The sequence below is a fragment of the Bombina bombina genome, chromosome 4 (genome assembly GCF_027579735.1).
Source record: "Bombina bombina isolate aBomBom1 chromosome 4, aBomBom1.pri, whole genome shotgun sequence".
NCBI classification, from domain to species: Eukaryota; Metazoa; Chordata; class Amphibia; order Anura; family Bombinatoridae; genus Bombina; species Bombina bombina.
Window position 1 is genome coordinate 524,961,238 of NC_069502.1, and position 72,089 is coordinate 525,033,326.

Below are 72,089 nucleotides of genomic sequence, written 5' to 3' on the forward strand. Positions count from 1 at the left end.
ATGCGTATTTGGCGGTTCCTATACATCCTTCCCATTGCAATTTTCTCCGTTTTTTTCTGGAGAAATCAGATTTGGCAGTTTGCTTGTCTCCCTTTTAGTCTATCATCAGTCCCTTGGGTTTTCACAAATTTTTTAAAACCTGTAGTAGCTTGGTTGAGATTAAGAGGTATTTGTCTAATCATTTATTTGAACAATATATCTCTTATGAATCAGGATCCTTCTCTTCTTCTTTCACATTTGAACCTAACTCTGGATATTTTGAAAAACCTAGGTTTTCCTATCAATTACAAAAAATTGGTTCTCCTTCCTGCTCAGAAGCTGACTTTTCTAGGTTTTCTAATAGATACAGCTCTATCTACCTTGAGTCTTCCTTTGGAGAAAGTAAACAAAATCAAGTTAGAAATCTCTCATTTACTAAAGAAAGAGTTTTTTCCAATCAGAACTCTTGCGAGAATTGTGGGTCTTCTTTCCGCATCAATTCAAGCAATTTTCCAGCTCCATTACATTACAGAGCATTACAGAGATTACATTTTTTTTTATTTACCGAAGGGTTTTTCCTATTCTCACAGGATTTCTTTGTCAGAAGAAGCCCAGGCCGAATTGATCTTGTGGCTTTCCAATATAGAAAACTGGAATGGCAAAGCTATATTCGGAAAAACTCCAGATGTTATAATAGACTCAGATGCAAGCAATTCAGACTGGGGTGCCATATGTGGTTCTCAAATAACTGGAGGTGAATGGTCAATTTTGGAATGCAAATTGCATATAAATTGTCTGGAACAGATTGCAGGTTCATTTGCAATAAAGAGTTTTATCAAACAGAATTCTCCCATTTCTATTCTTTTATGAATGGACAATATTTCTGCAGTTCGTTATCTGAATCGTTTGGATGGAACTCAATCCAAACAATTATCAGATACAATGAAGAATTTTGTTCATCAATGCCTTCAGAGCAACTTTTCTATTCGAGAAGAGTATATTCCGGGTCTTTCCAATACAGTTGCAGATTGGGGTTATCTGTATATATCCGACTCAAGCGATTGGAGATTACATCCAGATATCTTTCAAAGTTTACAACTTATCACAGGTCATTTCTTGATAGATTTATTTGCATCTCATCTGAACTATCAGATTCTTCCTTTTTTCAGTTGACGTCCGGATCCAGAAGCCTTAGCAGTAGATGCATTTCTTCAGACATGGAACCTTCAGGGAGCGTATGCTATTCCTCCATTTTCGATAATTCCTTGAGTGTTGAATGTTGTCAGGAGGAACAAGATTTCACTGGTACTGATATCCCTGTTTTGGTCAACTCAATCCTAGTACCCGTCTCTTCTGGAAATGTCCATTCACTTCCCAGTTCTTCTAACTCTCTTTCCCCATCTTCTATTAGATCCAAATAGAGATTTTCATGACCTTGTACTTCAAGATTCTCTCCAACTTATTGCATGGACAATTTCAGAGGATCTTGGGCTTCCGAAGGACTTTCTTCATCAGCTAGATCATTATTACAAGATGCTTGGGCCCCAGATACCAAAAAAACAAAATTTATGCTTACCTGATAAATTGATTTCTTCTATGGTAAGACAAGTCCACAGATTCATCCTTTACTTGTGGGATATTATCTTTCCCTACAGGAAGTGGCAAAGAGCACCACAGCAGGGCTGTCTATATAGCTCCTCCCTTAGCTCCACCCCCCAGTCATTCAACCGAAGGTACAGGAAGAAAAAGGAGAAACTACAAGGTGCAGAGGTGACTGAGTTTAAATAAAAAAAATATAATCTGTCTTAAAATGACAGGGCGGGCCGTGGACTCGTCTTACCATAGAAGAAATCAATTCATCAGGTAAGCATAAATTTAGTTTTCTTCTATAAAGGTAAGACGAGTCCACTGATTCATCCTTTACTTGTGGGATACAATACCAAAGCTACAGGACACGGATGAACGGGAGGGACAAGACAGATGGTTAAACAGAAGGCACCACTGCTTGAAGAACCTTTCTCCCAAAAATAGTTTCCGAAGAAGCAAAGGTATCAAATTTGTAAAATTTGGAAAAGGTATGAAGCGAAGACCAAGTCGCAGCCTTACAAATGTGTTCAACAGAAGCATCATTTTTAAAAGCCCATGTGGAAGCCACCGCTCTAGTAGAGTGAGCTGAAATTCTTTCAGGAGGCTGCTGTCCAGCATTTTTGTATGCCAAACGGATGATGCTTTTCAGCCGAAAGGCAAGAGAGGTAGCCATAGCTTTTTGACCTCTACGTTTTCTAGAATATACAACAAACAAAGAAGATGTTTGACGAAAATCTTTGGTCGCTTGCAAGTAAAACTTTAAAGCATGAACCACGTCCAAGTTGTGCAATAGACGCTCCTTCTTAGAGGAAGGATTAGGACACAGAGAAGGAACAACAATTTCCTGATTAATATTCTTATTAGTAACAACCTTAGGAAGGAATCCAGGTTTGGTACGCAAAACCACCTTATCAGCATGGAAAACAAGATATGGCAAGTCACATTGCAATGCAGATAGTTCAGAAACTCTTCGAGCCTGAAGAGATAGCAACTAAAAACAGAACTTTCCAAGATAGAAGCTTAATATCTATGGAATGCATAGATTCAAACGGAACCCCTTGAAGAATCTTAAGAACTAAATTCAAACTCCATGGCGGAGCAACAGGTTTAAACACAGGCTTGATTCTAACTAAAGCCTGACAGAACAACTGAACGTCTGGAACATCTGCCAGACGTTTGTGCAGTAGAATTGATAAAGCAGATATCTGTCCCTTTAAGGAACTAGCTGATTGCCCCTTCTCCAATCCTTCTTGGAGAAAGGACAAAATCCTAGGAATCCTGATCTTACTCCATGAGTAGCCTTTGGAATCGCACCAATAAAGATATTTACGCCATATCTTATGATAAATTTTCCTGGTGACAGGCTTTCGAGCCTGAATCAAGGTATCTATGACTGACTCAGAGAACCCCCACTTGGATAAGATCAAGCGTTCAATCTCCAAGCAGTCAGCCGCAGAGAAACTAGATTTGGATAGATGGACCTTGAAACAGAAGGTCCTGTCTCAATGGCAGAGTCCATGGTGGAAGAGATGACATGCCCACCAGGTCTCCATACCAAGTCCTGCGTGGCCACGCAGGTGCTATCAAAATCACCAAAGCTCTCTCCTGTTTGATTCTGGCAATCAAACGAGGAAGGAGAGGAAATGGTAGAAACACATAAGCCAGGTTGAACGACCAGGGTACTGCTAGAGCATCTATCAGTACTGCCTGAGGATCTCTTGACCTGGACCCGTAACGAGGAAGTTTGGCATTCTGACGAGACGCCATCATATCCAATTCTGGTGTGCCCCATTGCCGAATCACTTGTGCAAACACCTACGGATGGAGTTTCCACTCCCCCGGATGAAAAGTCTGACGACTTAGAAAATCCGCTTCCCAGTTCTCCCCCCCTGGGATATAGATTGCTGATAGATGGCAAGAGTGAGTCTCTGCCCATCTAATTATTTTGGTAACTTCTATCATCGCTAGAGAACTCTTTGTTCCCCCTGATGATTGATATATGCTACAGTCGTGATATTGTCCAACTGGAATCTTATGAATCTGGCCGATGCCAGCTGAGGCCACGCCTGAAGCGCGTTAAATATCACTCTCAGTTCTAGAATATTTATCGGAAGGAGAGCCTCCTCCTGAGTCCACAATCCCTGTGCTTTCAGGGAATTCCAGACTGCACCCCAGCCCAATAGGCTGGCGTCCATCGTCACTATGACCCACGCTGGCCTGCGGAAACACATTCCTTTGGACAGATGATCCTGTGACAACCACCAAAGAAGAGAGTCTCTGGTCTCTTGGTCCAGATTTATCTGAGGAGATAATTCTGCATAATCCCCATTCCACTGTTTGAGCATGCAAAGTTGCAGTGGTCTGAGATGCAAACGAGCCAACGGAAATATGTCCATTGCCGCTACCATTTAGCCGATTACCTCCATACACTGAGCCACTGACGGGCGAGGAATGGAATGAAGAACTCGGCAGATGGATAAAATCTTTGATTTCCTGACTTCTGTCAGAAATTTCATGTCTACCGAATCTATCAGAGTTCCCAGGAAAGGAACTCTTGTGAGAGGGATAAGTGAACTCTTTTGTACGTTTACCTTCCACCCGTGAGATCTTAGAAAAGCCAACACGATGTCCGTGTGAGATTTGGCTAGTTGGTAAGTTGATGCCTGAATTAAGATATTGTCCAGATAAGGCGCCACTGCTATGCCCCACGGCTTTAGAACCGCCAGAAGGGACCCTAGCACCTTTGTGAAAATTCTGGGAGCTGTGGCCAACCCGAAGGGAAGAGCCACAAACTGGTAATGCTTGTCCAGAAAGGGGAACCTGAGGAACTGGTGATGATCTTTGTGGATAGGGATGTGTAGATACGCATCCTTTAGGTCCACGGTGGTCATATATTGGATCATTGGTAAAATGGTCCGAATGGTCTCCATCTTGAGGGATGGGACTCTGAGGAATTTGTTTAGGATCTTGAGATCTAAAATTGGTCTGAAGGTTCCCTCTTTTTTGGGAGCCACAAACAGATTGGAGTAGAACCCTTGCCCCTGTTCTGTTTTCAGAACTGGGCAGATCACTCCCATGGTATATAGGTCTTCTACACAGCGTAAGACAATTGAGAAAGATGAAATCTCCCCCTTGGGGAAGAATCTTTGAAATCTAGAAGATACCCCTGGGTTACTATTTCTAAAGCCCATGAGTCCTGAACGTCTCTTGCCCAAGCCTGAGTGAAGAGAGAAAGTCTGCCCCCTACTAGATCCGGTCCCGGATTGGGGGCTACCCCTTCATGCTGTCTTGGTGGCAGCAGCGGGCTTCTTGGCCTGTTTACCCTTGTTCCAAGTCTGGTTAGGTCTCCAGACTGACTTGGATTGAGCAAAAGTCCCCTCTTGCTTTGCGGCAGGGGAAGAGGTAGAGGGACCACCTTTGAAGTTCCGAAAGGAATGAAAATTATTTTGTTTGGTCCTCATCTTATTCGTCTTATCCTGAGGAAGGGCATGGCCTTTCCCTCCAGTGATGTCTGAAATGATCTCTTTCAGTTTAGGCCCTAATAGGGTCTTACCCTTGAAAGGGATGGCTAAAAGCTTAGATTTTGATGACACATCAGCAGACCAGGACTTAAGCCATAACGCTCTATGCACTAAAATGGCAAAACCTGAATTCTTTGCCGCTTATTTAGCCAATTGAAAAGTGGCATCTGTAATGAAAGAATTAGCTAGCTTGAGAGCCCTAATTCTATCCAGAATATCATCTAATGGGGTCTCAACCTGAAGAGCCTCTTCCAGAGCCTTGAACCAAAAGGACGCTGCAGTAGTTACAGGAACAATGCACGCTATAGGTTGGAGAAGAAAACCTTGGTGAACAAATATTTTCTTCAGAAGACCCTCTAATTTTATATCCATAGGATCTTTGAAAGCACAACTGTCCTCGATAGGTATAGTTGTACGTTTAGCCAGGGTAGAAATAGCTCCCTCCACCTTAGGGACCATCTGCCATGAGTCCCTCATGGTGTCAGAAATGGGAAACATTTTCTTAAAAGTAGGAGGGGGAGCAAAAGGAATACCTGGTCTATCCCACTCCTTAGTAACAATTTCCGAAATCCTCTTAGGGACCGGAAAAACATCAGTGTAGGCAGGAACCTCTAGGAATCTGTCCATTTTACACAATTTCTCTGGAACTACAATAGGGTCACAATCATCCAGAGTCGCTAAAACCTCCCTGACCAATAAGCGGAGGTGTTCTAGTTTAAATTTAAAAGCCGTCATATCTGAATCTGTCTGAGGGAACATATTTCCTGAATCAGAAATCTCTCCATCAGTCAGCAAATCCCTCACTTCAGAACATTGTGAGGGTACATCGGATATGGCTAATAAAGCGTCAGAGCGCTCAGCATTTGTTCTCACACCAGACCTACTGCGCTTCCCCTGCAACCCAGGAAGATTAGATAAAACCTCTGTGAGGGTAGTATTCATAACTGCGGCCTTATCTTGCAGGGTGAAAGAATTAGACGCACTAGAAGTACTTGGCGTCGCTTGTGCGGGCGTTAACGGTTGTGACACTTGGGGAGAATTAGATGGCAAAACCTGATTCTCTTCTGACTGAGAATCATCCTGCGACATACTTTTATTAGCTAAAATATGTTCTTTACAATTTATTGACCTCTCAGTGCATGAGGAACACATTCTAAGTGGAGGTTCCACAATGGCTTCTAAACATATTGAACATTGACTTTCCTCAATGTCAGACATGTTGAACAGGCTAGTAATGACTACAAACAAGCATGAAAACACTTTATTTAGTGAAAAAAAATAACAATCTTAAAAAAACGGTACTGTGCCTTTAAGAGAAAAAAAGTATACACGTTCTGCAAAACAGCCTAAACATGCACCAATTTTTTCAAAATTTTGTATGTAGACCCACTATATGTAGTTAAGATTGCACCACACATTTTTTTAACAATTAACCCCTTAATGTCCAAACCGGATCGAAAATAGGTCCAGATCCAGAAACAGACCCCGCAGCACCTTGCTGTGGCCCTACCTGTGTGGGGTAAAAGCTTCGATTTGGCCCAAAACACACACCAGGGCCCTCAGGAGTTAGAGCTTGCTGCTTGCTGACAAACTAACTGCACATCTGAGGCGAGAAAATAGGCCCCGTCCATCTCACTCAATGTTCCCTGAGCCTTAAAGAACTGCACCAGAGCGGTTATAACTAGCCATGTGGGTTCCAAGACCCTAAAAATAAGCCATGTGTGTCCCAATAAAGATGCCCAAAATGTTTATTGCCCACAAAAAACGTTAAAGCACTCCCATCCAAAAGACGTTTGCACACAAACATTTTACATTCAGTGTCAACCATATATGAAATTGGCCCCATAAGCAAACTAAGTAATGCCCTTCTTTTTAGCTCTAGGATTACTGCTTACCCTTACCCTCCTGGGTATAATGTGAAATACACAGTCTCTCCAGAAAAATATGACTGAATATACCTCATTGCTGCATAGCATGAAACCGTTCCTCACACTGAAGTTTCCTGTACTCCTCAGCCTCTGTGGGAACAGCAATGGACCGTAGTTACAAATGCTAAGATCATCATCCTCCAGGCAGCAGTCTTCATCCATCTGCTGCCTGAGAGTAAATAGTACAAACCGGTACCATTTAAAAATAACAAACTCTTGATTGAAGAATTAAAAACTAAAATTTTATCACCTCTTTCACTTTACCCTTCCTAGTACTTAGAGTAGGCAAAGAGAATGACTGGGGGGTGGAGCTAAGGGAGGAGCTATATAGACAGCTCTGCTGTGGTGCTCTTTGCCACTTCCTGTAGGGAAGGATAATATCCCACAAGTAAAGGATGAATCTGTGGACTCGTCTTAACTTTATAGAAGAAAATTATTTATCCTCTTGGTCCAAATGGTCTAGCTGGTGCAATCAAAGACATTTGGATCCCTTTTCAGCCCCTTTAAATGAAATTCTGAATTTTTTAACTTCTTTATTTGATACAGGTTTAGCATATAGATCTATTAATGTTCATAGATCAGCTATATCAGTAGGTCATGAATTAATTAACAACATACCTATAGGACAACATATAAAAATTTCTAGATTAATTAAATCTATTAAACTTAAAAGATCTCCTTCAGCTAAATATTCTTCCTTTTGGGATATTAATTTATTTTTTTCCCTATTTCAATCTTGGCCTTGTAAGGAATCTCTTTCTCTTAAAAAACGTTCTTGCAAACTTGCAACTCTTCTCTGTCTTTTATCTTGCAGAAGAGTTTTTGATGTTAAAGCTATTGATTTTTCTTCTAAAATGTTTTCTCCTTAAGGCGTCATTTTTAACATTTCTAGAAGAACTAAATCCATGTCTTCTATTTGTTATCCTTATTTTTCGGATTGCCCTTCTTTGTGTGTTGTCCTTTGTCTCAAAGAATACAAGAAATATACTATATCTTTTAGAAATTCTTTTTCTTCTAATCAGCTTTGAATCTCTTTTTCTCCTCCTTACTTTCCTGTTTCTTCTACCTCCAGTAGATGGATTGAATGGGTAATGAGTGAAGCAGGTATTGATAAATCTTTTTCTAAAGCCTTCTGTAAATCAGCTTCCCTTCAAGAAATTCTAAATGCTGCTGACTGGTCTTCTGATTCAGTTTTTAGACAGTTTTATTTTAAACCCATTAATTTGTTGCCTCAGTGCTTATTAAATTAAGTTTTATTTACGTTTAGCTTTAAACTTGCAAATTAGGAGTCTCTGTCCTTGTAATAAGATTCCGATTGTCCTAGCTTTGTGAAGGAATAATCTAGATTTTATTAAAGAGACAGAGATGAGTATTTTCCCTTACCCTATTGGTATTTACATTTTTCATTATTGATTACTAATTTATATGTATTTATTTCAGCTCCTGGTCCCTCTCCTGCAGGATTCTAAACTTCTATATAAAGCAAAAGATGATCTTCGAGTTCAAGATACAAGCACATCATTTTCTTCAAGCTCTATAGGATTTCAACCTGATCTTCAAGTTCTTCCGGATGGATTGCATTTTAAATGTTTTCTTTCTTTTTTTTGTTGAAAACGCCTTTATTAGCTTATGTCAAACAATATAACATTGCAAAAATGCAGATGTAGATAATAATACAATTATTTCAATATCTCATACAATAGTGTTTATTATATTCAAACCATCCATCCAGAAACAATAAAGAATATAACAGGCATTCCTGAACCTATTTTTTCTTTATTTTTTCTGGTTTTTCTTTATGTTTTTTGTCTTAGTTTATGGACTTATTTGTGAAGATTCCTACAATTTCTTTTTCTCAAGCATCAAAGTTCAAAGAGGCAGTTGGGATACCATTTAGACAGTTTATAACAGAATGAACGTTTCTGAACGGTCTTTTTTAGATCACGCCATTCAGGGTTGTTTCTCATTGGCTACCATATTAATTTCTATGCTTTCTATGTTAAATATTTAAAGTGTGTATTGTTACTTTGAATGGCTGTTGAGCAATAAAGGAAAAGGCTTATGCAAAATACTCGTCTCTGTCTAATAAAATCTAAATAATTCCTTCACAAAACTAGGATTATCGGAATTTTAAATCTTCCTCTAACTCCCTCACTATGATAATTATTACCACCATCCCGTAAAGGGACAGTACACACCAATTTTCATATAAATGCATGTAATAGACACTACTATAAAGAATAATATGCACAGATACTGATATAAAAATCAAGTATAAAACCATTTAAAAACGTACTTAGAAGGTTTCAGTTTAGCTCTGTTTAAAAGGTTACTGGAACACCCCCTGCATGTGGGAAAAAGCAGACCCCTTCCCCCCCTCCGTTTGCATATGAAAATACCCTTTACACAAACAGAAGCAAGCTCGAGTAGGTATACGTTGGTATTCTCCTAAAATCTTGGGGCTTGGTTAGGAGTCTGAAAATCAGAGCAATGTTATTTAAAAATTAGCAAAACTATCTATTTTTTTAAAAAAAAACTAAACAACTGTATGGGCTATATAAATGGATCATCTACAAAACATTTATGCAAAGAAAAATCTAGTGTATAATGTCCCTTTAATGGCTTTTGAATATTTGAAAAATGAAAATCAAAGAAATCAATAGTAGAGTATTACCTATACACTGGTGATGCCATTAACATTGATAAATTCAATGTATTTTAACCTATAATCAACATTTACCCTATTGTTCATTAGGGCTTCTAAGCATTAACATTTCTTCTCCATAAATTTGTTGTATTACAATTTATGCTGCCACATACAGCACAATATAATGCTCATAAAACAAAGGTTTCTGCAATGTCTCTTCATGCCAGTGATTTTAACAGCTTTTGATACAGAATATGCACAGGTTTTTAAATATATTTTCAAACCTCAAAAATAGATTTTGGATAAGCCCTTTTTTAATCCTTAAATACATTAACACGACTAAAGAAGAATTCTCCATTTAATAAATGGGTGATTTTTTATTTATTCTGACACAGAAACAGTTTCAGATAGACACTCTCAGGGTCAATTTACTATGCTGATCATGAAAATACTCGTTCTAAACACTTTGCACAAGCGTTCAGGCTAAAAAATAAAATATTCATGTGGTTTTTAGATTCAAGTTAATTCCAGTTAATTAGAAATGCATTATAAAATTGGTAATCATATCAGTTTTGAGTAGCTGTATACTGCGTACTTTGGATTGAGAAAAGATTATTTCAGAAAACACTTTCAATTAGTCTTTACATGATTTTTTGACTTTTCTATTTCATAAGCCTTGACTCCTTGGATCCAATTGTGACCTATTTCAAGCATATCTTGGCAGTTCACATATTTTTTTTAACTGCCAAAGGTATTGTGCATGCTCTGCTCACATTAATAAACATGATTGTTTCCTGCATTAATAAAGTCAAAAACAAAACTCAGTTCACACTTTTGAGCTCTGAAACTTGTACACAACTGAATGCAATAATCACTGTATACATTTATTATTGCAGCTACGAATTAAGCTGTTTTGAGTCATTCAGTGCTACAGAATGTGAGGAATGCTTTAGAAATAAATAAATATCAAGACACATCATATAATAATCAGTGTAAACCCATCAAAAAAAATGTAAACAAACAGAATGCCAAACCAAATTCTTTCTAGAGTTTAGGTGATTATAACTAGTGTATTTAACCTTGTGAAACAAGAGTAATGCGCAACATTGTGAATGAAACACATTTTATTAGTATAAACAGACTATCTAAGTGCCACCTGCTACAAGCCAGATAGAGGAAAGGGGGAGCTGACAGCCGCAGGGACCCAGACACACTAACAAGTGCACAGACATCTTTTGAGTGCAGCTATCCTATCATGTACCGGTCCTCCGGCATCTGCCCTGCCCGGTGCCTGCCCTGGCTGTGTCTGTTGTCACAACACTGTCTGTCCTCTTTTCACGAGTACCGTGCATTCTAATTTCTGCCCAGCGCCCGCCCAGACCCCTGCCCGGCTCCCCTCAGACCCTCGCCATTCCTACCTCACCCCTGTCTTCAGTACTGGTGTGCTTTCGAGAACTCCAATTCATCAAAAACTCCAATCTGATGTCACTTCCAGTGATTCCATACATCTGATTGGTTGGAGTCTCAGTGAGTGACAGGATTCACAACCAGTCAGTTGGGCACTGTGATCTTCTATCTTCACTATCTACTTTGCCTCCGCAAAGGTTTACTTGGGGTGTATGCCAGAGGATCGGCGGTGCGCCCCCTGGGTCAGGCAAAAACAGATAGTGAAAATTGAAGAGTCACAGAAAGTGACGTCACATTGGAGTTTTCAAGGAATTGGAGTTCTCGACAGAACACCTGTTGTCTGGGCATCATCAGTAGTCGCACGTGGCTCATTTTCATACAGTGGTGCAGTGAGTCATGTGGCGCCAGCCGGCAGGCATCCTGCACAATTTCCCTTCCCTCTCATAGTAGGCTTAAGTTAGGCAGTGCAGCTGCACAAGTGAGCTCCAGTTCACTGTCACACCACACGCCCACATAGCAATAGCCGGGACGGCCCATCCAAGCCATCATGTAGGAAGTTGCAGCGATAGATAAGATAATGCTGTTTGAGTCTCTCCACTCCTCCTGTGTGTGTGCATGCCACTCTACAGGCAGTTGGGTCACATGGCAACATATAAATACATTCATAATAAATACATACATAAACATTTTAAGTCTCACGCTTTAGGCACCTAGGCAGATCCACCTCGGCACCTCCTGCTCTCAGCGCCCCCCCCCTATATTGCCTTACACAAGCGCTGGCCCTGATAACATGTAAATATTGTCTAAATGACTTAAGGGGCATATTTATCAGCGGTCTAAAGACCACTGCTCCATAACCTGTCCACCTGCTCTAAGGCGGCGGACAGAAATCAACTCGATCAAATACGATCGGGTTGATTGACACCCCTGGCCACGAATTTGCAGGGAGTGGCATTGCACCAGCAGTTCACAACTGTAATAAATCAATAAATAGTATGAAAAAGGCTATATTAAAAGTATGCAGTGAAATGAATCATACTATTTAAAAGTGTGGACAAATTTGACTTTCCTGTTGTTTTCTACTTCACAAGATGCATCCATGCCACAGCAAAATGCAGGTAAATGCTCTTTTAAATGACAGAACTTGAAGCTGTGCATTATTTCCAATGACCTCATCAGGCATCTGTAACAGAGTTTGTGAGTCATCACAGATGGTTATAATCCAAGTAAAATATCCTCGAGTTTTCCTTGTCTGCTAGCCGACTAAGCAATATAAATGAGAGCAAACTATTCAGTATCAAGCTGATATAGACAGAGAAAAGGAAAATAAAAAATCTCATTTAATGACTTGATCAATTTTATGTTCACAATCTGTGATGCTTATATAAGTGCTGAATTAGAAGAAATAATATATTGTACAGTAAAACCTAGGTTTTGATTTTGTAACAGTTTTGATTTTGGAATAAGTGTATATATGTATCTGTAAAAAGGGACAACTTTGAGAGGGGATGGTACCAAGTGTAGACAGCATCTTATGTCATTCAGGTAGTACATGCATGTCATAATACAGCTTATACATGCAACCTAGAGGTAGTTTTATATAATGTTTAATACTTTGTTATAGATAATACCCTCAGAAATATGGTACAGTAATATAATCAGATAAGTACATAGTTTTTTAAAAAAATAAATATAGACTAGCATTTGAATTTTAAAGCACATAAACCAAACCAAAGACTCAGGCAGAGATTGGGGGAAAACAAACAAACAAACTGCACTAAACATTTCCCTGATTAGGACACGTAGGCATTGCCCTAAAATGATAAAGCTTTTTTGCAGAATATAAACATCCCTATGCTTAAAAAAATCATAATCATAAAAAAAAAATATCCTAAAAAAAGATGCACTTAAAAGGGCATTGTCCTGAAGTGATTACAGCTCTTTTGCAGAATAAAAAAAAATATTTTTTTTTAAAAAACCCTAACCTAAAAAATAACCCTATTTTAAATTAAAATAAGGGCAATGCCCTAAAGTGATTACAGCCCTTAGATTTACAAAATGTCTTAGCTACAACAAACATAAAATAACAACGGGGAGTAAGTCCATATCATGTTTGTTATAGGGCATTGGCTTCATATTTGCAAAGTATAATGCAAGCTAACTTTTCTTGCTCAACTCTATGACATATGCTCCAAGTAATTTCCCATTAAAAATTTCATATTAGCAGCTTTTTTTAGTTTCTTATTGATTGTTTATAAAATATATTTCTAGGTGAAAAAGAAAATAACTGTGAGTCATTTACATAAATAAAGGATTGCCCAAATGTGCTATTATTACATAAAGATAAATAGATCAAATATGTTTTTGTTACAGCTGAATGAAGAAACCCACGTTATCCATTTGTTAATAAAAGTCTGCAATGTTTGTAAAGGAATGGGTACAGTGTGATCTCTTGTAGTTTTAAAACTATAAAAACAAAGACCGCTGTGGTTATGGGAAACCTTTTTTATTTCATTGTTGTATAAAAAGAGATATAAATATAGCATTATGTAATGCATAATAAATTCACTTCGGAAACAATGAATAGTACAAATTGAAAATCGGATATGTTTGCGTGTCCAGCAAAGCATGTACTTAATTTGCAATCTGAAAGACTTCTGTAATATTTTGGGTCATTACATGTACTTTAGCAATAACCTGTTGGGCAGCATCCCATAATATATTTTTCCTTAAGAGTTTCCTAAGGGCAGATGTAATTACAATGTAAGCTCTAGTTCTGTTTTTTTTTTTTTAAAAAAAAATCTTGTGGAAATGATTACACACATGGAAAAAGTAACATAATTGCTGTGACCGCACTTCTTATTAAAATGGTGAGAATAAGTATAGTAGGAAAAAACAAAGAGGTGGAATGTTAAAAATGTCTTAATATAAAATATTTTATATTATAATGTACATGAAATACTTGAAATGAGGAAAAATGCATATATAATTGGTAAAAAAAAAATTACACTTGCAGTTTAAACAAAATATATGGCATGCACCACTGTCAATTAGGGTTCACGGCGTGAGTCCCACAGGTCAGAGTAAAATTGAGCCAGGGGTCTTTTTATAGTGCAATACCATTATAAGGCAAGAATGTGTTGAGTGCTATCATTAGTGCAAAGAGCGTAAAGGGAATAGTGAGATTGTGGTGTTCTTTACGCTCCTATACATATTACAAGTGGCATGATGTTTCAATTACCGCAAATTTGTTTGCGCAAACTTGTGGTAATTTACTGTCCCCATAATATCGCGATGGAGGTTATGGTGGTTTAAGGGTTAATAGTGTAGTGGGGAAGTTTGCAATATGGGGGTTTAGTGGTTAATAGTGTAGCCTATACTTTGCAGTGAGCTATGTGGCGGGTTAGGGGTTAATAGAGTAGGGGGCTTATGGTGATTCAGGTTAGTCTACAACTATGGGTGTAAGGTTTATTCCACTTTTCTCTCTCCATTGAAGACTCTGGGGGAGTACGTTAATGCAGTCACAATATTCTAACTTCTGCTCTTTGCACGGGTTAGGTTAGTGCGCAAACAAAAAATATTTAGTTTTAACTTGTAATACTTGAGCTACCTGACACATGCAAAGAGCAGAAGTTGAGCGGTGTTAGCGTGCGAGCGGGAGCGGTAATTAACACTCCACTCGTTATCTAGCCCATAATGATTGGACACACTTAGGTGGGTGTTTGCAGTGGAAACAACAGAAGTTAAGAGGACAAAAAAGGTCGACAATATTCTGCATAAAATGTTCAATTGTGCACAGTGAAAAATCTCATTATTTATTTTGTCTGATTTTCGTGTAATGTTAATCTCAAAATTAAAATTTTTCCATTTTACATTAGCGCGATATTTGCGCTCCACTCAGTAATATCAGCTCATGCAAATGTGCGCTGGTATCACGTTCACATTGCATGGAAGCTTCACGCTCATGAGAGTGTGCTTCAATAGGCTCAAATTAGAGCCTCGTTTTCATGCCATGAGACACAGCATGAGAACTAGTGCAGTAAAGGGGGTAAGTCGCGCAGCAATGGCAGCAAATTGAAATATATATGCATATGAATATATAAATCTATATTTATGTGCTTAGTTGTTTATATACACATGTTAACACATATATATATATATATATATATATATATATATATATATATATATATATATATATATATATATATATATATATATTAGCATATACTTATATATTTACAGGGAACACACAGTCCCCATAGACCGCCCATAGACTGCAGATGTAAAGGCACTTTTTAGTGTTGTTTTTTCCTAATATCTCACACCCGTTCACTTTCACCCCTCATAACTGCTTCTCTTGCAGTTATTTAAAAATAAAAATAAAGATTCTACATTTTTTTTAAAATAACTACACTACACTGTATTTTGGGGCACATTTTGAAAATTAACTGATTAACTAATTTTCTGAGCGCTAATTGCTACCGGTAGCCATAACTAGTCATAACCTATTGCTGGTTATTTCTTGCTCGACGGTAAATGGGCGAATATGCCTGTTAATGGGCAGGCAATATATTAGAGCTCCACTTGTAATCTAGCCCTTTAAATGCAGTAATTTCGAAAAAATATATTCTTTTCACAAACTTTCTCACTTGGGTTTCTCACTGAAATTATTTACACAAAACATGTGCATTGAAAAATATAATTTTGGGCAGAGGGCTAACCTATTGTTTGCTATGGCATAATTGCCTATATTCAATTATGATTTTCATGCCACCAGCTGTCTTTATTTATGGCAAGTGTGATAATTTATTTTTAAAAAAATACACAGGTTTTGGGATTGGCAAATTATTTATATCCAGCATTTTTATGCATAATAATGCTTTAGGGGGATAAAACTGGGGAAAGTTAATCTCGCTATGTTTTCATACATGTTTTCACACTGAAGGTTTTGGGGCATTTCATTATAATCACCGTTATTTGTTGTTTTAGAAAAACAGATCATTTTTTGCCAGATGCAGAGGTTTTGTACAAAACGTAAGAATTAAAAAGTGCCATCTGAACAATATTGACAGCAAGCTTTATCTTGCGGCAAGATAACACTTCATTTTCTGACCAGAGAGGTCGACTCCAGTCATCATTTTGTTGTACTCTAGAGTGCAGTTGTCTCCTTTTACCTCTGGAAGTAATAGCGTTGGTTCCCTCATATAATTGTTGACATATACACAGTTATTCTATCACTATATTTAACTGCTTGGTAGTTCTTCACTCTGCAACTCTGCTGTTTCTCCTGTGATTTGCTTCTCAAAGACTTATTGCTGTCGGAAATTGCTACATGGGCTACGGTGTCAAAGCAATATAACATTTTGAAAAAGAGAATACTAATATAATATTTATCAACATAAAGATGGTACCATGTCCTAACAAGGAATGAATGAGGTCCCAGACAATTTTCTCACTTTTTGTAAGGTAAGTTGGGCAGCCAGGTGGATCGAATTGTCAGTCTTTCCCTTCATTTAATACCATAACATGCTCTTTTGGAGGGGATATAGGGTTTAAATTGTAATCTACCTTTCAAAAGCATTAGGGTTTTGTCAATAAATTTTGTTTTCAAATGGGTATACACTTCAGTAAATAATTTGTTCAAGTAATCAATTAGTGGTCTTATTTGATATATTATTTTATAATTTGGGTCAGTCAAAGGTGTGTTATCTGTAAATTGGAGGAAACAGTGTAAGTTTTCATAATTTGCTCTTGGCATTATTGCTGGGAACAGAGGTGTTGAAAACAAAGGGTGGGTAGACCAATACAATTTGACGCTTGACTTACTTATGCTTCCCATAGTAAGAGTGAGCCCCCAAAATATTTTTAATTATTTATTGTTTGTTGGGATCCAATTATAGTTTTGTAAATTTCTAGCTTGGCCAAGCACTTCTCTGCATAAAGATTAGTTTATCAAGCCATTTCTTCTAATATAGCATCTGACAAAAATCGTTTGAAAAAGTTAGCTGGTTTGAAATAAGTCTACGTTGATACCAGCAGACAGTAAAATCAGGAATTTCATGGCTATAAAAATTAGGGGGATTTAAAATTAAATTGTAACCTCGAGACTCTTCAAATTGCTTTTGAGGAGTTTGGGCCTTTTTTGGGGGCAAATATGGGGCCCTGCATAAGTGTCACTTGTTTTGTCGCAGGATGGTATTCTGATTCAGAGGGGTCAATATCAGAGTCTGTATCATTAACAATTATGTATGCCTCCTCAACATTTTAAAATCTTTTTGGCATTATTAGTTTGCCAAATCTATAATGTATATCTTACAGCAAGAAAAGACAAAATTTGGTAGTATAATATAGTACAGATTACTTCTGTGCTCTCTCTCCCTAAAATAATTTTATTTATTTATTTATTTTTGCTTCTCTTAGTGGGGTATTGAATTACTGGAGGATAACAGGAACCGTCTGACCAGCAGACTTCCAAATGATCAGAAAAAAATAAATAAATAAATGAAAGACAGAGGAAAGTAAATCTATAGGTGGCAAATAAAGTAATAAATCTATAAACCTAAAGGTGACAAATAGCTTTTCGGGATAGAATTTATAGTATTCTCAGTATAAAGTGCAGAGCAATAATAATATATCTATCTATCTATCTATCTATCTATCTATCTATCTATCTATATATATATATATATATATATATATATATATATATATATATATATATATATATATGGGATGTGCAGGGGATGAAATATTCGTAATGAATATAAGTGGATGATTATTTGTTGCCTGCACTACGAAAATCAAATGTGTATTTGTTAAACATTTATATTCACTTTACATTAAAACAAATGTAAATGATTTGAAGATACAGGTGGAAAGTTCACCTGTAGCCAAATACCTCTGAAGAGCATGCTAACCAGATCCTCTTCTTGCCAGAGCCATAGCCTCACTAACAGGAGGCTTAGCAGTTCAACTCCCAGGCCCTGCACTAACTTTAGTGCAGGTCCTGGGTGCCAAGCCCGCTAAGCCAACTGTTAGCACGGCCAGTGACCTGGCAAAAAGGATCAGGTTAGTGCACTCTCCAGAGCATGTTAAGGTAAGAATAAAGCTTTAAAAATATAATTTAAAGAAAATGAATAAATACTGATGAATTCCGTCAGTATTTTTTAATTTTCTTTAAATTTCGTTGGTGCATTTGTTCGTATATTTGTTTTAATCCAAAAAGGAATGCACATGTCTAAAATAGCTTTGAATAAAGTTTATTGATGCTAATTTGAGGGCAAACTAATAGCTTTTAAGGGTAATCTATAAGTGATGGAATATATGGCAATGTTGAGTATAATAGATTAAAAGCCAAACTGGAGGAGTTAGTTACCACATCTGCCGAATTGGTCAAGCCCAGGTACCACATCAAGAACCTAATGCAGCCATAAAAATGCAAGCTCTCATTCAAGTTCTGGACTTTCTCTGTGTGTTGTGTTAATTTATTTGTATAATTTTTCCTAGGGGCCTTGCACCCAGAATTGTCTGGGGTTGACTGCCTGGGACTCTGGGGACAGCACTGCTTCCTGAGAGTGCTATTGAGGACCCAAGGTGTAGCATGTTTAAGAGTCATGGGATGTGTACCAAGTCCAGTCTGAGAATACAGTCCCCTTGCATGCTTTGTATATGTCTAGTTTGATTAGATAAGCCTGTGCACCTTTTACTTGTTCCCAGTTTATTTGATTGAGAGCTGGCATTTGTATGGCTGTATTAGGGACCCAGGTTTTTGAAGATACCTCAACATTGTACCTGGGCTTGTCCCATTTGGCTAGATGCGGTAACTAACTCTTCCAGTATGGCTTTTAATCTTAGCTGAGAGCTTGCAAGTGAGTGTTGGACTTTCTCTGTGTGTTGCATGTATATATATATATATATATATATATATATATATATATATATATATATATTGTGACAACCAAGGTTAACCAACCCTGCGCCAGTCACTTGTTTGGCACAGAAAGAGTTATCAGATGCCTTCTACTGTCACCACTCTGTCACAGTTTAGCTACTCCAAGCAAGCCTGTGACTTAGTTCAGTGGGTGCAAGGGTTAACAACACTCTCTATTCTGAGCTAGACATAAAAGAAATGCCAGAAACTCCCCTTTATTGCCACCCACACTAAACTAACACTATATCTAGCTGTCACCACTTAAGATTATATGATATGGGAAATCTTTAAGAAAACCCCAAAAAATTACAAATTGATTAGAATTTAGCAAAAAATAACATAAAATAACAGTACTAATACTACCAGTCCTAATACTACCAGTCTCTTTCAGTAACGTGGTTCAAATATTAGACAAAGGCCAAAGCTTAATAAATGAAGGTTTATTATGCGAAAAATTAGCACAATGCATTAATAATAAAAATATATAAAAAATAGAATTACAAAAGCAAACAGTTTTAAAAATAAAAAAGAGAAAAAGCAGAACCCTTATACTTCACTAGTCTTGGTATCTGTGCCAGAGAGATTGGCAGGAAAATACTGTCTCTCACTCTGTTGGTAAAAAGAACAACTTTACATGTTAAAACACAAAACTTTATACAATTTTTAGGAGATCAGGTTGCTTGCCCAACTCTCTTTGCAGGGGCTGGGAAGCCCCCTATCTTTTATGACAGTCCATAAACTCTAAGTCTTTGCCTGAAATTATAGAACACATTATAATTTCTGCTAGGTAAATCTATTGCATATATAGAAAAAAGGCAATCTCTTAGGGATATTGTGAGGAGTATTTTGATACCCAACAATATATATATATATATATATATATATATATATATATATATATATTGCATTCTTTATGTTTCTGAGCATTATTTCTTATAAAAGTACTTATTACTTAGAGCTGGCTGTCTTATCGATGACCGTAGTGTAGTTCCTGGATTGAGGCTCTGTGTTCTATCATGCCCTCTGCTGACAGTTAGAGCCATAAAGGTCTCTTCTGTGTATACTACAAAGTATTTATGAGGGTCCTGGCACCTCAAAGGGAACACAAACATAAACACAGAACACATTTCGTCTTGAAAACTAAATATTTTTAGCACAAAACCACAAACAAAATTAACCCCTTAGCCTCTCAATCATGGTGTATTCGTGATATATACAGGGAGTGCAGAATTATTAGGCAAGTTGTATTTTTGAGGATTAATTTTATTATTGAACAACAACCATGTTCTCAATGAACCCAAAAAACTCATTAATATCAAAGCTGAATAGTTTTGGAAGTAGTTTTTAGTTTGTTTTTAGTTATAGCTATTTTAGGGGGATATCTGTGTGTGCAGGTGACTATTACTGTGCATAATTATTAGGCAACTTAACAAAAAACAAATATATACCCATTTCAATTATTTATTTTTACCAGTGAAACCAATATAACATCTCAACATTCACAAATATACATTTCTGACATTCAAAAACAAAACAAAAACAAATCAGTGACCAATATAGCCACCTTTCTTTGCGAGGACACTCAAAAGCCTGGCATCCATGGATTCTGTCAGTGTTTTGATCTGTTCACCATCAACATTGCGTGCAGCAGCAACCACAGCCTCCCAGACACTGTTCAGAGAGGTGTACTGTTTTCCCTCCTTGTAAATCTCACATTCGATGATGGACCACAGGTTCTCAATGGGGTTCAGATCAGGTGAACAAGGAGGCCATGTCATTAGATTTTCTTCTTTTATACCCTTTCTTGCCAGCCACGCTGTGGAGTACTTGGACGCGTGTGATGGAGCATAGTCCTGCATGAAAATCATGTTTTTCTTGAAGGATGCAAATTTCTTCCTGTACCACTGCTTGAAGAAGGTGTCTTCCAGAAACTGGCAGTAGGACTGGGAGTTGAGCTTGACTCCATCCTCAACCCGAAAAGGCCCCACAAGCTCATCTTTGATGATACCAGCCCAAACCAGTACTCCACCTCCACCTTGCTGGCGTCTGAGTCGGACTGGAGCTCTCTGCCCTTTACCAATCCAGCCACGGGCCCATCCATCTGGCCCATCAAGACTCACTCTCATTTCATCAGTCCATAAAACCGTAGAAAAATCAGTCTTGAGATATTTCTTGGCCCAGTCTTGACATTTCAGCTTGTGTGTCTTGTTCAGTGGTGGTCGTCTTTCAGCCTTTCTTACCTTGGCCATGTCTCTCAGTATTGCATACCTTGTGCTTTTGGGCACTCCAGTGATGTTGCAGCTCTGAAATATGGCCAAACTGGTGGCAAGTGGCATCTTGACAGCTGCACGCTTGACTTTTCTCAGTTCATGGGCAGTTATTTTGCGCCTTGGTTTTTCCACACGCTTCTTGCGACCCTGTTGACTATTTTGAATGAAACGCTTGATTGTTCGATGATCACGCTTCAGAAGCTTTGCAATTTTAAGAGTGCTGCATCCCTCTGCAAGATATCTCACTTTTACTTTTCTGAGCCTGTCAAGTCCTTCTTTTGACCCATTTTGCCAAAGGAAAGGAAGTTGCCTAATAATTATGCACACCTGATATAGGGTGTTGATGTCATTAGACCACACCCCTTCTCATTACAGAGATGCACATCACCTAATATGCTTAATTGGTAGTAGGCTTTCGAGCCTATACAGCTTGGAGTAAGACAACATGCATAAAGAGGATGATGTGGTCAAAATACTCATTTGCCTAATAATTCTGCACTCCCTGTATATATAATTCAAAATAACAAGGTTATTCAATGCTGAGTTTAACAGATGTAGGAGCGAAAGAATTTCCCCAATTTTCAATATTCAATCTTTAATTGTATTATGTCTGAGCTCGGTAGTCCCAAGGGTGCAAAAGACATATGCAGAAATGAAACACAATTTGTGCTTGCACTTACAGTGTATGCGGACCGATTCTGGAAGGGGGGTAAACCATATACTCTCACCACGTACTTGACCTGATAGGCACCGCCACTGCCGCAGCTCAGGAAGACAAGGGAGCTGGATCCTCCACACCTTCACCGGCTTTGCGTAACCTCAACTGCATCCGATACATCCATACAGAAAAGCAGCAAGCCCAGCACGTCCAACAAGTCTATGATATGGATACTACCGCTCAGCCAATCATTGAGGGGAGTTCCGATGTGTGTACAGGTAAGGGGAAATTCAGAGGCTTGTTCAAAGCAAAAAGCCTATTACTTCACTGTTCAAAGGCTAGTGGCTTTCTCGAAAGGGAAATTTTAGTAACAAAAGGAAGAAAAAAGGAGAGAATACTGGAATGCCTTAAATTAAAAGTCCAACTTTAATGGTCCAATTTAAAAAAGCTTGACAGAATTTAGTAAAAGTTGTCTGACATGTTTCGGCCAATGGACTTAATCTTAGACATAAACTCCTTTAATAAAAAAAACGCAGTACTAAAATTCTATTGGATGCTCTTAATTACAATCATTGCTTAACAGCTGAAATTGTGAATACTTGTTGACGATTGAGATAAGTTGTTTTTTAATGGCCTTATACATTAGGTTTCAAACTCATATGTTACACATTAATAAAAACAACAACTATGGAACAATGTAAATTAATCTAAACCTAAAGATAATATTTATACACAAAAGCAATAAGCTTCATAAGTTTGTTAGCAAGAAACAAATAACAACAGCAAAAGAGGCTTGCAAGTAATATAATATATTATAACAATGGTAATGTTGACATCCTGCTGCACATCTGTTGAGTGTATGCAAAACAAATGCAATACAAATAAATGTGTAATTATCACGATAAAGGTGCAATGCAGTTGTGAAAAATATTATCAATGCTACAAAAACATATATGTACATTGGCTGATTTGAATTTGGATTTAAAAATCAGTCAATAGGAATGCATGGGTACTCCTATATATATAAGTTTTCTTCTGTGAAAAGCACACTGGTCTAAAAGAGGCTGCTTCCGGGTGGTAAATCGCCATAGAACAAGCCACTGAGCTGTTGTTCGTTCCTGGTAGAGTGCTTCTCTCTTTGTATACTCCTATATACCTCACATTCAAAATTCAGTGTTCAGCAGATGACCGCATGAAAAGGACAATAGACGAAAGATCAGAAGATAAGAACAAATTGATGAAGATAGAAGACCACCATCACCTGAATCAAGATAGAAACCACCTGGTGCCCTGGATGAAGGTAAAAAACCAAAGCCACCAAGATAGAAGAGGAGCACAACAGTTGGCTATCACGAAGAAGCCAGATTTAAGCTTGGGGTTTAATGGTAGGCTTTTTTGGGTTGTTTTTTTTTAGAAAACGGGGGTTTTTTTGGGCAGCAAAAGGGCACTGTCCTATCAAATGCCCTACTTAGGGCAAGGCCCTACAAATGCCCTTTTTTGCAGGATAATTATTAGAGTATTTTTTTTAGCTAGGTCTTTTTGTGGGGGTGGGGGGTTACATGTAGAATGGGGCAGTATTTTTGTGGTGAAAAAGAGCTAAATCGACAATGCTCTACAAAGGGCTATTTCTATAGTTTATTTTAGTGTTAGTATAGTTTTTTTTAACTTTGTGTTTTATTTTATTTTTTTTAAATTGTGCTTTAGTTTTAGAATAGGCATAACTGTGTTTTTTTATTTTTTGGTAATTTTTTCATTTTTTTATTTTCTGTAATGTTAGCTTTTAATGTAATGTTAGGTTGTTGTTTTTTGTAACTTAGGGGTTGTTAGGTTAGGGGGGTTAGCTGGTTATGATGGTTACAGGTTAGTGGATACTTTTGAATGTGGGGCTTTGGTGGTTTAGGGGTTAATAGTGTAGTAGGTACTTTGCAATGTGGGGGTGTGGTGATTTAGGGGTTCATAGTGTAGTGGGTACTATGCGGTGGGCTTTGTGGTTTAGGAGTTACTGTAATAGTGTAGTTTTGTGCAAGTTTTATCTCTGGCCAAACTCTTTAGGCAAACTTTCAAGTTGCGTAAAAAGTTTGAGCTTTAAATGTGAATGCGTTCAAATGATCACATTTACTTTCAACTTGTAACATGAGTGCACTTTGTTGCTCAACAACGCCGATAGAAAATATGGGGAGCGTAATATCACTGCAAGTTTGTGCAAACAAATATGGGGCAATTTAAACAGCAAGCCACTCATGATAGCACACCACTCTTAATCTGGCCCTTAATGAGTGTATGAGAGGTAGAATGAGTGAAAGGGGAGAACGAAAAGATAGAAAGTTTTACCATAGAGGTGGAATGAATTGCAAACATAGGTAGATTCCTTAGAGGAGATAGGTAAGGTTGCTCTTTGTACAAAGTGTAAAGGCAAGTAGAACATCATGGAGGAAAACAGGCCATAACACATGAAGGCTATAAACAGAGCAAGCAACTGGTTGGGGGAGAAGAGTGAGAATAGTTGTAATCTAAACTTAGTAGCTTCCATCCACTTACTGGAAATTGACTTTCCAGATGATGTGTTTTGCCCCTCCCAATAAGGGGTTGCCCAGGATCAGCATGGTGACTGTGCTATGCACATAATGGTATAAACAACTAATATCCTCTACAACTTCACATTAGTAAAGCGATACAGCTCAAAGGCTTGCATGCATATCATTTACACTGTGGAAGGTACGATATCACAGAACGTAGCATTTGGATAAAAAACACTGCCTATATTTACAGTACCTGCAGGATTGCTATGTATCCGGGACTTGCCATATGGAGGTATTTTTTTATTAAGTCCTTTTGGCCCATAACGATTTTACATCTGACCATACATTATCTCAGCACTTTTTAAACTCTGTGGTATATTTGGAATGTGAAGGCGCACTAAAAGCTCCATACTTTTGGAACATAGTTACTGGCACAAGCAGTTCTGAGCTTGTTTGGAGGCGTACTACATGCACTAAGAGCCTCCTTATTTATGAGACTGTATATACCGGATCACTGCCCTAATAGAGACTGGTGGATATTCTGCTTAAGGTGTTTTTTATGGATGCGTTTTACATGTAGGTGATGGGATTTATATAAAGCTAAATAAATAATAAACACAAAAAATATTTTGCAGCTCTATTACGGCTTTTGTCATTCTTTAGCAATTGACTATATATAAATTGCTATTTCTGTTTTACTTTATATATGCCATATGTTATGATGACTGCCTGCAGATTGCACATATATTTTGTGTTAAGATAACTTGGAGTGCAACAAAAATTGTTTGTATATGCAAAAAATAAATCAAAATTGGTGATTTTATTGCATTAGTCTGAATCAGAATGTACATTTCTAATAAATATGTCACCAGGTAAATTAGATGTTTAGGTCATCAGTAACAAATACTGAAGGGCCTTAGGAGAAAAATAGTTATTTCATGCTGTTATGTAAATAATCATTTTAAAAATAATAAATATATCAGAATAAGCTTTTTGCACTTTTAATTAAATGCCCAGAGATCTGGCAGTTGTCTTTTAGCCATACAACACTTGATTCACTGGTCTCTCAATAGTTAGCTAGTGTCTCCTGATCATTTGACAGCAAACCTATGTATGCAAGTAAAAAGCTTTGAGCACAGCACCAGATTTCGAACTCTCACAAATGAATAATCCAGAGTGCACATTGTTAAAGGGTTTCTGCTTCCCCTAAACAATAGCATATGTTATATGAACACAACAACGCTTCTGTTCTAGTGAATGTAATGCCTCTTTATTATAGTGACAGTACCATAAACAACAGCAACATGTTGGGCTAGAGTGAGCCCTTAATCATGCTACAGATACAATGGTTACAAACATTTTATTTAAACACTCAGTAATTGATTAATTACTTACATATGCAAGGGCATGCTATCTAATACAGAGTCATCTTTCTACCGCAATCTAGTGGTGTTAAAAAACAAACTTATATTTCCAGTCGCTCAGCACCAAACAGATGACTTCTGACTTCTCAGAAACAAGTCTCTTGGTCATTATACTACATTCCTTCTATTTTCTTGATATGAAATTTGAATTATTTCATATATGTGTCAACAGTTTATATTTGCTATTACGTTTTTAACTTATCTGCTTACTATCAGCTTTCAATTCCTAACAAATCATAAAAGAATATTTGTTTTCAATTTAATCTCAGATAAGAAGAAATAATATTGATGTGCCTATATGTATTACATTAATAGAAATATTCAAAAAGCTAGAAAAAAAATCAGTATTAATGTAGTAGATTAAAAACCCTTTGTAAGTTGTACAGTATACACTATATTAAAAGAGAAAAGGGAGGACACTATTAGAATTATCCGCCCAAATGTCATCCAAACCAAGTGAGTAGTTAGGGAAATTTAGCTTCCAAATTTTCTTATTTGCTATTGTTTGTTTATACACAAATGTCTCAAAATGGGAAATGAGACAGTAACAATGACATTTGCTAATCATTGCTATTTTTTTTTTTTATTATTATTTTTTTTCCTGCTCAGCAGTTAAATGATATTTAACAGGTGGTTGCTAGTGATGTCGTGAATAGTTCGCCGGCGAATAGTTCCCTGCGAACATAGCATGTTCGCGTTCGCCTCGGCGGGCGAACATATGCGATGTTCGATCCACCCCCTATTCATCATCATTGAGTAAACCCTCCCACCTCCTGGACAGCATCCATTTTAGATTCATTCGGAAGCTGCATTTTTAGTGAGAGGAGGGACAGTGTAGCTGCTGCTGATTTAATAGGGAAATCGATAGCTAGGCTAGTGTATTCAGTGTCCACTACAGTCCTGAAGGACTCATCTGATCTCTGCTGTAAGGACAGCACCCCAAAAAGCCCTTTATAGGGCTAGAACATCAGTCTGCTTTTTTTTTTCTTGTGTAATCTAATTGCAGTTGCCTGCCTGCCAGCGTGTGTGTCAGGCTCACAGCGTATACTGTGCCCACTTGCCCAGTGCCACCACTCATATCTGGTGTAACAGTAGTGTACATTTAAAAAAAACAAAACTTTTTTGACTGTGAAATAATAGCAGACAGCTGCCAGTACCCAAGATGGCCGCCAATAAGGCAGAAGGGGAGGGTTAGAGAGCTGTTTTGGGGGGATCAGGGAGGTTGGGGGCTAAGGGGGGATGCCACACCACAGCATATGTAAATATGCTAAAAAAAACATTTAAAATTTTTTAAAAACCTTTTATTTTAGTACTGGCAGACTTTCTGCCAGTACTTAAGATGGTGGGACAATTGTGGGGTGGGGGAGGGAAGGGAGCTGTTTGGGAGGGATCAAGGGGTCTGATGTGTCAGGTGGGAGGCTGATCTCTACACTAAAGCTAAAATTAACCCTGCAAGCTGCCTACAAACTACTTAATTAACCCCTTCACTGCTAGCCATAATACACATGTGATGCGCAGCAGCATTTAGCGGCCTTCTAATTACCAGAAAGCAACGCCAAAGTCATATATGTCTTTGAGAAACCTAAAGTTTGTGAAAAAGTGAATTTTTTTTTTTTTATTTGATCGCATTTGGTGGTGAAATGGTGGCATGAAATATACCAAAATGGGCCTAGATGAATACTTTGGGTTGTCTACTACACTACACTTAAGCTAAAATTAACTCTACAAGCTGCCTACATGCTCCCTAATTAACCCCTTCACTGCTGGGCATAAAACATGTGTGGTGCGCAGTGGCATTTAGCAGCCTTCTAATTACCAAAAAGCAACGCCAAAGCCATATAAGTCTGCTATTTCTGAACAAAGGGGATCCCAGAGAAGCATTTACAATCATTTATGCCATAATTGCATAAGTTGTTTGTAAATAATTTCTGTGAGAAACCTAAAGTTTGTGAAAAAGTAAACAATTTTTTTTATTTGATCGCATTTGGCGGTGAAATGGTGGCATGAAATATACCAAAATGGGCCTAGATGAATACTTTGGGTTGTCTACTACACTACACTTAAGCTAAAATTAACTCTACAAGCTGCCTACATGCTCCCTAATTAACCCCTTCACTGCTGGGCATAAAACACGTGTGGTGCGCAGTGGCATTTAGCAGCCTTCTAATTACCAAAAAGCTACGCCAAAGCCATATAAGTCTGCTGGCATGTCTGGCACACAGTGTTGGGGCAAGGGTCCATCTGACCACTGATACCTGGTCTGCAAAGCATGGTCAGGGCAGGTATATCAGCTACACTGCGCACTGTGAAGCGGGCGTAACCCTTACACTACCTGATCGATACAACATCATACCTGATGTTTTAAAGCACGTTATTCCAAACAATTTAGGAATTTTAGGTGCCCTTTATGGATTAAAACCAGACTCTGCATCAACTATGTAATTTTCCATGGGAGTTTTGCCATGGATCCCCCTCCGGCATGCCACAGTCCAGGTGTTAGTGCCCTTGAAACAACTTTTCCATCACTATTGTGGCCAGAAAGAGTCCCTGTGGGTTTTAAAATTCGCCTGCCTATTGAAGTCTATGGTGGTTTGCCCGGTTTGCCCGTTCATGAACTTTTGCAGAAGCTCGCGTCCGCCGTTCGCGAACCCAAATTTTTAGGTTTGCGACATCACTAGTGGTTGCTATTAGTGATGTCGCGAACTGTTCGCTGGAGAACGGTTCCCGGCAATCTTAGCTTGTTCGCGTTCGCCGCGGCGGGCGAACATATGCGATGTTCGATCTGCCCCCTATTCATCATCATTGAGGAAACTTTGACCCTGTATCTCACAGCCTGCAGACACATTTGAGCCAATCAGCAGCAGACACTCCCTCACAGACCCTCCCAGCTCCTGGGCAGCAGCCATTTTAGATTCATTACGATCTTGCATTGTTAGTGAGAGGAGGTTTAGTGCTGCTGCTGCTGATATTATAGGGAAATAGATAGCTAGGCTAGTGTATTTAGTGATTTAGTGTCCACTACAGTCCTGAAGGACTCATCTAATCTCTGCTGTAAGGACAGCACCCCAAAAAGCACTTTTTGGGGCTAGAACTTCAGCCCAAAAAGCCCTTTTTAGGGCTAGAACTTCAGTGGGTTTTTTTTTTATTTGTAATTTTATTTGCATTTGCCTGGCTGTCAGCCTGTGTGTGAGGCTCACAGCATATACTGTGATTAGTGCCACCACTGATATCTGCTTAACATTAGTGTAAATTGAAAAAAAAAAATACTTTTAAATAATTTTGCTAGTGTAATCTAATTTCATTTTCTATCAGGCCTGTGTGTCAGGCTCACACAGCATATACTGTGGTTAATTGCTCTGTGCCACCACTGATATCTGCTTAACATTAGTGTAAATTAAAAAAAAATAAACTTTTAAATCATTTTGCTAGTGTAATCTAATTTCATTTTCTATCAGGCATGTGTGTCAGGCTCACACAGCATATACTGTGGTTAATTGCTCTGTGCCACCACTGATATCTGCTTAACATTAATGTAAATTTAAAAAAATAAACTTTTAAATAATTTTGCTAGTGTAATCTAATTTCATTTTCTATCAGGCCTGTGTGTCAGGCTCACACAGCATATACTGTGGTTAATTGCTCTGTGCCACCACTGATATCTGGTGTAACATTAGTGTAAAATTAAAAAAAAAAACTTTTACATCATTTTGCTAGTGTAATCTAATTTCATTTTCTATCAGGCCTGTGTGTCAGGCTTACACAGCATATACTGTGGTTAATTGCTGTGCCAGCAGCCACCATTCATATCTGCTTAACATTATTGTAAATTAAAAAAAAAAAAAACTTTTACATAATTTTGCTAGTTTAATCTAATTTCATTTTCTATCAGGCCTGTGTGTCAGGCTCACAGCATATACTGTGGTTAATGGCTCTGTGCCACCACTGATATCTGCTTAACATTAGTGTAAATTTAAAAAAAAAAACTTTTACATCATTTTGCTAGTGTAATCTAATTTCATTTTCTATCAGGCCTGTGTCTCAGGCTTACACAGCATATACTGTGATTAATTGCTCTGTGCCACCACTGATACCTTGCTAACATTATTTTAAATTTAAAAAAAAAAAAACTTTTACATCATTTTGCTAGTGTAATCTAATTTCATTTTCCATCAGGCCTGTGTGTCAGGCACACATCATATACTGTGATTAATAGCACCACTTATATCTAGTGTAACATTAGTGTAATTTTTTTAAAAAAAAACTTTTACATCAGTCCTCTTCTAGTGTAATTTTAGTTGCCAGGCCAGCCTGGCTGCCACTAGTGCCAGCCTGTGTGTCAGGCTGCCAGCATATACTGTGTCTACTTCCATCCTCAGTGCCAGCACTCCTATCTGGTGTAACATTAGTTTAAATTTTGTAAAAAAAACTTTTACATCAGTCTTCTAGTGTTATTTAATTTTAGTTGCCGGGCCAGCCTGCCACTAGTGCCAGCCTGTGTGTCAGGCTGCCAGCACATACTGTGCATACTTCTATCCTCAGTGCCACCACTCCTATCTGTTGTAACATTAGTGTAACTTTTTTAAAAAAACTTTTACATCAGTCTGCTAGTGTTATTTAATTGCAGTTGCCTGTCTGCCAGCGTGTGTGCCAGGCCCACTTTCCAACTAGTGCCACAAATCATATTTGTTATAACAGTATTGTAAATATTTAAAATAAAAACTTTTTTGTCTGTGAAACATCAGTCATCTAGTGTAATCTAATTCAGTTGCCTTCCTCCCAGCATGTGTGCCAGGCCCACTTGCCTACTAGTGCCACATTCATATTTGTTATAACAGTAGTGTAAATATTTAAAAAAATATATTTTTTGACTGTGAAACATCAGTCTGCTTGAGTAATATAATTGAAGTTGCCTGCCTGCCAGCGTGTGTGCCAGGCCCACTTGCCAACTATTGCCACCAATCATATTTGTTATAACAGTTTTGAAAATATTTTAAATTAAAACTTTTTTGACTGTGAATCATCAGTCTGCTAGTGCAATTGAATTGAAGTTGCCTGCCTGCCAGCGTGTGTGCCAGGCCCACTTGCCAACTATTGCCACCAATCATATTTGTTATAACAGTTTTGAAAATATTTAAAATTAAAACTTTTTTGACTGTGAATCATCAGTCTGCTAGTGCAATTGAATTGCAGTTGCCTGCCTGCCAGCGTGTGTGCCAGGCCCACTTGCCAACTAGTGCCACCAATCATATTTGTTATAACAGTATTGTAAATATTTAAAATAAAAACTTTTTTGACTGTGAATCATCAGTCTGCTAGTGCAATTGAATTGCAGTTTCCTGCCTGCCAACGTGTGTGCCAGGCCCACTAGCCAACTAGTGCCACCAATCAAATTTACTATAACAGTATTGTAAATATTTAAAATAAAAACTTTTTTGACTGTGAATCATCAGTCTGCTAGTGCAATTGAATTGCAGTTGCCTGCCTGCCAGCATGTGTGCCAGGCTGTAACACATATTCTAGTGGTATATGTCCCTTTAAGACCAGCTCTAGTGTGGTAACTCCCTTCAAGACTTGCTCTATAAATTCCCACAATCCTTAGAGCACCTGGTCAATTATTCTGTGTTTGTGCAGAGACTAAGAAGCTTGTCTACATGAATTATAGCTATCTCATTTAACCTTCATTCCAATTTATCAAGGATATATTTAGAAAATAGAGGACATTCATTCCTAACTGCTTCCTGCAGAATCTCAAGTCTCAATCCTGCATTACCTTAGAGACATCGTTCACCATTACCCACAACCTTCAGCTGCTACTGAATACTGGAATTTGACCATCCAACTCGGATTAAACTTCCAAAGACATTCCCTGCTGAATTGCGGTTACAACCGCCAACAAACAAACTTAACAAGCCTTGTTTCCAGTATACTCGTAGCTGCCGATATTCCACGCTCCTCATTGGGCATCCGTCTCACACCCCCAGCGTGACGTCACGGCTGAACTGAAAGAGGCCTCAGAGACGCTGCAGCTTTGCCGAAAACGCTGAGTTCACAAACCAACTAACTGGGAATAAGCGGGCACTCCTTCCAAAAACGTGAGTAACGGATAAACCCTCACTTTGTTTTCTGGTTTCTTCTTGGTTGCAATATACTTGAACTGCTCACCGTGCAAAACCAGATTTAAAGAGACAGTACCATTACTTCATTGCAGCCTATCTACAAACAGTTAAAAGCCTTAAAACAACAATTGATAACCTCCTCTATCTAAAATCTTAAACTACAAATCTAAATAATTACAGGACTTATTAACCTCTCCTGTAACCAACAAACAAGATTCCCCTTAAAGGGACATTTCACTCAATTTAATATTCAGTACACATTCAATAGGGGAACTGCAGTTGTGTTCCAAACATATTAACTCTTCAGTTAAAGGAATTACATTTCTTCAGTTCAGCTGCATTACACAGGCCCACTTGCCAACTAGTGCCACCAATCATATTTGTTATAACAGTATTGTAAATATTTAAAATAAAAACTTTTTTGACTGTGAAACATCAGTCAGCTAGTGTAATCTAATTGCAGTTGCCTTCCTCCCAGCGTGTGTGCCAGGCCCACTTGCCAACTAGTGCCACCAATCATATTTGTTATAACAGTAGAGTAAATATTTTAAAAAATATATTTTTTGACTGTGAAACATCAGTCTGCTAGTGTAATCTAATTGAAGTTGCCTGCCTGCCAGCATGTGTGCCAGGCCCACTTGCTGCCAACCAATCATATTTGTTATAACAGTTTTGAAAATATTTAAAATAAAAACTTTTTTGACTGTGAATCATCAGTCTGCTAGTGCAATTGAATTGCAGTTGCCTGCCTGCCAGCGTGTGTGCCAGGCCCACTTGCCAACTAGTGCCACCAATCATATTTGTTATAACAGTATTGTAAATATTTAAAATAAAAACTTTTTTGACTGTGAAACATCAGTCAGCTAGTGTAATCTAATTGCAGTTGCCTTCCTCCCAGTGTGTGTGCCAGGCCCACTTGCCAACTAGTGCCACCAATCATATTTGTTATAACAGTAGTGTAAATATTTTAAAAAAAAAAATTTGACTGTGAAACATCAGTCTGCTAGTGTAATTTAATTGAAGTTGCCTGCCTGCCAGCATGTGTGCCAGGCCCACTTGCCAACTATTCCCACCAATCATATTTGTTATAACAGTTTTGAAAATATTTAAAATAAAAACTTTTTTGACTGTGAATCATCAGTCTGCTAGTGCAATTGAATTGCAGTTTCCTGCCTGCCAGTGTGTGTGCCAGGCCCACTAGCCAACTAGTGCCACCAATCGTATTTGTTATAACAGTATTGTAAATATTTAAAATAAAAACTTTTTTGACTGTCAAACATCAGTCATCTAGTGTAATCTAATTGTAGTTGCCTTCCTCCCAGCGTGTGTGCCAGGCCCACTTGCCAACAAGGGCCACCAATCATATTTGTTATAACAGTAGTGTAAATATTTGTTAAAAAATTTTTTTTGACTGTGAAACATCAGTCTGCTAGTGTAATCTAATTGAAGTTGCCTGCCTGCCAGCATGTGTGCCAGGCCCACTTGCCAACTATTGCCACCAATCATATTTGTTATAACAGTTTTGAAAATATTTAAAATAAAAACTTTTTTGACTGTGAATCATCAGTCTGCTAGTGCAATTGAATTGCAGTTTCCTGCCTGCCAGCATGTGTGCCAGGCCCACTAGCCAACTAGTGCCACCAATCATATTTGTTATAACAGTATTGTAAATATTTAAAATAAAAACTTTTTTGACTGTGAAACATCAGTCAGCTAGTGTAATCTAATTGTAGTTGCCTTCCTCCCAGCGTGTGTGCCAGGCCCACTCGCCAACTAGTGCCACCAATCATATTTGTTATAACAGTAGTGTAAATATTTGAAAAAAATATTTTTTGACTGTGAAACATCAGTCTGCTAGTGTAATCTAACTGAAGTTGCCTGCCTGCCAGCGTGTGTGCCAGGCCCACTTGCCAACTATTGCCACCAATCATATTTGTTATAACAGTTTTGAAAATATTTAAAATAAAAACTTTTTTGACTGTGAATCATCAGTCTGCTAGTGCAATTGAATTGCAGTTGCCTGCCTGCCAGCGTGTGTGCCAGGCCCACTTGCCAACTAGTGCCACCAATCATATTTGTTATAATAGTAGTGTAAATATTTTAAAAAAAAACTTTTTTGACTGTGAAGCATCAGTCAGCTAGTGTAATCTAATTGCAGTTGCCTTCCTCCCAGTGTGTGTGCCAGGCCCACTTGCCAACTAGTGCCACCAATCATATTTGTTATAACAGTAGTGTAAATATTTAAAATAAAAACTTTTTTGACTGTGAATCATCAGTCTGCTAGTACAATTGAATTGCAGTTGCCTGCCTGCCATCGTGTGTGCCAGGCCCACTTGCCAACTAGTGCCACCACTCATATTTGTTATAACAGTATTGTAAATATTTAATAAAAAAACTTTTTTGACTGTGAAACATCAGTCTACTATAGTAATCTAATGGAAGTTGCCTGCCTGCCAGCGTGTGTGCCAGGGCCACTTGCCAAGTTAGTGGCACCACTCATATTTGTTGTCACAGTACTTTTAATATTTAAAAAATAAACATTTTTGACTTTGAAACATCAGTCTGCTTTTTTGTGTCAGGCTCACACTGTATAGTGTGCCCACTTGCCCAGTGCCACCACTCATAATTTGTTTAATAGTATTGTAAGTGTACATTTTAAAAAATATGACAGGCAGAAGCAGGCCACCCTGCAGGTGCCGTCGTGGTCGTGGTGCTGTGATTCCCTTTGACCCTACAACTATGCACAGTGTTCAGAGGCCAGGTGCCAGGGACGCGAAAAGTTCTGAGGAGGACCTAGTTGAATGGCTAACACAGGACACCCAATCTTCTACAGCTTCTGCTCCTAGTCCTAACCTTGATGCACCATCCACCTCCAGCTGTGCTTTGGGCACCTCTCAAGTGACCAGTGCTACTCGCCCGCCTGTCGCCACCACCAACACTAGCACCACAGCCGCTTCACTTGATCTGTCAGAGGAGTTATTGACACATCAGCTGGAAATGAGTGATGCGCAACCATCATTGACAGAGGATGTAGATAACAGCGATATGTCTCAGTCAGGCAGCATTACTGACATGGACGTACGGTGTGATGATGATGATGATGATGTTGTACCCGCTGCTGCTTCCTTTGTTTATGTGTCGGATACAAGTGAAGCGGTTGATGATGATGTGTCCGTGGATGTCATGTGGGTGCCCGCTAGAAGAGAAGAAGAAGAGGGGGAAAGTTCAGATGGGGAGACAGAGAGGAGGAGGAGGAGACGAGTTGGAAGCAGGGGGAGGTCATCGCAAGGAGCTAGTGGCGCAGTCAGACAGCATGCATCGGCACACGGGGTCAGCCAGAAGGCACGCCAATCAACGCATGCTGTTGCCACCACCAGAATGCCGTCATCGCAGAGCTCAGCAATGTGGCATTTTTTTGTGTGTCTGCCTCTGACAACAGCGATGCCATTTGCAACCTGTGCCAAAAGAAACTGAGTCGTGGGAAGTCCAACACCCACCTAGGTACAACTGCTTTGCGAAGGCATATGGTCTCACATCACAAACGTCGATGGGAAGAACACATGAGTAGAAACAGCACACAAACTCAAAGCCGCCCTCCTAATCCTGGTCCAGCATCTTCAGCCACATCAACCACTGCTGTCCTCCTTGCCCCCTCTCAACCATCCTCCACTCAGTCTCTCTTACGTAGCAGTTCCTGGTCATCTGCCCACAGTCAGGTGTCTGTCAAGGACATGCTTGAACGTAAGAAGACAATTTCCCAAAGTCACCCCCTTGCCCGGCGTCTGACAGCTGGCTTGTCTGAACTCTTAGCCCGCCAGCTTTTACCATACAAGCTGGTGGAGTCTGAGGCTTTCAAAAAATTTGTGTCTATTGGGACACCGCAGTGGAAGGTACCTGGCCGAAATTTCTTTTCACAAAAGGCAATCCCAAACCTGTACTCGATTGTGCGAAAGGAAGTAATGGCATGCCTGGCACACAGCGTTGGGGCAAGGGTCCATCTGACCACTGAATTTGACCATCCAACTCGGATTAAACTTCCAAAGACATTCCCTGCTGAATTGCGGTTACAACCACCAACAAACAAACTTAACAAGCCTTGTTTCCAGTATACTCGTAGCTGCCGATATTCCACGCTCCTCATTGGGCATCCGTCTCACACCCCCAGCGTGATGTCACGGCTGAACTGAAAGAGGCCTCAGAGACACTGCAGCTTTGCTGAAAACGCTGAGTTCACAAACCAACTAACTGGGAATAAGCGGGCACTCCTTCCAAAAACGTGAGTAACGGATAAACCCTCACTTTGTTTTCTGGTTTCTTCTTGGTTGCAATATACTTGAACTGCTCACCGTGCAAAACCAGATTTAAAGAGACAGTACCATTACTTCATTGCAGCCTATCTACAAACAGTTAAAAGCCTTAAAACAACAATTGATAACCTCCTCTATCTAAAATCTTAAACTACAAATCTAAATAATTACAGGACTTATTAACCTCTCCTGTAACCAACAAACAAGATTCCCCTTAAAGGGACATTTCACTCAATTTAATATTCAGTACACATTCAATAGGGGAACTGCAGTTGTGATCCAAACATATTAACTCTTCAGTTAAAGGAATTAAATTTATTCAGTTCAGCTGCATTACACAGGCCCACTTGCCAACTAGTGCCACCAATCATATTTGTTATAACAGTATTGTAAATATTTAAAATAAAAACTTTTTTGACTGTGAAACATCAGTCAGCTAGTGTAATCTAATTGCAGTTGCCTTCCTCCCAGCGTGTGTGCCAGGCCCACTTGCCAACTAGTGCCACCAATCATATTTGTTATAACAGTAGTGTAAATATTTAAAAATATATATTTTTTGACTGTGAAACATCAGTCTGCTAGTGTAATCTAATTGAAGTTGCCTGCCTGCCAGCATGTGTGCCAGGCCCACTTGCTGCCAACTATTGCCACCAATCATATTTGTTATAACAGTTTTGAAAATATTTAAAATAAAAACTTTTTTGACTGTGAATCATCAGTCTGCTAGTGCAATTGAATTGCAGTTGCCTGTCTGCCTGCCAGCGTGTGTGCCAGGCCCACTTGCCAACTAGTGCCACCAATCATATTTGTTATAACAGTATTGTAAATATTTAAAATAAAAACTTTTTTGACTGTGAAACATCAGTCAGCTAGTGTAATCTAATTGCAGTTGCCTTCCTCCCAGTGTGTGTGCCAGGCCCACTTGCCAACTAGTGCCACCAATCATATTTGTTATAACAGTAGTGTAAATATTTAAAAAAAAAAATTTGACTGTGAAACATCAGTCTGCTAGTGTAATCTAATTGAAGTTGCCTGCCTGCCAGCATGTGTGCCAGGCCCACTTGCCAACTATTCCCACCAATCATATTTGTTATAACAGTTTTGAAAATATTTAAAATAAAAACTTTTTTGACTGTGAATCATCAGTCTGCTAGTGCAATTGAATTGCAGTTTCCTGCCTGCCAGTGTGTGTGCCAGGCCCACTAGCCAACTAGTGCCACCAATCATATTTGTTATAACAGTATTGTAAATATTTAAAATAAAAACTTTTTTGACTGTGAAACATCAGTCAGCTAATGTAATCTAATTGTAGTTGCCTTCCTCCCAGCGTGTGTGCCAGGCCCACTTGCCAACAAGTGCCACCAATCATATTTGTTATAACAGTAGTGTAAATATTTGTTAAAAAATTTTTTTTGACTGTGAAACATCAGTCTGCTAGTGTAATCTAATTGAAGTTGCCTGCCTGCCTGCCAGCGTGTGTGCCAGGCCCACTTGCCAACTATTGCCACCAATCATATTTGTTATAACAGTTTTGAAAATATTTAAAATAAAAACTTTTTTGACTGTGAATCATCAGTCTGCTAGTGCAATTGAATTGCAGTTGCCTGCCTGCCTGCCAGCGTGTGTGCCAGGCCCACTTGCCAACTAGTGCCACCAATCATATTTGTTATAACAGTATTGTAAATATTTAAAATAAAAACTTTTTTGACTGTGAAACATCAGTCAGCTAGTGTAATCTAATTGCAGTTGCCTTCCTCCCAGTGTGTGTGCCAGGCCCACTTGCCAACTAGTGCCAATAATCATATTTGTTATAACAGTAGTGTAAATATTTAAAAAAAAAAAATTGACTGTGAAACATCAGTCTGCTAGTGTAATCTAATTGAAGTTGCCTGCCTGCTAGCATGTGTGCCAGGCCCACTTGCCAACTATTCCCACCAATCATATTTGTTATAACAGTTTTGAAAATATTTAAAATAAAAACTTTTTTGACTGTGAATCATCAGTCTGCTAGTGCAATTGAATTGCAGTTTCCTGCCTGCCAGTGTGTGTGCCAGGCCCACTAGCCAACTAGTGCCACCAATCATATTTGTTATAACAGTATTGTAAATATTTAAAATAAAAACTTTTTTGACTGTGAAACATCAGTCAGCTAATGTAATCTAATTGTAGTTGCCTTCCTCCCAGCGTGTGTGCCAGGCCCACTTGCCAACAAGTGCCACCAATCATATTTGTTATAACAGTAGTGTAAATATTTGTTAAAAAATTTTTTTTGACTGTGAAACATCAGTCTGCTAGTGTAATCTAATTGAAGTTGCCTGCCTGCCTGCCAGCGTGTGTGCCAGGCCCACTTGCCAACTATTGCCACCAATCATATTTGTTATAACAGTTTTGAAAATATTTAAAATAAAAACTTTTTTGACTGTGAATCATCAGTCTGCTAGTGCAATTGAATTGCAGTTTCCTGCCTGCCAGCATGTGTGCCAGGCCCACTAGCCAACTAGTGCCACCAATCATATTTGTTATAACAGTATTGTAAATATTTAAAATAAAAACTTTTTTGACTGTGAAACATCAGTCAGCTAGTGTAATCTAATTGTAGTTGCCTTCCTCCCAGCGTGTGTGCCAGGCCCACTCGCCAACTAGTGCCACCAATCATATTTGTTATAACAGTAGTGTAAATATTTAAAAAAAATATTTTTTGACTGTGAAACATCAGTCTGCTAGTGTAATCTAACTGAAGTTGCCTGCCTGCCAGCGTGTGTGCCAGGATCACTTGCCAACTATTGCCACCAATCATATTTGTTATAACAGTTTTGAAAATATTTAAAATAAAAACTTTTTTGACTGTGAATCATCAGTCTGCTAGTGCAATTGAATTGCAGTTGCCTGCCTGCCAGCGTGTGTGCCAGGCCCACTTGCCAACTAGTGCCACCAATCATATTTGTTATAATAGTAGTGTAAATATTTTTTAAAAAAACTTTTTTGACTGTGAAGCATCAGTCAGCTAGTGTAATCTAATTGCAGTTGCCTTCCTCCCAGCGTGTGTGCCAGGCCCACTTGCCAACTAGTGCCACCAATCATATTTGTTATAACAGTAGTGTAAATATTTAAAATAAAAACTTTTTTGACTGTGAATCATCAGTCTGCTAGTACAATTGAATTGCAGTTGCCTGCATGCCATCGTGTGTCCCAGGCCCACTTGCCAACTAGTGCCACCACTTATATTTGTTATAACAGTATTGTAAATATTTAATAAAAAAACTTTTTTGACTGTGAAACATCAGTCTACTATAGTAATCTAATGGAAGTTGCCTGCCTGCCAGCGTGTGTGCCAGGGCCACTTGCCAAGTTAGTGGCACCACTCATATTTGTTGTCACAGTACTTTTAATATTTAAAAAATAAACATTTTTTACTTTGAAACATCAGTCTGCTTTTTTGTGTCAGGCTCACACTGTATAGTGTGCCCACTTGCCCAGTGCCACCACTCATAATTTGTTTAATAGTATTGTAAGTGTACATTTTAAAAAATATGACAGGCAGAGGCAGGCCACCCCGCAGTTGCCGTCGTGGTCGTGGTGCTGTGATTCCCTTTGACCCTACAACTATGCACAGTGTTCAGAGGCCAGGTGCCAGGGACGCGAAAAGTTCTGAGGAGGACCTAGTTGAATGGCTAAAACAGGACACCCAATCTTCTACAGCTTCTGCTCCTAGTCCTAACCTTGATGCACCATCCACCTCCAGCTGTGCTTTGGGCACCTCTCAAGTGACCAGTGCCACTCGCCCGCCTGTCGCCACCACCAACACTAGCACCACAGCCGCTTCACTTGATCTGTCAGAGGAGTTATTGACACATCAGCTGGAAATGAGTGATGCGCAACCATCATTGACAGAGGATGTAGATAACAGCGATATGTCTCAGTCAGGCAACATTACAGACATGGACGTACGGTGTGATGATGATGATGATGATGATGATGATGTTGTACCCACTGCTGCTTCCTTTGTTTATGTGTCGGATACAAGTGAAGCGGTTGATGATGATGTGTCCGTGGATGTCATGTGGGTGCCCGCTAGAAGAGAAGAAGAAGAGGGGGAAAGTTCAGATGGGGAGACAGAGAGGAGGAGGAGGAGGAGGAGACGGGTTGGAAGCAGGGGGAGGTCATCGCAAGGAGCTAGTGGCACAGTCAGACAGCATGCATCGGCACCCGGGGTCAGCCAGACAGCACGCCAATCAACGCATGCTGTTGTCACCACCAGAATGCCGTCATCGCAGAGCTCAGCAGTGTGGCATTTTTTTGTGTGTCTGCCTCTGACAACAGCGATGCCATTTGCAACCTGTGCCAAAAGAAACTGAGTCGTGGGAAGTCCAACACCCACCTAGGTACAACTGCTTTGCGAAGGCATATGGTCTCACATCACAAACGTCGATGGGAAGAACACATGAGTAGAAACAGCACACAAACTCAAAGCCGCCCTCCTAATCCTGGTCCAGCATCTTCAGCCACATCAACCACTGCTGTCCTCCTTGCCCCCTCTCAACCATCCTCCACTCAGTCTCTCTTACGTAGCAGTTCCTGGTCATCTGCCCACAGTCAGGTGTCTGTCAAGGACATGCTTGAACGTAAGAAGACAATTTCCCAAAGTCACCCCCTTGCCCGGCGTCTGACAGCTGGCTTGTCTGAACTCTTAGCCCGCCAGCTTTTACCATACAAGCTGGTGGAGTCTGAGGCTTTCAAAAAATTTGTGTCTATTGGGACACCGCAGTGGAAGGTACCTGGCCGAAATTTCTTTTCACAAAAGGCAATCCCAAACCTGTACTCGATTGTGCGAAAGGAAGTAATGGCATGTCTGGCACACAGCATTGGGGCAAGGGTCCATCTGACCACTGATAGCTGGTCTGCAAAGCATGGTCAGGGCAGGTATATCACCTTCACTGCGCATTGGGTAAACCTGCTGACGGCTGACAAGCATGGAATGCGTGGCTCTGCAGAGGAGTTGTTGACACCACCACGACTTGCAGGCAGGCCTGCTGCTACCTCCTCTACTCCTCCTACTCCATCCTCTTCCATAACCTCTTCCTCGGCTGAGTCCTTTTCTGCTGCTGCGTCTTGCTCCACATCAACGGCACCCCCCCAGCTCCCCAGGTACTATTCAACATCCCGGATACAGCAGTGTCAAGCCATCTTGGGGTTGACTTGCCTGAAAGCCGAGAGTCACACCGCACCAGCACTCCTGTCCGCCCTGAACGCACAGGTGGATCAGTGGCTGACTCCGCACCAACTGGAGATTGGCAAAGTTGTTTCTGACAATGGAAGTAATTTGGTGGCGGCATTGAAATTGGGCAAGTTGACACATGTGCCGTGCATGGCACATGTGTGTAATCTGATTGTAAATACTCTCTCTGTGCAAAGAAAATCACAAAGACAAGGGCGCCTCCTCGTGTGATATAGTTTGGACAAATGTAAAAATAGGTGAATACAGATTTTATACTCACAAGTAAAGCAGCACTCTGTTGTGCTTATAGAGGCAGACTGGGAGTTCACAGTGTCCCAGTTCACTGACCAAGGCAGTGCAACAAATCACTCCAGGGTAGATTTCAATCAAGCTCAGGCTCTCAGCAAAGAGTTAAAATACCATAGTTTAATGGTGCAGTAAAATAAAATATAAAATGTCACAAATGTGACCGTAACAATGGATAAACAAGCAACTAGTTTCTCAGATCTCTGTCTGTTTCCTCAGGCTTCTCTGAGAAGCTGCGGGCGAACATATGCGATGTTCGATCTGCCCCCTATTTGTCATCATTAAGGAAACTTTGACCCTGTATCTTACAGCCTGCAGACACATTTGAGCCAATCAGCAGCAGACACTCCCTCACAGACCCTCACAGCTCCTTGGCAGCAGCCATTTTAGATTCATTACGATCTTGCTTTCTTAGTGAGAGGAGCTTTAGTGTTGCTACTTCTGACAATATAGGGAAAAAGATAGCTAGGCTAGTGTATTTAGTGTCCACTACAGTCCTGAAGGACTCATCTAATCTCTGCTGTAAGGACAGCACCCCAAAAAGCACTTTTTAGGGCTAGAACTTCAGTAGTTTTTTGTGTTTTTTTTATTTGTAATTTTATTTGCATTTGCCTGGCTTTCAGCCTGTGTGTGAGGCTCACAGCATATACTGTGATTAGTGCCACCACTGATATCTGCTTAACATTAGTGTAAATTTAAACAACAAAACTTTTAAATCATTTTGCTAGTGTAATCTAATTTCATTTTCTATCAGGCCTGTGTGTCAGGCTTACACAGCATACACAGTGGTTAATTGTTGTGCCAGCAGCCACCACTCATATCTGCTTAACATTATTTTAAATTTAAAAAACAAAACTTTTAAATAATTTTGCTAGTGTAATCTAATTTCATTTTCTATCAGGCCTGTGTGTCAGGCTTACAAAGCATACACTGTGGTTAATTGCTGTGCCAGCAGCCACCACTCATATCTGCTTAACATTATTTTAAATTAAAAAAAAACAACTTTTAAATAATTTTGCTAGTGTAATCTAATTTCATCAGGCCTGTGAGTCAGGCTCACACAGCTTATACTGTGGTTAATTGCTGTGCCAGCCACCACTCAATCACACTATATGATGTGGGCCTGGCCCACTTGCTGCCAACTATTGCTACCAATCATATTTGTTTAAACAGTTTTGAAAATATTTAAAATCAAAACTTTTTTGACTGTGAATCATCAGTCTGCTAATGCAATTGAATTGCAGTTGCCTGCCTGCCAGTGTGTGTGCCAGGCCCACTTAACAACTAGTGCCACCAATCATATTTGTTATAACAGTATTGTAAATATTTAAAATAAAAAAAAATTTAGACTGTGAATCATCAGTCTGCTAGTGCAATTGAATTGCAGTTTCCTGCCTGCCAGCGTGTGTGCCAGGCCCACTTGCCAACTAGTGCCACCAATCATATTTGTTATAACAGTATTGTAAATATTTAAAATAAAAACTTTTTTGACTGTGAATCATCAGTCTGCTAGTGCCATTGAATTGCAGTTGCCTGCCTGCCAGCGTGTGTGCCAAGCTCACTTGCTGCCAACTACTGCCACCAATCATATTTGTTATAACAGTATTGTAAATATTTAAAATAAAAACTTTTTTGACTGTGAAACATCAGTCATCTAGTGTAATCTAATTGCAGTTGCCTTTCTCCCAGCGTGTGTGCCAGGCCCACTTGCCAAGCCAACTAGTGCCACCAATCATATTTGTTCTAACAGGTTTGAAAATATTTAAAATAAAAACTTTTTTGACTGTGAATTATCAGTCTGCTAGTGCAATTGAATTGCAGTTGCCTGCCTGCCAGCGTGTGTGCCAGGCCCACTTGTCGTTGCCAACTAGTGCCACCAATCATATTTGTTCTAACAGTATTGTAAATATTTTTTTTTAAATGTTTGACTGTGAAGCATCAGTCAGCTAGTGTAATCTAATTGAAGTTGCCTTCCTCCCAGCGTGTGTGCCAGCCAGGCCCACTTGCCGACTAGTGCCACCAATCATTTTTGTTGTCACAGTACTTTTAATATTTAAAAAATAAACATTTTTTACTTTGAAACATCAGTCTGTTTTTTTGTGTCAGGCTCACAGAGTATACTGTGCCCACTTGCCCAGTGCCACCACTCATAATTTGTTTAATAGTATTGTAAGTGTACATTTAAAAAAAATGACAGGCAGAGGCAGGCCACCCCACAGGTGCCGTTGTGGTCGTGGTGCTGTGATTCCTTTAGACCCTACAAATATGCACATTGTTCAGAGGCCAGGTTCCAGGGACGCGAAAAGTTCTGAGGAGGACCTAGTTGAATGGCTAACACAGGACACCCAATCTTCTATAGCTTCCGCTCCTAGTCCTCCTAACCTTGACACACCATCCACCTACAGCTGTGCTTTGGGCACCTCTCAAGTGACTAGTGCCACTCGCCCGCCTGTCGCCACCACCAACACTAGCACCACAGCCGCTTCACTTGATCTGTCAGAGGAGTTATTGACACATCAGTTGGAAGAAATGAGTGATGCGCAACCATCATTGACAGAGGATGTAGATAACAGTGATATGTCTCAGTCAGGCAGCATTACAGACACGGAGGTATGGTGTGATGATGATGATGTTGTACCCGCTGCTGCTCCCTTTGTTGATGTGTCAGATACAAGTGAAGCGGTTGATGATGATGTGTCCGTGGATGTCACGTGGGTGTCTGCTAGAAGAGAAGAAGAAGAGGGGGAAAGTTCAGATGGGGAGACAGAGAGGAGGAGGAGGAGACGAGTTGGAAGCAGGGGGAGGTCGTCGCAAGGAGCTAGTGGCACAGTCAGACAGCATGCATCGGCACACGGGGTCAGCCAGAAGGCACGCCGACGCCAATCAACGCATGCTGTTGCCACCACCAGAATGCCGTCATCGCAGAGCTCAGCAGTGTGGCATTTTTTTGTGTGTCTGCCTCTGACAACAGCGATGCCATTTGCAACCTGTGCCAAAAGAAACTGAGTCGTGGGAAGTCCAACACCCACCTGGGTACAACTGCTTTGCGAAGGCACATGGTCTCATATCACAAACGCAGATGGGAAGAACACATGAGTAGAAGCAGCACACAAACTCATTGTATTATTGTAAATTAAAAAAAAAACTTTAAAATCATTTTGCTAGTGTAATCTAATTTCATTTTCTATCAGGCCTGTGTGTCAGGCTTACACAGCATATACTGTGGTTAATTGCTGTGCCAGCAGCCACCATTCATATCTGCTTAACATTATTGTAAATTAAAAAAAAAAAAAAATTAAATCATTTTGCTAGTGTAATCTTATTTCATTTTTTATCAGGCCTGTGTGTCAGGCTTCTGTGGGTAATTGCTGTGCCAGCAGCCACCACTCATATCTGCTTAACATTATTGTAAATTTAAACATCAAAACTTTTAAATCATTTTGCTAGTGTAATCTAATTTCATTTTCTATCAGGCCTGTGTGTCAGGCTTACACAGCATATACTGTGGTTAATTGCTGTGCCAGCAGCCACCACTCATATCTGCTTAACATTATTGTAAATTTAAAAAAAAAAACTTTTAAATCATTTTGCTAGTGTAATCTAATTTCATTTTCTATCAGGCCTGTGTCTCAGGCTCACACAGCATATACTGTGGTTAATTGCTCTGTGCCAGCCAGGCAGCCACCACTCATATCTGCTTAACATTGGTGTAAATTTAAACAACCAAACTTTTAAATCATTTTGCTGGTGTAATCTAATTTCATTTTCTATCAGGCCTGTGTGTCAGGCTTCTGTGGTTAATTGCTGTGCCAGCAGCCACCACTCATATCTGCTTAACATTATTGTAAATTTAAAAAAAAAAAAAAAATCATTTTGCTAGTGTAATCTAATTTCCTTTTCTATCAGGCCTGTGTCTTAGGCTCACACAGCATATACTGTGGTTAATTGCTGTGCCAGCCACTACTCATAAACATTATTGTGAATTTTTAAAAAAAAAATAATAATTTTGCTTGTGTAATCTAATTTCATTTTCCATCAGGCCTGTGTGTCAGGCCCACATCATATAGTGTGATTAATAGCTCTTTTTTCCACCACTTATATCTGGTGTAACATTAGTGTAAAAAAAAATTTTAATTTTTTTTTACATCAGTCCTCTTCTAGTGTTATTTAATATTAGTTGCCAGGCCAGCCTGGCTGCCATTAGTGCCAGCCTGTGTGTCAGGCTGCCAGCATATACTGTGCCTACTTCCATCCTCAGTGCCAGTCCACCACTCCTATCTGGTGTAACATTAGTTTAAATTTAGAAAAAAAAACTTTTACATCAGTCTTCTAGTGTTATTTAATTTTAGTTGCCAGGCCAGCCTGACACTAGTGCCAGCCTGTGTGTAAGGCTGCCAGCACATACTGTGCCTACTTCTATCCTGAGTGCCATCACTCCTATCTTGTAACATTAGTGTAACTTTTTTAAAAACAAACTTTTACATGAGTCTGCTATTGTTATTTAATTGCAGTTGCCTGACTGCCTGCGTGTGTGCCAGGCCCACTTTCCAACTAGTGCCACGAATCATATTTGTTATAACAGTAGTGTAAATATTTAAAATAAAAAATTTTTGGACTGAGAAACATCAGTCATCTAGTGTAATCTAATTGCAGTTGCCTTCCTCCCAGCGTGTGTGCCAAGCCCACTTGCCAACTAGTGCCACCAATCATATTTGTTATAACAGTAGTGTAAATATTTTCAAAAAATATTTTTTGACTGTGAAAGATCAGTCTGCTAGTGTAATCTAATTGAAGTTGCCTGCCTGCAAGCGTGTGTGCCAGGCCCACTTGCTGCCAACTATTGCTACCAATCATATTTGTTAAAACTGTTTTGAAAATATTTAAAATAAAAACTTTTTTGACTGTGAATCATCAGTCTGCTAGTGCCATTGAATTGCAGTTGCCTGCCTGCCAGCGTGTGTGCCAAGCTCACTTGCTGCCAACTACTGCCACCAATCATATTTGTTATAACAGTATTGTAAATATTTAAAATAAAAACTTTTTTGACTGTGAAACATCAGTCATCTAGTGTAATCTAATTGCAGTTGCCTTCCTCCCAGCGTGTGTGCCAGGCCCACTTGCCAAGCCAACTAGTGCCACCAATCATATTTGTTCTAACAGGTTTGAAAATATTTAAAATAAAAACTTTTTTGACTGTGAATTATCAGTCTGCTAGTGCAATTGAATTGCAGTTGCCTGCCTGCCAGCGTGTGTGCCAGGCCCACTTGTCGTTGCCAACTAGTGCCACCAATCATATTTGTTCTAACAGTATTGTAAATATTTTTTTTTTTAAATGTTTGACTGTGAAGCATCAGTCAGCTAGTGTAATCTAATTGCAGTTGCCTTCCTCCCAGCGTGTGTGCCAGCCAGGCCCACTTGCCGACTAGTGCCACCAATCATTTTTGTTGTCACAGTACTTTTAATATTTAAAAAATAAACATTTTTGACTTTGAAACATGAGTCTGTTTTTTTGTTTCAGGCTCACAGAGTATACTGTGCCCACTTGCCCAGTGCCACCACTCATAATTTGTTTAATAGTATTGTAAGTGTACATTTAAAAAAAAAAATGACAGGCAGAGGCAGGCCACCCCACAGGTGCCGTTGTGGTCGTGGTGCTGTGATTCCTTTAGACCCTACAAATATGCACATTGTTCAGAGGCCAGGTTCCAGGGACGCGAAAAGTTCTGAGGAGGACCTAGTTGAATGGCTAACACAGGACACCCAATCTTCTATAGCTTCCGCTCCTAGTCCTCCTAACCTTGACACACCATCCACCTACAGCTGTGCTTTGGGCACCTCTCAAGTGACTAGTGCCACTCGCCCGCCTGTCGCCACCACCAACACTAGCACCACAGCCGCTTCACTTGATCTGTCAGAGGAGTTATTGACACATCAGTTGGAAGAAATGAGTGATGCGCAACCATCATTGACAGAGGATGTAGATAACAGTGATATGTCTCAGTCAGGCAGCATTACAGACACGGAGGTATGGTGTGATGATGATGATGTTGTACCCGCTGCTGCTCCCTTTGTTGATGTGTCAGATACAAGTGAAGCGGTTGATGATGATGAGTCAGTGGATGTCACGTGGGTGCCTGCTAGAAGAGAAGAAGAAGAGGGGGAAGTTCAGATGGGGAGACAGAGAGGAGGAGGAGACGAGTTGGAAGCAGGGGGAGGTCGTCGCAAGGAGCTAGTGGCACAGTCAGACAGCATGCATCGGCACACGGGGTCAGCCAGAAGGCACGCCGACGCCAATCAACGCATGCTGTTGCCACCACCAGAATGCCGTCATTGCAGAGCTCAGAAGTGTGGCATTTTTTTTGTGTGTCTGCCTCTGACAACAGCAATGCCATTTGCAACCTGTGCCAAAAGAAACTGAGTCGGGGGAAGTCCAACACCCACCTGGGTACAACTGCTTTGCAAAGGCACATGGTCTCATATCACAAATGCCGATGGGAAGAACACATGAGTAGAAGCAGCACACAAACTCAAAGCCACCCTCCTCCTCCTGCTCCAGCATCTTCAGCCACGTCAACCACTGCTGTCCTCCTTGCCTCCTCTCAACCATCCTCCACTGAGTCTCTCTTACGTAGCAGTTCCTGGTCATCTGCCCACAGTCAGGTGTCTGTCAAGGACATGTTTGAGCGTAAGAAGCCAATTTCTCAAAGTTGTCCGGCGCCTGACAGCTGGCTTGTCTGAACTCTTAGCCCGCCAGCTTTTACCATACAAGCTGGTGGAGTCTGATGCTTTCAAAAAATTTGTATCTATTGGGACACCGCAGTGGAAGGTACCTGGCAGAAATTTCTTTTCACAAAAGGCAATCCCAAACCTGTACTCTGTAGTGCGAAAGGAAGTAATGGCATGTCTGGCACACAGCGTTGGGGCAAGGGTCCATATGACCACGGATAGCTGGTCTGCAAAGCTTGGTCAGGGCAGGTATATCACCTCACTGCGCATTGGGTAAACCTGCTGACATCTGACAAGCATGGAATGCGTGGCTCTGCAGAAGAGTTGGTGACACCGCCACGACTTGCAGACAGGCCTGCTGCTACCTCCTCTACTCCTCCTACTCCATCCTCTTCCATAACCTCTTCCATAACCTCTTCCTCGGCTGAGTCCTCTTCTGCTTCTGCGTCTTGCTCCACGTCAATGGCACCCCCCAGCTCCCCAGGTACTAGTCCACATCCCGGATACGGCAGTGTCACTCCGATTTGGGGTTGACTTGCCTGAAAGCGAAGAGTCACACAGCACCAGCACTCCTGACCGCCCTGAACGCACAGGTGGATCAGTGGCTGACTCCGCACCAACTGGAGATTGGCAAGGTTGTTTCTGACAATGGAAGTAATTTGGTGGCGGCATTGAAATTGGGCAAGTTGACACATGTGCCGTGCATGGCACATGTGTGTAATCTGATTGTACAACGATTTGTGCATAAGTACCCAGGCTTACAGGACGTCCTGAAGCAGGCCAGGAAGGTGTGTGGCCATTTCAGGCATTCCTACAAGGCCATGGCGCACTTGTCCGATATCCAGCGTCGAAACAACCTGCCAGTGAAGCGCTTGATTTGCGACAGCCCGACACGTTGGAATTCAACACTCCTAATGTTTGACCACCTGCTCCAACAAAAAAAAGCTGTTAATGAGTATTTGTATGACCGAGGTGCTAGGACAGCCTCTGGGGAGCTGGGGATTTTTTTGCCAAATTACTGGACGCTCATGCGCAACGCCTGTAGGCTCATGCGTCCTTTTGAGGATGTGACAAACCTTGTCAGTCGCAATGAAGGCACCACCAGCGACATCATACCATTTGTTTTCTTCCTGGAGTGTGCCCTGCGAAGAGTGCTGGATCAGGCCGTCGATGACCGTGAAGAGGAAGAGGAAGAGTTGTGGTGTCCATCACCACCACAAACAGCCTTATCAGCATTGCTTGCTGGACCTGCAGCAACGCAGGAAGAGGATTGTGAGAAAGAGGAGTCAGAGGAGGAATGTGGCTTTGAGGAGGAGGAAGACCAAGCACAACAGGCATCCCAGGATGCTCGTTGTTGTCACCTCTCTGGTACCCGTGGTGTTGTACGCGGCTGGGTGGAAGAAGATACCCTCAGTGAGATCAGTGAGGATAAGGAATGGGACATGATTAGCTTGGCATCCAACCTTGTGCAAATGAGTTCTTTCATGCTGTCGTGCCTGTTGAGGGACCCTTGTATAAAAAAGCTGAAGGAGAATGACCTTTACTGGGTGTCCACGCTACTAGACCCCCGGTATAAGCATAAAGTTCCTGAAATGTTACCAAATTCCCGCAAGTTGGAAAGGATGGAGCATTTTAAAAATAAATTAAAAACTATGCTTTACACAGCGTATAAGGGTGATGTCACAGCACAACGGGAATGTAACAGGGGAAGAGATGAAAGTAATCCTCCTCCTCCCACGACCACAGCGGCAAGGACAGGACGCTTTCCTGACGTCTTGTTGATGGAGGACATGCGGACCTTTTTAACTCCCATGCATCACCAGAGCCTTTCGGGATCCAGCCTCAGAGAAAGACTCAACCGATAGGTAGCAGACTACCAAGCATTAACTGCAGATCTCGACACTATGAGGAGCGATGGACCCCTTGACTACTGGGTGTGCAGGCTTGACCTGTGGCCTGAGCTATCCCAATTTGCAATTGAACTTCTGGCCTGCCCCGCTTCAAGTGTCCTGTCCGAAAGGACCTTCAGTGCAGCAGGAGGTTTTGTCACTGAGAAGAGAAGTCTCCTTGGTCAAAAAAGTCTTGACTATCTCACCTTTATTAAAATGAATGAGGGATGGATCCCGAAGGGACTGACATTGGGCGATACATTTGAGTAAAAAAGTCCTGATGATGAGATGAGCTGGCTTGGGCTACAACTGGTACACACGCTGGCTTTTTTTTCTTATAATGCAGGATGACTTGCGTGACTTATCCGCCAAAAACTAGTGTTCAAGCCGCAAGGTTTTAGGGCACTTTCTAAATGTTTTACAAACATCAATTTTTCTGGCCACTGCTACAGCAGTGGCTGCAGCAATACCCAATTTTTCTGTCATTTGTACATGCCAAATTTTTCTGGCCTCTGCTGCTGCTCTGTGGCTACGAAACTCAAAGCAAAAAAAGGCACATAACAGTGATTAAACTGTTAAGAATAGTACAACTTAACACACCACTCATATCTGGTGGACCATTAAATTGCACGCGCAGTGCCCCAAATTTGAAGGAGCAGGACCGACCAAGCATCTTTATCTGTCTCTTGGTTGCTCTAAATTATCTCCGGGTTCCATCTATGCCATACCTGTAGTTTATTGTGCAAAAGGGTGGCATATGTGGTGTTTCATGCTGTTGTGCCTGTTGAGGGTCGTGGCCCATGGTATAAAAAGGCTGAAGGAGAACGACCTGTACTGGGTATCCAAGCACATTTTTCGTTCAATATTCCTGGTTCCTCTCAATTATCTCCGGGTTCCTCAAATCAATGCCATACCTGTACGCGATTGTGCAAAAGGATGGCATATGTGGTGTTTCATGCTGTTGTGCCTGTTGAGGTTCGTTGGCCATCTTATAAAAAAGCATGATGGAAAACAAAGTGTACTGGTTGTCCAAGCATCTTTTTCCATCTCCCGGTTCCTAAAAATTATCTCAGAGTTTCTAAAATGGATGCCATACCTTTACTCTATTGTGCAAAAGGATGGCATATGTGGTGTTTCATGCTGCTGTGCCTGTTGAGGGTCCGGGACACTCGTCTAAAAAGGCTGAAGGACAACAAAGTGTACTGGTTGTCCAAGCTTCTTTTTCCATCTCCCGGTTCCTAAAAATTATCTCCGGGTTTCTAAAATTGATGCCATACCTGTACTCTATTGTGTAAAAGGATGGCATATGTGGTGTTTCCTGCAGTTATTTCTGTTGAGGTTGCTGGACCCTCTTATAAAAAGGCTGAAGGAGAACGACCTGTACTGTACTGGGTGTCCAAGCATGGTTTTTTGGCCAATTTCCGGGTTCCTAAAAATTATCTCCGGGTTTCTAAAATCAATGCTGTACCTGTACTCTATTGTTCAAAAGGATGCAAAATGTCCGCTTTCCAGCTGTTGTTTCTGTTGAGGGTCCTGGACCCTCTTAAAAAAAAGGCTGAAGGAGAAAGAAGTGTACTGGGTGTCCAATCATTTTTTTGGTTCAATTTCCCATTTCCTAAAAATTATCTCTGGGTTTCTAAAATCAATGCTGTACCTGCACTCTATTGTTCAAAAGGATGCCATATGTCCTCTTTCCTGCTGTTGTTTTTGTTGAGGGTCCTGGAGCCTCTTATAAAAAGGCTGAAGGAGAAAGAAGTGTACTGGGTGTCCAATCAATGTTTTTTTCTATTTCCCATTTCCTAAAAATTATCTCCGGGTTTCTAAAATCAATGCCTTACCTGTACTCTATTGTTCAAAAGGATGCCATATGTCCTCTTTCCTGCTGTTGTTTCTGTTGAGGGTCCTGGAGCCTCTTATAAAAAGGCTGAAGTAGAAAGAAGTGTACTGGGTGTCGAATCATTTTTTTGGTTCAATTTCCCGGTTCCAACAAATTATCTACGGGTTTCTAAAATCAATGCCTTACCTGTACTCTATTGTTCAAAAGGATGCCATATGTCCTCTTTCCTGCTGTTGTTTCTGTTGAGGGTACTGGACCCTCTTATAAAAAGGCCAAAGGAGAAAGAAGTGTACTGAGTGTCCAATCAATGTTTTTTTTCTATTTTCCGTTTCCTAAAAATTATCTCTGGGTTTCTAAAATCAATGCCTTACCTGTACTCTATTGTTAAAAAGGATGCCATATGTCCTCTTTCCTGCTGTTGTTTCATATGAGGGTCCTGGAGCCTCTTATAGAAAAGCTGAAGTAGAAAGAAGTGTACTGGGTGTCCAATCATTTTTTTTGGTTCAATTTCCTGGTTCCAACAAATTATCTCCGGGTTTCTAAAATCAATGCCTTACCTGTACTCTATTGTTCAAAAGGATGCCATATGTCCTCTTTCCTGCTGTTGTTTCTGTTGAGGGTCCTGGACCCTCTTATAAAAAGGCTGAAGGAGAAAGAAGTGTAATGGGTGTCCAATCAATGTTTTTTTCTATTTCCTGTTTCCTAAAAATTATCTCTGGGTTTCTAAAATCAATGCCTTACCTGTACTCTATTGTTCAAAAGGATGCCATATGTCCTCTTTCCTGCTGTTGTTTCATATGAGGGTCCTGGAGCCTCTTATAGAAAGGCTGAAGAAGAAAGAAGTGTACTGGGTGTCCAATCATTTTTTTTGGTTCAATTTCCCGGTTCCAACAAATTGTTTTTATTGAGGGACCTGGACCCTCTTATAAAAAGGCTGAAGGAGAAAGAAGTGTACTGGGTGTCCAATCAATGTTTTTTTTTTATTTCCCGTTCCCTAAAAATTATCTCCGGGTTTCTAAAATCAATGCCTTACCTGTACTCTATTGTTCAAAAGGATGCCATATCTCCTCTTTCCTGCTGTTGTTTTTGTTGAGGGTCCTGGACCCTCTTATAAAAAGGCCGAAGGAGAAAGAAGTGTACTGGGTGTCCAATCAATGTTTTTTTCTATTTCCCGTTTCCTAAAAATTATCTCTGGGTTTCTAAAATCAATGCCTTACCTGTACTCTATTGTTCAAAAGGATGCCATATCTCCTCTTTCCTGCTGTTGTTTTTGTTGAGGGTCCTGGACCCTCTTATAAAAAGGCCGAAGGAGAAAGAAGTGTACTGGGTGTCCAATCAATGTTTTTTTCTATTTCCAGTTTCCTAAAAATTATCTCTGGGTTTCTAAAATCAATGCCTTACCTGTACTCTATTGTTCAAAAGGATGCCATATGTCCTCTTTCCTGCTGTTGTTTTTGTTGAGGGACCTGGACCCTCTTATAAAAAGGCTGAAGGAGAAAGAAGTGTACTGGGTGTCCAATCAATGTTTTTTTTCTATTTCCCGTTTCCTAAAAATTATCTCTGGGTTTCTAAAATCAATGCCTTACCTGTACTCTATTGTTCAAAAGGATGCCATATGTCCTCTTTCCTGCTGTTGTTTCTGTTGAGGGTCCTGGACCCTCTTATAAGAAGGCTGAAGGAGAAAGAAGTGTACTGGGTGTCCAATCATTTTTTTGGTTCAATTTCCCTGTTCCTAAAAATTATCTCCGGGTTTCTAAAATCAATGCCTTACCTGTACTCTATTGTTCAAAAGGATGCCATATGTCCTCTTTTCTGCTGTTGTTTTTGTTGAGGGTCCTGGACCCTCTTATAAAAAAGCTGAAGGAGAAAGAAGTGTACTGGGTGTCCAATCAATGTTTTTTTCTATTTCCCGTTTCCTAAAAATTATCTACGGGTTTCTAAAATCAATGCCTTACCTGTACTCTGTTGTTCAAAAGGATGCCATATGTCCTCTTTCCTGCTGTTGTTTTTGTTGAGGGTCCTGGACCCTCTTATAAAAAGGCTGAAGGAGAACGACCTGTACTGTACTGGGTGTCCAAGCATGGTTTTTTGTTCAATTTCACGGTTCCTAAAAATTATCTCTGTGTTCCTAAAATCAATTCCATACCTGTACTCTATTGTTCAAAAGGATGGCATATGTGGTGTTTCATTCTGTTGTGACTGTTGAGGGTCGTGGGCCATCGTATAAAACGGCTGAAGGAGAACGACCTGTACTGCCTTGCTGCTCCTTTTAGGCAGGTCATCTCTTTGTATACATGCCCACAGACTCTGTAACGGATGCCTCATTTAGGGAGAGGTGCAGCCATAATGCAGGGTCAGAACCTCTGCCTGCAACTGGTATACTCGATTTTGCAAAAAGAAGTAACCTTACCATGGTTCCCTGACCGCACGTCTTGTTGTTATATTTTGGTGAGGGTAATCATGATGGCCATGTAGACCACCCCCGAGAGGCCTTGAAGTAACAGGGATGAAAGTGCTAAGAATAGTACTAATTTACACAACTGAGTTAGCCATGTGTCTTAGTCCAAGACCGCATGTTTTTTGTTTTTGTTTGGTGCGGCTAATCATGCAGGCAATATAGACCTCCCACCATTCGGTGTTGTAACAGGTATTAAACTAATAATAACAGTACTACCAAATTACAGCCAATTGACAGGCTTTCAAGAGCCAAGGTTTTATTGTTGTACTTTGTTAGTCTAATCATGATGGCCATGTAGATCACCCCCGAGAGGCCTTGAAGTAACAGGGATGAAAGTGCTAAAAAATAGTACTACTTTACACCGAGTTAGCCATGGGTCTTAGTCCAAGACCGCATGTCTTTTTTTTTGGTTTGGTGCAGCTAATCATGCAGGCCATATAGACCTCCCACCATTCGGTGTTGTAACAGGTATTAAACTAATAAGAACAGTACTACCAAAATAAAGCCAATTAACAGGCTTTCAAGAGCCAAGGTTTTATTGTACTTTGTTAGGCTAATCATGATGGCCATGTAGACCACCCCTGAGAGGCCTGGAAGTAACAGGGATGAAAGTGCTAAGAATAGTACTACTTTAAACAACCGAGTTAGCCATGTGTCTTAGTCCAAGAACGCATGTCTTTTTTTTTGGTTTGGTGCGGCTAATCATGCAGGCCATATAGACCTCCCACCATTAGGTGTTGTAACAGGTATTAAACTAATAAGAACAGTACTACTTAACACAACCTAGTTACCATGGGTCTCAGACCGCATGTCTTGTTATTATATTTTGTAAGGGTAATCTTGCAGGCCATATAGACCTCCCCCGATAGGGTGAGTAACAGGTATTAAAATGCTAATAACAGTACTACTTAACAAAAACTTACCATGGGTCCCAGAGCATATGATTTATTATTATATTTTGTTAGGGTAATCATGCAGGCCATATAGACCTCCCCCGATAGGGGGAGTAATAGGTATTAAAATGCTAAGAACAGTACTACTTAACACAACCTAGTTACCATGGGTCCCAGACCGCATGTCTTGTTATTATATTTTGTAAGGGTAATCATGCAGGCCATATAGACCTCCCCGATAGGGTGAGTAACAGGTATTAAAATGCTAAGAACAGTACTACTTAATACAACCTTACCATGGGTCCCAGTTCATATGTCTTATTATTATATTTTGTTAGGGTAATCATGAAGGCCATATAGACCTCCCCCGATAGGGTGAGTAACAGGTATTAAAATGCTAAGAACAGTACTACTTAACACAATCTTACCATGGGTCCCAGACCCAGAGCAGATGTCTTATTATTATATTTTGTAAGGGTAATCATGCAGGCGTATAGACCTCCCCCGATAGGGGGAGTTACAGAGATTAAAGTGCTAAGAATAGTACTACTTAACACAAACTTACCATGGGTCCCAGAGCATATGTCTTATTATTATTGATCTAGGCCCATTTTGGTATATTTCATGCCACCATTTCACCGCCAAAAGCAATCAAATAAAAAAAAAAAATGTTCACTTTTTCAAACTTTAGGTTTCTCACTAAAATTATTTACAAACATGGCCTGCATGATTACCCTAACAAAATATAATAATAAGACATATGCTCTGGGACCCATGGTAAGTTTGTGTTAAGTAGTACTGTTCTTAGCATTTTAATACCTGTTACTCACCCTATCGGGGGAGGTCTATATGGCCTGCATGATTACCCTAACAAAATATAATAATAAGACATATGCTCTATTATTATATTTTGCTATTTATGAACAAAGGGGATCCCAGAGAAGCATTTACAACCATTTATGCCATAATTTCATGAGTTGTTTGTAAATAATTTCAGTGAAAAACCTAAAGTTTGTGAAAAAATTTGTGAAAAAGTGAAAATATTTTTTTATTTGATCGCATTCGGCGGTGAAATGGTGGCATGAAATATACCAAAATGGGCCTAGATCAATACTTTGGGATGTCTTCTAAAAAAAAATATATACATGTCAATGGATATTTAGAGATTCCTGAAAGATATTAGTGTTCTAATGTAACTAGCGCTAATTTTGAAAAAAAGTGGTTTGGAAATGACAAAGTGCTACTTGTATTTATTGCCCTATAACTTGCAAAAAAAGCAAAAAAAATGTAAACATTGGGTATTTCTAAACTCAGGACAAAATTTTGAAACTATTTAGCATGGGTGTTTTTTGGTGGTTGTAGATGTGTAACAGATTTTGGGGGTCAAAGTTAGAAAAAGTGTGTTTTTTTCCATTTTTTCCTCAAATTTTATATTTTTTTTTATAGTAAATTATAAGATATGATGAAAATAATGGTATATTTTGAAAGTTCATTTAATGGCGAGAAAAACGGTATATAATATGTGTGGGTACAGTAAATGAGTAAGAGGAAAATTTCAGCTAAACACAAACACTGCAAAAGTGTAAAAATAGCCTTGGTCCCAAACGGACAGAAAATGGAAAACTGCTGTGGTCATTAAAGGGTTAAATATTATACTTTGTCAGGGTAATTATATATCTAACAAATCTATCTATTTCTCTTCTATCGATTCTATCTAACTATCAATCTATGTATATCTATCTATCCTATCTATCTATCTTCTGTCCGGACTGTTTTGAGACAGCCACTTGTGTTTTGGACAAATTTGAAGTAGGAGGACAGACCAATCACAGGGATTAAACTTAGAAGAATAGTAATACTTAAGAAAACCTAGTTATACCAGAACCACCATGGGTCCCAAGCCGCATGTTTGGTTGTTAAACTTTGTCAGGTTAATCATGCAGGCCATATAGACCTCCCCCGATAGGGGGAGTTACAGGGATGAAAGTGCTAAGAATAGTACTACTTAACACAACCTAGTTACCATGGGTCCCAGACCACATGTTTTGTTATTATAGTTTGTCAGGGTAATCATGCAGGCCATATAGACCTCCCCCGATAGGGGGAGTAACAGGGATTAAAGTGCTTAGAAAAGTACTACTTAACACAACCTAGTTACCATGGGTCCCAGACCGCGTGTCTTGTTGTTATACTTTGTCATGGTAATAATGCAGGCCATATAGACCTCCCCCGATAGGAGGAGTTACAGGGATGAAAGTGCTAAGAATAGTACAACTTTACACAACCTAGTTACCATGGGTACCAGACAGCATGTTTGATTATTATACTTTATCAGGGTATTTATATATTTAACAAATCTATCTATTTCTCTTCTATCGATTCTATCTAACTATCAATCTATGTATATCTATCTATCCTATCATATCTATCTTCTGTCCAGACTGTTTTTAAACAGCCACTTGTGTTTTGGACAAATTTGAAGTAGGAGGACAGACCAATCACAGGGATTAAACTGCGAAGAATAGTAATACTTAAGAAAACCTAGTTATACCAGTACCACCATGGGTCACAGACCGCATGTTTTGTTGTTATACTTTGTCAGGGTAATCATGCAGGCCATATAGACCTCCCCCGATAGGGGGAGTTACAGGGATGAAAGTGCTACGAATAATACGACTTAACACAACCTAGTTACCATGGGTCCCAGAACGCATGTTTTGTTGTTATACTTTGTCAGGTTAATGATGCAGGCCATATAGACCTCCCTTGATAGGGGAAGTAACAGGGATTAAAGTGCAAAGAATAGTACAACTTAACACAACCTAGTTAACATTAACAGTGGTTCCCAGACCGCATGTCTTGTTATTAGATTTTGCCAGGATAATCAGCCAGGCCATATAGACCGCCCCGATAGGGGGAGTAACAGGGATTAGAGTGCTAAGAATAGTAAAAATTAACACAACCTAGTTAACAGTGGTTCACAGACCGCATGTCTTGTTGTTATATTTTGCCAGGATAATCAGGCACGCCATATAGACCTCCCCCGATAGGGGGAGTAACAGGGATTAAACTGCTAAGAATAGTACTACTGAACACAACTTAGTTACCATGGGTCCATGACCGCATGTTTTGTTATTATACTTTGTCAGGGTAATCATGCAGGCCATATAGACCTCCCTTGATAGGGGGAGTAACAGGGATTACAGTTCTAAGAATAGTACTACTTAACACAACCTAGTTACCATGGGTCACAGACCAGATGTTTTGTTGTTATACTTTGTCAGGGTAATCATGCAGGCCATATAGAACTCCACCAAAAGGGGGAGTAAGAGGGATTAAAGTGCTAAGAAAAGTTTTACTTAACACAACCGAATTACCATGGGTCCCAGACCGCGTGTCTTGTTGTTATACTTTGTTAGGGTAATCATACACGCCATATAGATCTCCACCGATAGGATGAGTTACAGGGCTGAAAGTGCTAAGAATAGTACTACTTAACACAACCTAGTTACCATGGGTCCCAGACCGCATCTTAAATTATTATACATTGTCAGGGTAATTATATATCTAACAAATCTATCTATTTATCTTCTATTAATTCTATCTAACTATCAATCTATGTATATCTATCTATCTTATCTATCTATCTTGTGTCCGGACTGTTTTGAGACAGCCACTTGTGTTTTGGTAAATTTGAAGTAGGAGGACAGACCAATCACAGGGATTAAACTGGGAAGAATAGTAATACTTAAGAAAACCTAGTTATACCAGAACCACCATGAGTCCCAAGCCGCATGTTTGATTGTTAAACTTTGTCAGGTTAATCATGCAGGCCATATAGACCTCCCCCGATAGGGGGAGTTACAGGGATGAAAGTGCTAAGAATAGTACTACTTAACACAACCTAGTTACCATGGGTCCCAGACCACATGTTTTGTTATTATAGTTTGTCAGGGTAATCATGCAGGCCATATAGACCTCCCCCGATAGGGGGAGTAACAGGGATTAAAGTGCTTAGAAAAGTACTACTTAACACAACCTAGTTACCATGGGTCCCAGACCGCGTGTCTTGTTGTTATACTTTGTCATGGTAATAATGCAGGCCATATAGACCTCCCCCGATAGGAGGAGTTACAGGGATGAAAGTGCTAAGAATAGTACAACTTTACACAACCTAGGTACCATGGGTACCAGACAGCATGTTTGATTATTATACTTTATCAGGGTAGTTATATATTTAACAAATCTATCTATTTCTCTTCTATCGATTCTATCTAACTATCAATCTATATATATCTATCTATCCTATCATATCTATCTATCTATCTTCTGTCCAGACTGTTTTTAAACAGCCACTTGTGTTTTGGACAAATTTGAAGTAGGAGGACAGACCAATCACAGGGATTAAACTGCGAAGAATAGTAATACTTAAGAAAACCTAGTTATACCAGTACCACCATGGGTCACAGACCGCATGTTTTGTTGTTATACTTTGTCAGGGTAATCATGCAGGCCATATAGACCTCCCCCAATAGGGGGAGTTACAGGGATGAAAGTGCTACGAATAGTACTACTTAACACAACCTAGTTACCATGGGTCCCAGAACGCATGTTTTGTTGTTATACTTTGTCAGGTTAATGATGCAGGCCATATAGACCTCCCTTGATAGGGGAAGTAACAGGGATTAAAGTGCAAAGAATAGTACAACTTAACACAACCTAGTTAACATTAACAGTGGTTCCCAGACCTCATGTTTTGTTATTAGATTTTGCCAGGATAATCAGCCAGGCCATATAGACCGCCCCGGTAGGGGGAGTAACAGGGATTAGAGTGCTAAGAATAGTAAAAATTAACACAACCTAGTTAACAGTGGTTCACAGAGCGCATGTCTTGTTGTTATATTTTGTCAGTATAATCAGGCACGCAATATAGACCTCCCCCGATAGGGGGAGTAACAGGGATTAAACTGCTAAGAATAGTACTACTGAACACAACTTAGTTACCATGGGTCCATGACCGCATGTTTTGTTATTATACTTTGTCAGGGTAATCATGCAGGCCATATAGACCTCCCTTGATAGGGGGAGTAACAGGGATTACAGTTCTAAGAATAGTACTACTTAACACAACCTAGTTACCATGGGTCCCAGACCAGATGTTTTGTTGTTATACTTTGTCAGGGTAATCATGCAGGCCATATAGAACTCCACCAAAAGGGGGAGTAAGAGGGATTAAAGTGCTAAGAAAAGTTTTACTTAACACAACCGAATTACCATGGGTCCCAGACCGCATGTCTTGTTGTTATACTTTGTCATAGTAATCATACACGCCATATAGACTTCCACCGATAGGATGAGTTACAGGGCTGAAAGTGCTAAGAATAGTACTTCTTAACACAACCTAGTTACCATGGGTCCCAGACCGCATCTTTAATTATTATACATTGTCAGGGTAATTATATATCTAACAAATCTATCTATTTATCTTCTATTAATTCTATCTATCTATCAATCTATGTATATCTATCTATCTTATCTATCTATCTTGTGTCCGGACTGTTTTGAGACAGCCACTTGTGTTTTGGACAAATTTGAAGTAGGAGGACAGACCAATCACAGGGATTAAACTGGGAAGAATAGTAATACTTAAGAAAACCTAGTTATACCAGAACCACCATGGGTCCCAAGCCGCATGTTTGGTTGTTAAACTTTGTCAGGTTAATCATGCAGGCCATATAGACCTCCCCCGATAGGGGGAGTTACATGGATGAAAGTGCTAAGAATAGTACTACTTAACACAACCTAGTTACCATGGGTCCCAGACCACATGTTTTGTTATTATAGATTGTCAGGGTAATCATGCAGGCCATATAGACCTCCCCTGATAGGGGGAGTGACAGGGATTAAAGTGCTTAGAAAAGTACTACTTAACACAACCTGACCGCGTGTCTTGTTGTTATACTTTGTCATGGTAATAATGCAGGCCATATAGACCTCCCCCGATAGGAGGAGTTACAGGGATGAAAGTGCTAAGAATAGTACAACTTTACACAACCTAGTTACCATGGGTACCAGGCCGCATGTTTAATTATTATACTTTATCAGGGTAGTTATATATTTAAAAAATCTATCTATTTCTCTTCTATCGATTCTATCTAACTATCAATCTATGTATATCTATCTATCCTATCTATCTATCTTCTGTCCAGACTGTTTTTAAACAGCCACTTGTGTTTTGGACAAATTTGAATTAGGAGGACAGACCAATCACAGGGATTAAACTGCGAAGAATAGTAATACTTAAGAAAACCTAGTTATACCAGAACCACCATGGGTCCCAAGCCGCATGTTTGGTTGTTAAACTTTGTCAGGTTAATCATGCAGGCCATATAGACCTCCCCCGATAGGGGGAGTTACATGGATGAAAGTGCTAAGAATAGTACTACTTAACACAACCTAGTTACCATGGGTCCCAGACCACATGTTTTGTTATTATAGATTGTCAGGGTAATCATGCAGGCCATATAGACCTCCCCTGATAGGGGGAGTGACAGGGATTAAAGTGCTTAGAAAAGTACTACTTAACACAACCTGACCGCGTGTCTTGTTGTTATACTTTGTCATGGTAATAATGCAGGCCATATAGACCTCCCCCGATAGGAGGAGTTACAGGGATGAAAGTGCTAAGAATAGTACAACTTTACACAACCTAGTTACCATGGGTACCAGGCCGCATGTTTAATTATTATACTTTATCAGGGTAGTTATATATTTAACAAATCTATCTATTTCTCTTCTATCGATTCTATCTAACTATCAATCTATGTATATCTATCTATCCTATCTATCTATCTTCTGTCCAGACTGTTTTTAAACAGCCACTTTTGTTTTGGACAAATTTGAAGTAGGAGGACAGACCAATCACAGGGATTAAACTGCGAAGAATAGTAATACTTAAGAAAACCTAGTTATACCAGTACCACCATGGGTCACAGACCGCATGTTTTGTTGTTATACTTTGTCAGGGTAATCATGCAGGCCACATAGACCTCCCCCGATAGGGGGAGTTACAGGGATGAAAGTGCTACGAATAGTACTACTTAACACAACCTAGTTACCATGGGTCCCAAAACGCATGTTTTGTTGTTATACTTTGTCAGGTTAATGATGCAGGCCATATAGACCTCCCTTGATAGGGGAAGTAACAGGGATTAAAGTGCAAAGAATAGTACAACTTAACACAACCTAGTTAACATTAACAGTGGTTCCCAGACCGCATGTCTTGTTATTAGATTTTGCCAGGATAATCAGACAGGCCATATAGACCGCGCCGATAGGGGGAGTAACAGGGATTAGAGTGCTAAGAATAGTAAAAATTAACACAACCTAGTTAACAGTGGTTCACAGACTGCATGTCTTGTTGTTATATTTTGCCAGGATAATCAGGCATGCCATATAGACCTCCCCCGATAGGGGGAGTAACAGGGACTAAACTGCTAAGAATAGTACTACTGAACACAACTTAGTTACCATGGGTCCATGACCGCATGTTTTGTTATTATACTTTGTCAGGGTAATCATGCAGGCCATATAGACCTCCCTTGATAGGGGGAGTAACAGGGATTACAGTTCTAAGAATAGTACTACTTAACACAACCTAGTTACCATGGGTCCCAGACCAGATGTTTTGTTGTTATACTTTGTCAGGGTAATCATGCAGGCCATATAGAACTCCACCAAAAGGGGGAGTAAGAGGGATTAAAGTGCTAAGAAAAGTTTTACTTAACACAACCGATTTACCATGGGTCCCAGACCGCGTGTCTTGTTGTTATACTTTGTCAGGGTAATCATACACGCCATATAGACCTCCACCGATAGGATGAGTTACAGGGCTGAAAGTGCTAAGAATAGTACTACTTAACACAACCTAGTTACCATGGGTCCCAGACCACATCTTTAATTATTATACATTGTCAGGGTAATTATATATCTAACAAATCTATCTATTTATCTTCTATTAATTCTATCTAACTATCAATCTATGTATATCTATATATCTTATCTATCTATCTTGTGTCCGGACTGTTTTGAGACAGCCACTTGTGTTTTGGACAAATTTGAAGTAGGAGGACAGACCAATCACAGGGATTAAACTGGGAAGAATAGTAATACTTAAGAAAACCTAGTTATACCAGAACCACCATGGGTCCCAAGCCGCACGTTTGGTTGTTAAACTTTGTCAGGTTAATCATGCAGGCCATATAGACCTCCCTCGATAGGGGAAGTTACAGGGATGAAAGTGCTAAGAATTGTACTACTTAACACAACCTAGTTACCATGGGTCCCAGACCACATGTTTTGTTATTATAGTTTGTCAGGGTAATCATGCAGGCCATATAGACCTCCCCTGATAGGGGGAGTAACAGGGATTAAAGTGCTTAGAAAAGTACTACTTAACACAACCTAGTTACCATGGGTCACAGACCGCGTGTCTTGTTGTTATACTTTGTCATGGTAATAATGCAGGCCATATAGACCTCCCCCAATAGGAGGAGTTACAGGGATGAAAGTGCTAAGAATAGTACAACTTTACACAACCTAGTTACCATGGGTACCAGACCGCATGTTTAATTATTATACTTTTTCAGGGTAGTTATATATTTAACAAATCTATCTATTTCTCTTCTATCGATTCTATCTAACTATCAATCTATGTATATCTATCCTATCTATTTATCTTCTGTCCAGACTGTTTTTAAACAGCCACTTGTGTTTTGGACAAATTTGAAGTAGGAGGACAGACCAATCACAGGGATTAAACTGCGAAGAATAGTAATACTTAAGAAAACCTAGTTATACCAGTACCACCATGGGTCACAGACCGCATGTTTTGTTGTTATACTTTGTCAGGGTAATCATGCAGGCCATATAGACCTCCCCCGATAGGGGGAGTTACAGGGATGAAAGTGCTACGAATAGTACTACTTAACACAACCTAGTTACCATGGGTCCCAGAACGCATGTTTTGTTGTTATACTTTGTCAGGTTAATGATGCAGGCCATATAGACCTCCCTTGATAGGGGAAGTAACAGGGATTAAAGTGCAAAGAATAGTACAACTTAACACAACCTAGTTAACATTAACAGTGGTTCCCAGACCGCATGTCTTGTTATTAGATTTTGCCAGGATAATCAGACAGGCCATATAGACCGCCCCGATAGGGGGAGTAACAGGGATTAGAGTGCTAAGAATAGTAAAAATTAACACAACCTAGTTAACAGTGGTTCACAGACCGCATGTCTTGTTGTTATATTTTGCCAGGATAATCAGGCACGCCATAATGACCTCCCCCGATAGGGGGATTAACAGGGATTAAACTGCTAAGAATAGTACTACTGAACACAACTTAGTTACCATGGGTCCATGACCGCATGTTTTGTTATTATACTTTGTCAGGGTAATCATGCAGGCCATATAGACCTCCCTTGATAGGGGGAGTAACAGGGATTACAGTTCTAAGAATAGTACTACTTAACACAACCTAGTTACCATGGGTCCCAGACCAGATGTTTTGTTGTTATACTTTGTCAGGGTAATCATGCAGGCCATATAGAACTCCACCAAAAGGGGGAGTAAGAGGGATTAAAGTGCTAAGAAAAGTTTACTTAACACCACCGAATTACCATGGGTCCCTGACCGCGTGTCTTGTTGTTATACTTTGTCAGGGTAATCATACACGCCATATAGACCTCCACCGATAGGAGGAGTTACAGGGCTGAAAGTGCTAAGAATAGTACTACTTAACACAACCTAGTTACCATGGGTCCCAGACCGCATATTTAATTGTTATACATTGTCAGGGTAATTATATATCTAACAAATCTATCTATTTATCTTCTATTAATTCTATCTAACTATCAATCTATGTATATCTATCTATCTTATCTATCTATCTTGTGTCCGGACTGTTTTGAGACAGCCACTTGTGTTTTGGACAAATTTGAAGTAGGAGGACAGACCAATCATCTTCTTCCATCTCCCGGTTCCAAAAATGCAGGCCATATAGACCTCCCTTGATAGGGGGAGTAACAGGGATTATCTATCTTGTGTTCGGACTGTTTTGAGACAGCCACTTGTGTTTTGGACAAATTTGAAGTAGGAGGACATACCAATCACAGGGATTAAACTGGGAAGAATAGTAATACTTAAGAAAACCTAGTTATACCAGAACCACCATGGGTCCCAAGCCGCATGTTTGGTTGTTAAACTTTGTCAGGTTAATCATGCAGGCCATATAGACCTCCCCCGATAGGGGGAGTTACAGGGATGAAAGTGCTAAGAATAGTACTACTTAACACAACCTAGTTACCATGGGTCCCAGACCACATGTTTTGTTATTATAGTTTGTCAGGGTAATCATGCAGGCCATATAGACCTCCCCTGATAGGGGGAGTAACAGGGATTAAAGTGCTTAGAAAAGTACTACTTAACACAACCTAGTTACCATGGGTCACAGACCGCGTGTCTTGTTGTTATACTTTGTCATGGTAATAATGCAGGCCATATAGACCTCCCCCAATAGGAGGAGTTACAGGGATGAAAGTGCTAAGAATAGTACAACTTTACACAACCTAGTTACCATGGGTACCAGACCGCATGTTTAATTATTATACTTTATCAGGGTATTTATATATTTAACAAATCTATCTATTTCTCTTCTATTGATTCTATCTAACTATCAATCTATGTATATCTATCCTATCTATCTATCTTCTGTCCAGACTGTTTTTAAACAGCCACTTGTGTTTTGGACAAATTTGAAGTAGGAGGACAGACCAATCACAGGGATTAAACTGCGAAGAATAGTAATACTTAAGAAAACCTAGTTATACCAGTACCACCATGGGTCACAGACTGCATGTTTTGTTGTTATACTTTGTCAGGGTAATCATGCAGGCCATATAGACCTCCCCCGATAGGGGGAGTTACAGGGATGAAAGTGCTACGAATAGTACTACTTAACACAACCTAGTTACCATGGGTCCCAGAACGCATGTTTTGTTGTTATACTTTGTCAGGTTAATGATGCAGGCCATATAGACCTCCCTTGATAGGGGAAGTAACAGGGATTAAAGTGCAAAGAATAGTACAACTTAACACAACCTAGTTTACATTAACAGTGGTTCCCAGACCGCATGTCTTGTTATTAGATTTTGCCAGGATAATCAGACAGGCCATATAGACCGCCCCGATAGGGGGAGTAACAGGGATTAGAGTGCTAAGAATAGTAAAAATTAACACAACCTAGTTAACAGTGGTTCACAGACCGCATGTCTTGTTGTTATATTTTGCCAGGATAATCAGGCACGCCATAATGACCTCCCCCGATAGGGGGAGTAACAGGGATTAAACTGCTAAGAATAGTACTACTGAACACAACTTAGTTACCATGGGTCCATGACCGCATGTTTTGTTATTATACTTTGTCAGGGTAATCATGCAGGCCATATAGACCTCCCTTGATAGGGGGAGTAACAGGGATTACAGTTCTAAGAATAGTACTACTTAACACAACCTAGTTACCATGGGTCCCAGACCAGATGTTTTGTTGTTATACTTTGTCAGGGTAATCATGCAGGCCATATAGAACTCCACCAAAAGGGGGAGTAAGAGGGATTAAAGTGCTAAGAAAAGTTTACTTAACACCACCGAATTACCATGGGTCCCAGACCGCGTGTCTTGTTGTTATACTTTGTCAGGGTAATCATACACGCCATATAGACCTCCACCGATAGGAGGAGTTACAGGGCTGAAAGTGCTAAGAATAGTACTACTTAACACAACCTAGTTACCATGGGTCCCAGACCGCATCTTTAATTGTTATACATTGTCAGGGTAATTATATATCTAACAAATCTATCTATTTATCTTCTATTAATTCTATCTAACTATCAATCTATGTATATCTATCTATCTTATCTATCTATCTTGTGTCCGGACTGTTTTGAGACAGCCACTTGTGTTTTGGACAAATTTGAAGTAGGAGGACAGACCAATCATCTTCTTCCATCTCCCGGTTCCATAAATGCAGGCCATATAGACCTCCCCCGATAGGGGGAGTAACAGGTTGTAGTAAACTGCTAAGAATAGTACTACTTAACACACCACGGGTCACAGACCGCATGTCTTATTGTTATACTCTGTCAGGGAAATTATATATATTTCAAATCTATCTATTTATCTATCAAATCGATCTAACTATCAAACGTATCTATCAAATGTATATTGCATCTATTGATCGATGTAATTCGTATCTATAGAATGTATATTACATATTTTGGTTGATGTAATTCGTATCTATCAAATGTGTATTGCATCTTTGGATCAATAACATTTGTATCTATCAAATGGATATTGCATCTATTGATCAATGTAATTCGTATCTATCAAATGTATATTGCATCTATTGATCTATGTAATTTGTATCAATCATATGTATATTGCATCAATTGAGCTATGTAATCTATGTATCTATCTATCAAATCTATCTCGTGGTTCTGCAAATGGACTGTTTGCGGTTGTTTGCGGTGCGTTACACTTGGAGTTTGCTCTCTCACTGTGAAGCGGCCGTAACCCTTACACTACCTGATAGATACAACATCATAACTGATGTTTTAAAGCACGTTATTGCAAACAATTTGGGAATGTTAGGTGATTTAGCCCCTTTATGGGTTAAAATCAGACTCTGCATCAACTATGTAATTTTCCATGGTAGTTTTGACATGGATCCCCCTCCAGCATGCCACAGTCCAGGTGTTAGTCCCCTTGAAACATCTTTTCCATCACTATTGTGGCCAGAAAGAGTCCTTGTAGGTTTTAAAGTTTGCCTGCCTATTGAAGTCAATGGTGGTTCGCGCGGTTCGCGAACAATACTGGAAGTTCGAGTCCGCCGTTCGCGAACCGAAATTTTTAAGTTTGCGACATCACTAACCTAGACCTATGTTCTATGGGGAACTCATGAGGATGCACTATTAAGTTTACTTATTCCCATGACTAAGGTCAGTGATTCCATAACTGACTTACTAGAATCTTTATTTCAATCTGATATTGTATTACATTCCAGTAGAATTTCTCTATCTTATTCTAGATAAGGTGTTAGACCCCAGATTGCCAGATATTACTACCCCTGTCCGATTATATTCAGGGAGTTAGTCCAAACTTATCTCACTATTATTAATTATCATAACGTTCTTAGAGACTGTTTTAGGTCCTTTTTACCACTGTTTATATATGCATTCCTTTTTTGTTTTGTACTCATTTTAAGTATAGCATCATTTTAAGTATAGCATGTATTTTAAGGAATTCATAACTTTCATATGTATGACACCTTGGTCCCACTTAAGTGCCTTTACACATATTTGCATTTGTGCTTGTATAAGCTTACGTCTAAATATGGATCTTCTATATTATTAATATGTTCTATTCTTCTTTCTACTATAACTATTATTTAAACATCAAGATGTATTGCATAAAGTAAATATTTGTTTCCTAATCAGCTCATATCGCAAAAACATTTTATAAAGAAATCTTTCTCACAAGAAAACCTCTCTATTCCTATGGATATGTATTATCTATGCTCTAATCAGCTCATATCGTAAAAAAAATAAAAAATTACACAAAATCTTTCCATCCCTGTGGATGTGTATTATATACCATAAAACTCATTAGATTATTTTGAGTGATCTGAATGGATATTAACTTGCATCTAGGTACCACCCACTGTGGGATATATATCATTAGCCTATGTACCAAATCCTATTATTCCCCAAGTGAAAATTACGACACAACAAGAAGCCTCTTTAAGTCCGACCGTTTAATGCATATAACAAAGTGATCATATCAAACTCACATAATGATTAACGAGTTAACATTATATTATACACAATCTATCTGGTCCCCTTCCACAATTACAAGTATTATATTAGTTATGTCCTCCCGATCGCCACGGGTCTATTGTAAATATCCGGCGAAACTGAAACCGGAAACCGGAAATGACGTCACTGTGCCGATACCGGAAGTGACGTCATCATTGGGAATACTCAGCGGCAAAAAATTTCCTAATAATGATATAAGAAATATAACTCATCAGACAGATATATCAGTTAGACGAGCATAATACTAAAGTTAGAAGTTAGAAAACGATCTCATTAATTACATTGAGGTTTATTCACCTAAAAAATGGTATATGAGTTTATAACTTTGCCCAAAAGTTTGCCCATACCCATAATCCATTAGTATAGCAAATGAGGAATTTTGGAGCCCAAACTCAGGTTTTTGATTGGAAGAATACCCTCTTAAATACATTCACCACTCACCAGTTTATACAGTCTTGAGAAAGGCCTGATATCAGGCCGAAACGTGTCGACATATAAATGGTGAGAGATTTTCTGATACTCTAAACAAGTATTATTATTATTGTTCTTAGTATTGTTTATGTTTTTTTCCCCACAGGTTTTTTAATTGTCTTTTTGGGGTTTTAATGTGATACTACTCAGGAATCCTTCCTGTCTAAGCACACATCAAATCAACTATATTTTGAATCATAGTTTTCACATTCATTTTTTGAATTTTTTTATTTTATTCTATATATATTTATTCCAGTTTTTTTATATTTTTCTATTTTTTCACACTTTTACAATTTTTTCACTTTTTGTTTTTTTGCAATCATTTTTGGATTCACATCGGATTTGGTTTCAAATTTGGATTTGACACCACAAGGTTTATTTGGAGCACATTGAACTTTATCCACTATAGGACATATTATTTTACTTATTTCACTTAATTGACTTTTTCACTGGACTCTGGAGTTATTAATACACTGTGGTTTTGGACACCATCACTGGATTATTTTACATAGTTTTTTCATATTTTCATAATCTAATTTATGTCTACATATTCTTCGCTTATACTGTCTGAACAGCTGTATCCTATACGACCATTTATTCTATCTGACATTACGTATGTTATGGTTTAATCCATCCTGTTTTTAAGTGTATCATACTTTCATAATATTTATATGTTTACATTTTGTATTTATTTATTGTATTCATGGATCCATGATATTTTGTTTCATAGACTTTGTAATAAACATTAATTATTTTAGTGAAATACCATTTAGTAATATATTTTTTACCAAATATTTTTATATAGTATTTATATCATTATTCTATAATATTTTTATTAACCTCTGCCTTTTAGGCGCTCACTCCATTACCTGTATTTATAAAAAAAAAGACCTTTACTTTGAAAGTTTACTGATCCTTTAAATATTCATAACCACCTTCGGCTTTAGCGATGTAGGTCTAATGTGTCAGGTTAGCGCGCGTTCGATAAGTGTTAGTTTTTTTTTCTTTTTAATGCACACTCCACTGAAGCCTATGGGGAGAAGAAGCTAACTTGGTTGCGATATCCGAAGTCCTCGAGTTACCACGCGCCAGGTTTGCTCTCGCGCAAACAATTTACTTTCAACCTGTAATACACGTGCTAACCCAACCAAGTTAATACTTTACTTCCAGCATTGGTTACACACCAGCGATAGAGCTTAATAGGGTGCCATTTGTAATCTGGCCCTTTGTTATTAAAATACAGCAACTTTGGTACAGTGTGATTGCAATACTAAAAAATACCATACAGAGATTTCAGTACCTTCAACCACCAACTAGAGTGCCAACTGCAGTCACTTGTCTGTATCTATTCAAAGGTTATAGACATTTTAAAAACTTTTTTTTAGTGTAGAAAGCTGGTTTCATTTCATTCATGTTCAGTATAATCCTAAATGATAAAAAACAATACAGTTTCTAGGATACAGAATTATGTTGAGGTTACTCTAAAATACAAAAAGCTAAGATCAAACGAAAATGTGCTAAACTATGAAAAGCTTGCATTTTTTGAAGTTATAAGATTTTCCTTTATTTGTAATAGGTTGTAATTAATGGATACTTTTATGGAATGTAAAACTATTAAAATCTCATGGCTCCCATAACATTATTCCATTTTAAAAAGAAAAAAAAAACACATCAGACTTACTGGATGATGTCCACATCTATTTGAAAGTGAATCATCATCAGAGCCTGAGGTGAATGATACATAAATTAAGCAAAAGCATCTAATACACTAAATATCAAATATGTGGGCACAAGAGCTAAAGTTTATATCTTGGCCCAATAAAACGATGCATGCCTTAGTTGCTTTTATAGCTAAGACGCAGAGGTTGAACAGATAAATAATGTTCATCTTTATTATGGATATCTTCAGTAATGTTAAATTTATTACCTGGAAAAAGTTACAGACCTAGAGTATTTGCCATAAATTCCATATTCCAACTTTTACATATATATAAAACTTAGTTTATTAGTATCACTTGAAGTTTTCTATCCATCAGTGACCTTTGTAAAGCACAGCATTTCCC